Source organism: Panicum virgatum, chromosome 7K (genome assembly GCF_016808335.1).
Source record: "Panicum virgatum strain AP13 chromosome 7K, P.virgatum_v5, whole genome shotgun sequence".
Lineage (NCBI taxonomy): Eukaryota > Viridiplantae > Streptophyta > Magnoliopsida > Poales > Poaceae > Panicum > Panicum virgatum.
Genome location: NC_053142.1, coordinates 30,196,311 through 30,267,253, shown reverse-complemented (window position 1 = coordinate 30,267,253; position 70,943 = coordinate 30,196,311). Strand labels below are relative to the sequence as shown.

General features: G+C 47.2%; 4 protein-coding genes and 3 pseudogenes across 4 annotated transcripts; 1 reads left to right on the top strand and 6 right to left on the bottom strand.

The window, feature by feature from the left end:
* Positions 1–20,400: 20,400 nt before the first annotated feature.
* On the bottom strand, positions 20,401–21,978 carry LOC120640100 (annotated as a pseudogene).
* Positions 21,979–32,785: 10,807 nt separating this feature from the next.
* On the top strand, positions 32,786–34,704 carry LOC120640854 (putative disease resistance protein RGA4). Its single transcript, XM_039916772.1, has 2 exons — positions 32,786–33,265; positions 33,490–34,704. The coding sequence occupies exons 1-2, from the start codon at positions 32,903–32,905 to the stop codon at positions 34,423–34,425; spliced, it is 1,299 nt and encodes a 432-aa protein (XP_039772706.1). The 5' UTR covers positions 32,786–32,902; the 3' UTR covers positions 34,426–34,704.
* Positions 34,705–36,197: 1,493 nt separating this feature from the next.
* Positions 36,198–40,250, bottom strand: LOC120640853 (annotated as a pseudogene).
* A 744-nt stretch (positions 40,251–40,994) lies between these two features.
* Positions 40,995–50,409, bottom strand: LOC120640099 (annotated as a pseudogene).
* Positions 42,660–44,376, bottom strand: LOC120640852. Its single transcript, XM_039916771.1, has 3 exons — positions 43,613–44,376; positions 43,412–43,530; positions 42,660–43,325 (listed from the first exon to the last, which is right to left on the bottom strand). Exons 1-3 carry the CDS (start codon positions 44,175–44,177, stop codon positions 43,083–43,085), a joined length of 927 nt encoding a protein of 308 aa, XP_039772705.1. The 5' UTR covers positions 44,178–44,376; the 3' UTR covers positions 42,660–43,082.
* Positions 50,410–51,640: 1,231 nt separating the features above from the next.
* LOC120640850 (probable alpha-amylase 2) lies at positions 51,641–55,950 on the bottom strand. Its single transcript, XM_039916770.1, has 12 exons — positions 55,409–55,950; positions 55,254–55,293; positions 55,051–55,088; positions 54,513–54,639; positions 53,945–54,171; positions 53,692–53,837; positions 53,459–53,577; positions 53,015–53,103; positions 52,814–52,936; positions 52,680–52,715; positions 52,307–52,405; positions 51,641–52,155 (listed from the first exon to the last, which is right to left on the bottom strand). The coding sequence occupies exons 1-12, from the start codon at positions 55,418–55,420 to the stop codon at positions 51,964–51,966; spliced, it is 1,248 nt and encodes a 415-aa protein (XP_039772704.1). The 5' UTR covers positions 55,421–55,950; the 3' UTR covers positions 51,641–51,963.
* A 10,914-nt stretch (positions 55,951–66,864) lies between these two features.
* LOC120640849 (probable BOI-related E3 ubiquitin-protein ligase 2) lies at positions 66,865–68,446 on the bottom strand. The gene is made up of 2 exons (XM_039916769.1): positions 67,867–68,446; positions 66,865–67,751 (listed from the first exon to the last, which is right to left on the bottom strand). The coding sequence occupies exons 1-2, from the start codon at positions 68,332–68,334 to the stop codon at positions 67,221–67,223; spliced, it is 999 nt and encodes a 332-aa protein (XP_039772703.1). The 5' UTR covers positions 68,335–68,446; the 3' UTR covers positions 66,865–67,220.
* Positions 68,447–70,943: the final 2,497 nt, after the last annotated feature.

The window sequence follows — 70,943 nt, the reverse complement described above, 5'->3', positions numbered from 1 at the left end:
CCAAAATGTGTGTGGACTTAAAACAGAAATATTGGTGGAATGGGATGAAGGCAGATATTGCACGATTCATCGCCCATTGCGATACTTGCCAGAGAATCAAAGCTGAACACCAAAAACCGGCAGGATTGTTACAACCCCTACCCATTCCAGTTTGGAAATGGGATGAAGTAGGAATGGATTTTGTAGTGGGTTTGCCCAGAACTCAGAAAGGACATGACTCCATATGGGTAATAGTGGATCGCCTTACTAAATCAGCTCACTTCATACCCGTACGGACCAACTATGGCGGGGAGAAGTTAGCTAAACTCTATATAGAGAATATAGTGAAATTGCACGGTGTGCCCAGTTCACCTCAAGATTTTGGAAGAGTTTGCATAAAGCCATGGGCACCAAGCTGGACTTTAGCTCCGCTTATCACCCACAGACAGATGGCCAGACAGAAAGGGTAAATCAGATTATGGAAGATATGTTGAGAGCGTGTGTCCTCACTTATGGCAAGGATTGGGAACAGAGTTTACCCTACGCCGAGTTCTCATACAACAACGGGTATCAAGCAAGCTTGGGCATGTCGCCGTTCGAAGCTCTCTACGGAAGGAAATGCAGAACCCCTCTGATGTGGTCAGAAGTTGGAGAACGTGCCTTAGTCGGCCCCGCACTCATAAAGGAAGCAGAGGAAAGAGTCGCCGAGATTCGAGAAAAGCTAAAAGCAGCCCAGTCCCGACAGAAGAGCTATGCGGACAAGAAAAGACGGGAAATAAGTTTCAACCCAGGAGATTTCGCGTATCTCAAGGTATCACCCATTCGAGGAACCCGAAGATTTCAGGTACAAGGAAAATTGGCCCCTCGGTATATTGGACCATACCGAGTTCTGAAGAAAGTTGGAGCAGTAGCATACCGTCTAGAGCTACCTGAAGAATTGTCGGATATACACCCAGTATTCCACGTCTCGCAGTTGAGAAGGTGTTTGAGGATGCCCGAAGTGGAGCATGTGCCGGTTGAAACAATAGATTTGCAGCCAGACCTGCGATATCAGGAAATACCGGTCAAGATTCTTGAAAACGTCACTAGGAGGACCAGAAACTCTGAGGTACGAATTTGCAGAGTCCAGTGGAGCAGACACGGAGTAAAAGAAGCTACGTGGGAACGCGAAGATGCTCTGAAGAAGGAATTTCCCCACCTATTTAGGAACCAGTCGAATCTCGAGGACGAGATTCATTTTAAGTGGGGTAGGTTTGTAACATCCCGAAAATTTACTAAAATAAATCATGCGCTAAAAATTTTGTTTCGTCGTTGAGCTCAATCCCCTTCTTGAATCATCTCCCGCCTGATTTCCTGATACCCCCGAGGAATCGAGCCGACATCCAAATCTCTCGCTGTCCCATCCCTGTTTTTCCCCCCGACCCGCGCATTGCGCTCGCGCGCGCCCGGACGCCACGCGTGGCCGACCGCGGCCGCGATCGGCGCCGACGCGCCCGCCCCTCTCTCCCTCTTTCTCTCTTTATTTCTCTCCCCTCCTTTTTCCTTTTTCTTTTTCCCATTTTCTTTTTCTTTTTCTTTTTCTCTCCTTCCCTCTCTCTCTCTTCTCCTGCCCCGCGCGCTCGGCCCCCTCCCTCTGCTCTACCGCTCCCGAGCGCCGCCCGCTCGGCCCTCCCTTCCTCCCCACCGAGCACGCCCCCCCCGGTCTGCGCCACGGCCGCAACAGCTCGGCGCCACCCCTGCCGCACGCACCCACGCTGCAGGGCAGCCCCACGGCCGCGCGCGCCCCGGCCGTGCCTAGCCCGCGCCCGCCGCGACGCGCACAGCGCCGCCCGGACCCGCTCGCCTGCGCCCTGCTGCACCCGAGCCGCTCCCCGGCCGCGTGCCCGCGCCCCGGGCCGGACGTGTGCCCGCGCGCGCGTGCACGCTCTCGCCGAGTCGCGACGCATCGAGCCACGGCACCGGCCCGCCTGCCGCGCGCACACCGCCGCCATTGACGCTGCACAGCGGCGGCGACTCCGGCACAGCGCCGCCTGCAGCGCAGTGTCGCGTCACCTCGCCGTGCGCGCCCGCCCTCCCCCCGTTGACGGCCGCACAGTGCCAAGCCAGCCCCACCGCCTTTAACTCAGTCGCCGGTCTCCGCCGCATCCCGCCGAACCCCCAACCGCCTCCCGCGCTTATAAAGGGCCCCGGCGCCGCTCCTCCGCACCCCACACCCACCCCCGAGCTCCTCCGCAAGCTTCGCAACCCCGAGCCGCCTCTCCCCGAGCCCCTGACCTCGCCACCAGAGTAGCTTAGCGCCGCCGCCGCCTGGTCTTGACGACCCGCCGCCTCGCTCCATCTCGAGCCAAGAAAGGTGGGGGAATCGAACCGCCGTCTCACCCCTCTCCTTTCCCCTCTACCCCGGGCCGCCGTCGAGGCTCAGAGCCGCCGAATCGCCGGCGCCAAGCGCCGCCTCCACCCTCCCCTGTTCTGGACGCGAGAAGGGGGGAAGGAGAAGGGCGATTTCGCCCAGAACCCCCTCCCTTTCTCCTATTTCCTTAAGAACCCTTCCACCTCTTGTTATTTTTGCAATTAGAACCCCCTTTCTGTTATTTTCTCAAAACAAACCCTCACCATATAAACTTAGTTATAAATAAGCCCCTGACCCTTTTAGATTAACCCAAGAAATTTCTAAAATATAAACCAAGCCCCTGCCTACTTAAACTTAATTACAATTAGGTCCCTGGACCCCTGTTTAGGCCCTAAACACTCCTTTGACCTATCATTTTATGCGCCTAACGACCTCGGATCTACCCAAAATTTTACCACGCCCCTCTTTACTCAGTTTTGGCCATACCATTCAGAAACCATTCAAAAATAATACTCTATGCTCTATATTTCATGTGTTCCCGATTCGAGCTCAATGATAGGTTCTTATTTTCTGTGTATTGATTGTGTGCTTGCTTGTGTACGCTGTAGACCACGGAGTGTACGAAGGAGAGCCCGTTGACGAGCAGTGCTGTGAGCAGGTGAACGAGGACCCGTTCCGCGACCCCGAGCCCGAAGGACAGGACCTCCCCGAAGGCTACGAAGACGGCAAGTTCAATCCCATCCTTTGATGCATGTTTCTGTCCTAGTTTTTATAAACACAACCCAATGGCCTGTTTTAAAAAGTTGCATATGTTTTACTTGCATGAAAACACGGTTGGATAGCCACCCCTTGATTTGTGATGACCATTCCTTGACCACCTAGATTAATGTCTGATTTTGCTTGGACGTTAATCGATATTAGAACGCTTAGGACTTTACTCATAACATAATTTATTTGATAAAGAAAATGTGTGCGTGTGGGAAGGGATAAAACGTGGATTTTCGAAAGATGAGTATGGACGGGATGGACGGCATTTCTGTGTGAATTGCCGACTGGTGTGCCTATGCCTGTGTGGCAGGGCAAAGAAGGGAGATATCCATCTTGTCGTGTCTAAGGACCGAGTTGGTGTGTCATCTCACCTAACTCCACTATCGTGCAAACCACTCGACCGTTGAATGGGCAACGGCGTAGCATAAATCCCACTAGTTGGTGTGGTAGCCATCAGGAGAGCTGAGAGCAACGGGTAACTAAGGAAAAGGGATAAGCCCCGAGTGGCTTATGCCCGGTTATACCTAAGTGAATGGTCAATGACCCCTTGGTGCATCCCGTGATGGCTAGTCAGGCTTAGCTATGGTGGGTAATGGCTATGTTGGGATCTACACCGACACGACGGTGTTCGAGTTGTGGTATCCTACTTGTGGGTAAAGTTGCACACCTCTGCAGAGTTAAGAATCTATTCGAATAGTCCGTGCCCACGGTATTGGGCGAGTTATGGTGTGGTCACATAACTAGTGTTTCTTTGGGATGGGCTGGTGTGAGTTGTTTTGGAATTGGTTCCGGCAGTTGTGCCGTGTGCTACGACGGACGGGGAGTCCGGTAGCAGTTTTAAAACTTGAACTCTGTGTTACTGCAAAAACTGATTTCTAAAAGGTTTTTCGTAAAATAAACCCCTGCATAAAATGTCGTTTTTCTGCAAATTAAATCGTAACCTTATCCTTGATTTACCTATGCATATTATTCTGTTATAACCCCCTCCGTGGGTGTGGTTGGACTTGCTGAGTACGTTTGTACTCACCCCACTCTTACTTTTACAGAAGAAGACCCGGACTTCGTACCAGGCGACGCCGAGTAGGGTTATCGTTCTACACCCAACCTTGCCTGTGGAACCGGCCCTATTGAGATGCCTCCGCTGTCGCAGTACTCTGAGCCCGTAGTAGACCCTATGTGGTTCGCGGTCTGGTGTTATGTCGTAGCCTGGTTAATTATTATTATCATCTGTATCGAGTGTTCTCCAAGGTTTGTACGGTTTTGAACCATCTGATGTAATAAATGTGGCATCAGCCTCCTGAGACTGGTGTTTTGTATCACATTTAAGTCTTCTCTTATGAGGGGACGCTTCAGAGGCCGGGCTTATCACAACATCCGGATGCGACCCAGTAGTGCCCCTTTGGCTCAGAGTTAGCTGCACCGCCTCATTGACCCTGGCGTCCATCTGAGATTCCAAGGACGCAACCTTCTTGTTCATCTTTTCTTCTATGGCACGAAGTTTCTCTTCCTGTTCGGCTCTGCTTTTTCGATGAGTCTTGTAAGAGGGATCTCCGGCCCAAGCAACTTTCCATGGGACCACGCCGATGACGTGGGCTCGTCCAGGGTGTTCCGGATTCTTTAATGCCCTTGTCAGCTCATCATTCTCCCTTTGAGGATGGAATGTTCCTTGTTGAGTCTCATCTATTGCAGCGACTAGATCGCGGGACACTTCTTGCATATGCTCGGGCACGACCAAACTTCCATCCAACTGTTTAGTGTCACGCCATTAGCAAATAACCACCACTTGGATTTATCCGGCCAATCCCAAGTTGTCGGCCTGATGCCTCTATCCATAAGGTCCTGCTCCATCTTCTGCCATTTTTTAACTGACTTCTTGTACCCGGCAGCCCCAAGGTGGTGGCTGTACTTCTTATTTGCTGCATTCACCTTGGCTTGTTCAGATTTTTTTTGGGCTTCCTTTGATAGTTTGTATTGTTTGAACTCCTCCCAGTATGGTTTAACCTGAGGAAGATCGTCCCAGTTCGGCTCCTTATCCTTCTTGATGTAATTGGTGTACAACTTCTTCTTGAAAGTTGCAAAGGCAAGGGCCATCTTTCTCAAGGCACATTTCTTCACAAGTTCTTGGTCAACTCCTTCAGAAAGAGTGAACATATTCTTGAGTTATGCCCATAGCATTTCCTTCTGATGTGCAGGCACGGCGTGTTGCTGTTCTTCGGGTTTGGTCGTTTTCCATAGTCATGTGGTGATCGGAATTTTTGCCCGAACAATAACCCCACATTGGTTGACAAATTTTGTGCTAGCATCCTCTGGAGCACTTGGATAACCCTCTGCGTCCACTTCTGTGATGACCTGTCTTCCCTCCATTTTCTTGGTTGGCCGGCGTCTCCCTTTTGACTGGCTCAACGAAGTCGATGCGGAGGTCGACTAAATTACAGAAAAGATATGTTAATCGCAAAACTAATCTACCGAAGTCACCATGCATATAGTTTTAAGATTCGTACTGGAACATGCTGCTGTTGATTGGGCGGCAGCGCAAAGTCATCATCTTCTTCATCGGCATCTCCAGACATATTCAGGAACGAATCAGCTGTCCGAGCATCTTCTTCAGCGATTGGCTGGGTGGTGTTGGCCCTCGTATCTTCGTTTATTGCGTCCAACATGTATTGTCCGGCGGCCTGCTCATCACCGAAGGGGTCCATCCTTAACTGAAATCGTAAAAATGTGTTAGAGTATGTGTCCATCCTTAAATGAAGCAAGAGAATTCAATTCTTTGAACGAATATGCGTGTTTGAGAGAGAGAGTGTGTGTGTATGTTAGAGGGACAGAGAAAGAGAGAGAGAGAGTTAGTGAGTGTGTGTGTGTGTGTCTGTGTGTGTTAGTGTGAGTGTGTGTGTTAGAGTGTATTAGACTATGTGTGTGTGTGTGTGCGCGAGGACTCGGGTCGAGGAACGGGGTTGAGAGTTGAGGGTCGAGGAACCGAGTCGAGGAACGGGGTTGAGGGTCGAGGTCTAGAGTTGAGGGTCGAGGGATGGCGAATGCGTGAGTTAGAGAGCGAATACGAAATTACTCGTCGTCGTTACTCGTCGTCGTTACACGAGTTACATGATAAATACATGAGTTACAGAAATACATGAGTCAAACTGCTCCTGCTGCTGCTCAAACTGCTGTGAAGACGGTGGCTGCTCCGGGTACTCCTCTGGTAGCTCGAAGTCTACTCGCGATCGCAACGCCGAACAATCATCGAAAACATACACATATATGCAAACAAAAACAAACACTAAGAAACAGTACACCAATACATCAAAACAGTGTATAAAACAGAGCTAAAGCTATTCTACGCGTTACAACGATCGCGTGGACATAAAGAACACCTAAAACGGAGCTAGAATGCGAAAACTAGGCTTAAAACAAGATCTAGGGGCTAAACTGTTAGAAAAATAGAGTTTCCAGGGGTTTTCTACAAAAACCAGGGACCTATACATAATTAACGGGTAGATCCAGGGGCTAACGCGCAAAACTACGCTGGCCGGACTGCGGGTTCAAAACTGGGAAAGTTCATGGGTCTAAGTGAATAAAACAGGGCCGGGATGTAATTACCTTTACACTGGTTAGGACCGCGGGTTAAAAACCTAAAAGGACAGGGACTCTTTAGCAAGAATCCAGGCACTGACCGGTACGCTGTCCGTTTGACTCGGCTCGGGTTAATTGCGGCCGTAGGATCTCGATCGGGTGGGCCAGGGAAGGTTGGGCGGGGGAGCGACGGCAGAAGCGCTGGCGCGCGGCGGCACACGACAGCGGGGTCGCCGGAGTTTGCCAATCTGGCGTTCTAGGGCTTGGTTCAGGGTGCTGTTTGGCCGTGGGTGGAGTACGCGACGCGCGTAACCCAACTGGGCACTCATGGCGGTGGATTAGGGCCTGGTCGGAGCTCACCACGGCGAGGGGCAGCACTGGGTGGTGACGCTCGCCGGAGTGCGGCGTGCAAGCCGTTCTGTGGCTCGGGCGCGTGTGCAAAAGGGGTGTGGGGCTTGCACAAGACACGGGAAAGGCTGCGCAGGGGTCGTGCTGGGCAGCGCGGCGCTGTGGGGCATCCGCCATGGCGGGGCAGAGGCGTGCGCGGCGGCGAAAACGCCGACGTGCGATGCCCGGGTACCTAGTGTGCGTCAAGGGCCAATTTAACTAGCGCAAAAATGACGGGGAGGCCTGGGGGTGCTTACCGAGGCTCGGGTGAGAGCGGTGTAGTCATGCAGAGACGCCGGCGTTGATGGCGGCGGCGGGGCACGACGAAGCTCGGGGCGAAGTCGATGCTGCACTCCTCACGGCTTCTGGACTCCGCGGACCGGCTCAAGGAGGTCATGTGATGGTGCCACGGGGGTCAGAGAGGCTCAGAGATGGCCGACGGCGAGGGATTGCGGTAGCAGACCGATCTCACCTGAGATGAAGAGGCGGCGGCGTGACGATGTGCCGCGGGCGGACGACGTCGGACCGAGCGCAGAGACGAAGAGGCGGCGGCGTGACGATGTGGCAGCGGCGACACGACTATGCGACGGTGCGCGCGCGGAGATGGAGGGCGGCGGCGGTCGACCGGAGGAAGGTGATGAGCAGTAGAGATTTGGGAGGAAGAAGGCAACAGCTTTATACTCGAGGCCAAGGGTACCGGGTAAAAAATCCAACCGGTGCCTTAGGCAGGCCTTAGGTACCAGTTGCATCTACAACTAGTGCCTAAGACGAGGCCTTAGGTACCGAGTCTCCGCACAACCGGTGCCTAAGGGTCAACGGGCGGGAAATGAAAAGACCATATGGTACCGGATGGATATCCAAAACCTTTACCTTAGGCCATTTAAAGTTCACTTTTCACAAATCTTTGACTGGAATTCTTCAGTATCTCAATGGTAACGCTCGGTAATTTGGGCTCCGCGGCCACGGTTCGACTCCCGCGCGACGCCCCACTTTTTTTTTACCCAAATATGACCCTAAGATACCGGTTGGATTTCCCAACCGGTACCAAAGGTTCTCTTTTTTTTTCCTTTTCTTTTTCTCTTGTAAATCTATTAATTGCCTCGTAATTCATAATAAATCTGATATTTGCATAATAAATCTGATAATTGCCTAGAAAATTTGATAATTATCTAATAGTTAAAATAATTGTCTAATAAATTTGTTATTTGCTCAATAAATTTATAACTGCATAACTAATTATTTTAATTACATAATAAATGAAATAATTGCATAATAAATTATTTAAATGCAAAATAATTCTAAATACTACATGATAAATCATTTAGGTGCATAACTAATCATTTTAATTGCATAATAAATCAAATAATTGCATAATAAATCATTTAATTGTCCAATAAATCAATTCATTGCATAAGAAATCTAATAATGTTCACAGAAAATATTACAAGATATAATCATTCAACTAAGGGAATATTAACGATGGTTCGCTTTACAATCGTCCCTTCATTATGATCATGACGTGCGTACGGAGCCTCCTCTTCGGCTAAAAGAATACTTGTGTCAACCTCCACTGCGAACGGAGTCATATCTTCAACCTTATTGTATTCTTCTTCATCTGTGACATCGTCGACTCCCACAATTTTTCTTTTTCCTACCAGAACAATATGGCGCTTTGCCTCATCTCTGGCACCTACAAAACTCGATTTATTCCTGGACTTGTCCTTTCTCGTTTTGCTAGACATGTCCTGCACATAGAAAACTTGAGTGACATCTTTAGCTAGGACGAATGGTTCGTCTCGATATCCAAGCTCTTTGAGGTCTACCGTTGTCATTCCGTACTCGTTGATATCGACACATTTTCCTGTGAGTTTAACCCATTGACAACGAAATAGAGGTATCTTCAACGGCCCATAGTCGAGTTCCCAGATCTCTTCAATGTAACCAAAATATGAGTTCGTTTGGCCACTAGAGTCGGTGGCATCTATACGGACACCACTATTTGATTGGTGCTCTTGTTATCTTGGGCTCTTGTATAAACTGTGTAACCATTAATTTCATATCCTTGGTACATCAGGATTGAATTTGCCGGACCCCTGGCCAGCCAAGCTAGCTGCTCATGAATTTGATCGTTGGCCATGACTTCCTTCTGCAACCAGGTGGCGAATGTATCGTTATGATGTTTTGTAATCCATGTCTCAGACTTCAAAGGGTATATACTTCGCACAATTTGCATGTGCTCCTCCATGTATGGAGCCACCAAGGCTGATTGTTGCAGAACTGTGAGATGCGCTTTTCTCAACGTGGCATGATCTGGGGCATTTACTGATTTTCTTCCAAGTGTGCCCTTTCCAATCAGCCGCCCCTCATGACGTGATACTGGAATCCCAATTGGGCAGAGTTCTTCCACATAGTCAACACAAAATTCAATGACCTCCTCCGTGACGTAACCCTTCGCAATGCTTCCTTCTGGATGAGCCCGATTACGAACTTATTTCTTTAGTACTGCAAAGTATCATTCAAAAGGGAACATATTATGAAGGAAAACAGGACCGAGAATACCAATCTATTTTACCAGGTGAACTAGAAGATGCGTCATAATATTGAAGAATGATGGAGGAAATATCATTTCAAGACTGACTAAACTTTGGACAACATCCTCTTGTAGCCTGCTTAAACTCGATAGATCGATTGCCTTCTGAGAAATTGTGTTGAGAAATGCGCATAGCTTTATGATTGTTGCTCGAACATTAGCTGGTAGAATACCTCTAAGTGCAACTGGAATCAATTGCGTCATCAACACGTGACAGTCATGAGACTTTACGTGTGCGAATTTCTTCTCTTTCAAGTTCAGTTGCCTCTTTATATTCGAAGAGTAGCATGATGGGACCTTGATACTGTTCAAACAGTCGAACATACTTTGTTTCTCTTCCTTACTAAGAGTGTAGCACGCAGGACCTAGATAATGACGTCCTTTATCCCTTTTTTCTGGATGTAGGGCGGCCCGTTGTTTCATACGTTGAAGATCTTGCCGCGCTTCCAATGTATCCTTTGGCTTACCGTAGATACCAAGGAAGCCTAGAAGGTTCACACAAAGATTTTTTGTTAGGTGCATCACATGCGTGGCGGACGTCTAAGACTTCCCAATAAGGTAACTCCCAAAAAATACTCTTCTTCTTCCACATAGGTGCACGTCCGTCATCACTCTGCACTGATCTGCTGTTGGGTCCTTTTCCGAATACTACTTTTATATCTTTAACCATTTCAAACACCATTTTCCCACAACGGTGCCTAGGCTTGGTACGATGATCTGCCTTTCCATCGTAGTGAGCATGCCTCCTCCTTAATGGGTGCTTGATCGGAAGAAATCGACGATGACCCATATACATGATCTTCCTACAGTGCTTGAGGTACATGCTGTCGGTTTCTTCTAAACAATGGGTGCATGCCCTATAACCTTTATTGGATTGTCCGGAGAGGTTACTTAGTGCTGGCCAATCGTTGGTGGTTACAAAAAGCAATGCACGCAGGTTAAAATGATCCTCTGCGTGTGCATCCCACATACGAACATCCTCATCTTTCCACAACAATAGAAGATCATCAATCAGTGGTTTCAGATACACATCTATATCGTTACCGGGTTGCTTCGGGCCGGGGATAAGCACCGGCATCATAATGAATTTCCGCTTCATACACAACCAGTGAGGAAGGTTGTATATACAAAGTGTCACAGGCCAGGTACTATGGCCACTGCTCTGCTCACCGAAAGGATTCATGCCATCCGTACTTAAGCCGAACCTTATATTCCTCGCTTCATTTGCAAATGTTGGGAGTGTTCTGTCCACTTTTCTCCACTGCGACCCATCAGGGGGGTGTCTCAACATATTGTCTTGCTTACGTTCTTCTTTGTGCCATCGCATCAATTTAGCATTCGTTTTGTTCATGAACAAACGTTTTAGACGTGGAATTAGAGGAAAATACCACATCACCTTGGCAGGCACCCTCTTCTTGACACGCATCCCCTCAACGTCGCCTGGATCATCTCGAGGGATCTTATACCGGCCGGCATGCGTTGCATACAGGGCATGAATCCAAATTTTCATACTCACCTCGATATAGGATGCAGTCATTAGGACAAGTATGTATCTTCTGTGCCTCTAATCCTAAAGGACAAACAACTTTTTTTGCCTCGTATGTTGTCTCCGGCAAGGTGTTACCCTCAGGGAGTAAGTTTTTTATAAGTTTCAGCAACTCCTCGAATCCCTTGTCAGACAAACCATTTGATGCCTTCCATTGCAATAATTCCAATGTGGTACCCAACTTCATTTGGTCTTGTTTGCAATCAGGGTACAACAATGTTCTGTAGTCCTCCAACATACGTTTCAGATCTCTCGATTCCTTTTCTGTTTCACAATCTTCCTCAGCTTCGCACAGCATCTGACCAAGATCATCTTCTACAACGTATCCTTCAGTAACTTCTTCAGGCTCACCCATTGCAGTGTCGTTGAAAAAGGAATTATAATTGGCTGCAAAGTCAGGAATCCTGTCCTCTTCTTCTACATTATTATCCAGCACAATTCCTCTTTCGCCATGCTTGGTCCAAACATAGTAGTTCGGCATGAAATCACTATTGAACAAGTGACTATGGATGGTTCTTGATGATGAGTAATCCTTCTCATTCTTACAGAATTTGCATGGACAACGAACGAAACCGCCATACTTGTGTTTCTCGGCCGCTTCTATGAATTCATGCACGCCATCCATGAACTCCTTTGAACGCCGGTCGGCCATGTACATCCATTGCCGACTCATCTGGGTCCACAATACATTTATATACATCATTGTACTGTACAAATAGTTCATTCATTCTACCAATTTATAACAATATATTTATATAATTGATAATGCATATAACTATAATAAATAGATGCTATTCACTTATCAAATAAATTGAAAAAACATATAAATACAATAATTTGATAGTATTCAAATATCAAATAAATTGATAACGTATATAACTACAATAATATGCTACCAATAAAAATAATTATCACATATATAAACTAAATCAAGTAATAACTATTTCTAAAAATTAATTGCTAAGTTATAAAGAAAAATAACTAACCTTTTTTTTTAAAAAAAAAGTAAAAATTCGCCTCCCCTCACCCCACTCAGCTGTCATGAACAGTGAGTTCACAGCAGCTTGAGAGGGGGAGGAGCTGGGGTATTTATAGGTTCGGGCCAAAGGCACCGGTTGATTTCAATGACCCGGTGCTAAAATTAATTCAATAGAACCGGGTCAAGGCACCAACCGGTGCCTTAGGCCCGAGCTCCTGGCAGCTGTCACGTTTCATTTCCATAGGAACCGGTTATTCCTATAAACCGGTTCCTTTAGCGCCGCCATCATTTGGTACCGGGTGGTGGTTCAGACCGGTTCCGATGGTGAAGCATTGGAACCGGTTGGTACCACCACCCGGTGCCAATTTCCCTCCACTAGATCGTCGATGGCCAAAGGTACCAGCTGCTGTTGCAACCGGTACCGATGGGTACCATCGGTACCGGCTACAACAGCAGCTGGTACCTTTGGCCAGGACCGATGACCCGTTTTCTAGTAGTGTTCCAAGCTAAGCCAGCAAAGTGCTTTGAACCAAATTTCTCTTGAGAAAGGACAACCCAGCAACAAGTGATCTATAGTTTCTGACAACTGATTGCATAAGACACAAGTGTCATCATCTTGCAGGCCATGGCGCTTACGCCGATCCGTCGTCCAACATCGATCATGGAGTACCAACCAGACAAAGAACTTGCATTTCGCCGATGCCCGTGTTTTGTGGAGGATCTTAGCTCCTTTGATTGGATGCTGACCAATGAAGAAGGATCTATAGGCGGAAGAAGTGGAGAAAATTTTATCCGGGGTCCACATCCAGCAAATTCGGTCGTCATGACTGTCGTCAAGCTGAACCTCCCTTATAAGGTCCCAAACGTGCAAGTATTCTAGGAGAACTTGCACCATAAGCGCACCAGAAATGTCACGGATCCACTGATTGTCCTGCAAAGCTTCTGCGATCGTTCTCCACTTCTTTGCTCGAGGGCCAACAACATTTGAGAGGCATGGCGCGAGGTCAGAAATGGACCGACCCTGCAGCTAACGATCGATCCAGAAGAGCGCCTTACGGCCATCACCAAGCGCAACGTAAATTGAAGCCGCAAACATTGCCTCCACGACCTTATCTGTCTCATCCGGAAGCTCATGCCAAGGATGTGGATCCTCGGATCTTCTTTGCCATAGCCATCTCATACGCAAGGCATACCCAAATCGCTGCAAGTCAATGATTCCTGACCCTCCCAAATCGTGCGGGCGACATACTCTCGGCCAGGCCACAAGGCAATGTCCCCCCTTTGCTAAATTTGCTCCTCTCCAAAGGAAACCCCATCTAAAACTGTCAATGCAGCTGATCACCCATGGGGAAAGATTAAGCACGAAAGCCGTGTGGGTGGAGATTGCAGAGAGGGTACTCTTAATCAACACTATTCGGCCAGCCCTATTCATAAGTCCCGCCTTTCAAGTGGGCAAGCAGTTGGCGACTTTGTCCCCCAAAGGCTGGAGATCAGACTTGCTCAGCTTCCGTAGCCCAAGCGGGATGCCCAAATATTTGATGGGAAAGGGGTCAATCCTTCCAGGAAAATGCGCAAGCAATTGCACTGTGGCCTCCAGATCACACTGTATTGGAGATATAAGGCACTTGGCCGGATTTGTTCTAAGACCCGATGACCCCGCAAAGATCTCAAGTATGGCCCTAATTAACGCCAAGTCCTGCTGATCCGAAGAGGTAAAAATCACAACATCATCGGCATACAGGAAAGCCCTCTCTGTAATCCTCGAGTGCAATGCGCACAGCAGCCCCTGATCATCAGCCAGCCATAATAGGGCATTCAACACCTCCATTACAAGCACAAACAAAAGTGGCAAAAGTGGGTCGCCCTGCCGGAGTCCCCTCGCATGACAGATCCGTCTTCCCGGGGATCCATTCAAAATAACTTCTGTCCTTGCCGAAGAGAGTATAATGGAAATCCAATTTACCCATTGTCTAGAGAAGCCGAGGTGATGTAGTAATCCCAACAAGAAACGCCAGTTAACTGTGTCAAATGCCTTAGCACTGTCGATCTTTAGCAGTGAACATGACACTTTGCTTCGGTTCAGAAGCTTAGCTGTTAATTGAACTGTCTTGTAGTTTTCATGGATGAGACAAGCTCGTATGAAGGCACTCTGGTTAGGTTTGACAAGGCTGCCCATATGTGGAGCCAAGCGTCGGGCCAGCACCTTGGTGAAATGCTTAGCAAAGTTGTGAATCAAACTAATTGGTCTGTAGTCATTGATGGTTGTAGCTTCTTGTTTCTTGCGGAGCATTACCATGTAAGCCTGATTTACCAAGTAAAAACTCCGATCATCAAGCATGGAAAGCCCTTAAAATGTGAGCTTTCATAATAGGCCAAGCTGTCCTGTAAAAAAACCGTGAATCCATCAAGACCCGACGCCTTATCTGTGGGCATATCAAGAATCGCCTGCCAGATTTCTTCTTCCGTGAAGCACTGATCAAGAGGGACATCATTGAGAACCGGTAGGTGCAGTTTGTTCAATTGTAATTGGACTTGCTGGCATCCCTGTGTACCCATGATGGAGTCAAAGTGATCAAAAACCGCTTGAGCCATCTCCTCATCCTTGAACAAGACAGCATCACTAGATCGCAGCTTGGTGATAAAGTTTTTTTCGGTTTCAATGACAGGCCTGCAGGTGGAAGAATTTCGTGTTGGTGTCCCCTTCTGCAAGGTATGTGATACGGGATCCCTGGCGCACCAAAGTTCTTTGCAGCGAAGCAAGGCCCAAAGAACAAAGTTTTGCCTTTCTTCTAAGTGCCAGCTCATGTGGCGCAAGGGTTCTAAAGTCCTTAGCCAAATCCAACCTGAACACAATTTCTTTTGCGATCGCTAACTGCAGGTGCACGGACCCAACATGTTTAGCACTCCAGCTTTTGCCGTGTTCTGGAGCCTCCCTGTGCGACCAAGGTAGTGGGGCATTCCTAGCCTCCTCAATCACCTAGAGATAACCATCACATCTTGGCCAGAAATTTTCAAAGCAGAAGCGCTTGCAATAAAGAGATGTTCTCCTGCCTGACCAATTCACGCACCACATTGCGACGAGATTGAGAGTTCAGACCCCACACATTCCATACAAGACAGTTTTCGTTTAACATAGGCAGTAGTTTTGCGACCAAACCAACCAGGGACTCAAGACGCCATCACAGGTGCAACCACCTCCGCTATCACGGAGCCCATCCCCTTAGGTAGTAGAGCATCTAGGGCTTCACAGTGGGAGACGGTGAGGGTGGAGGAGAATGTATCTGTAAACTGCTGGTATGAAGTAGCATCCGGCGGCCGGGTGTCCGAAGTCACCCTGAGCTTCTTCATCATCACATTTTGCGCCTGTATCGCGGCTTCGTGGCACGGTGATGAGATTTCTTTGCAAGTCTCTCGCTGCGCCTAATAGAGAAGGCTTGCAGAGGCTGCTGGGAAAGTCGTTTTGGTGAAGTTTGTAAGACCGGTGCAGGGGCTTCCCTGCAAATAGCAATTGCGAAATTAACGACCGCCTCCATTGCTGGCGAACCTACGTCAGAGAACAAATGTAGAGGGAGGGTCTCCCTAATTCCCCTAGCGACCGTGATGTTGCGCAAAGAAGAGTCGCAACACACAGGCTCCGCAGCCGGATCATCAAAACATACCGTCTCCAAGGCAACCCTGTCCGGTGCGAAGCAACCATCTGGCGAAGAAGGTGCAGCATCAGGCTGCAAGTCTACCGGTGAGGACCAAAAATCCTCATCACACGTTGTTGGAGTTGTTGGGGCAGAATGCAAATCCAGTTCCATCAGCATGGGGTCCTCACGCAGTAGAATCCCTGCAAGGCACTGCAAGGAAACCAGCGTGGTTGCTGCGTCCAGATTACAGGCCCTCGTAAGCGACCCGTTTACCTCCGCTTCAAGCAGCATGGGATCAAAATCCCTGGCAGCCATAGTGACAGAACGACTATCGTCACCAAGGAAAGCTGTTTCATCTCGGGGCACACAAGAAGACGCCCTTCCGCGAGCCAGCTGCGGGGAAGGCACCGAGAAGGAACCAAAAGAATCGGGCACTGAAGCAGCCCGCCGAACATTGAATCCACCGGAGCATCCGCATTGCGACCCCCAGCCGTTCCAGAGGAACACCGTTCGCCGCGGCCACGGACCAGACCGGGATCACTGATGGAAACCCGGATAGTCATCTTCATCGTCTGAGTCGCTTAAGGTGCAGTCCAGCAGCGTGCCAGAATCATCCGACGAGCCGGAATCATTCCAATCATGAATCTCGAGAATTTCAATTTCCACCTTGTAGCGCAGCAGGGGCAAGTCGTGATGGATGACTTGCTCGGGTCTAAGGAAAATCACATTATTGCCCAGGTTTGGAACACGTTCAGGAATGCGTATAATTGCCTCATTAGGGATCCGATCAGGATCACAGCACCAAACGTACGGCTGTCTGAAAATGACATGAATCAGCATGCGCCACCGTAGTAGGAGTAAGTTCAGGTTCCGCACAAGCATCACCCAAAACGACCTGCGCAGTGGCCACCGACCACGCGTGCGCCGGGATGCCACGAATTTCAAGCAGCACCCGATATCTCATTGTCTCCCCCTCCGCCATGGATAGTCTGCTCCAACAACGAAAGTGCAGCACCATGTCAACGCAAGAGAGGGGAGGTGCATCCAGCACACGCTGTAGATTCGCCGAACATCGGAAAATGACCAAGAAATCTTCAGGCCAGTGTCGATGTAGAGTGAAATCTTTCGCAGTATGGCGTAGTTGTCTTGAATGAAGCACCAAACCTGGTACGGTGCGAAAGAGGGACGTGTACGCAGCACCAGAACCGTCAAGGCATTGGCGACCAATCTATCTTCCTCCAGCTGCAATTCCGCCAAGCGAGGGGTGGTGCAGACCGCGACTGGTGGGCGACGAGAGGGGTGCACCACGGAAATTTCGGGGCGAGCACCGACAAGCTTCCACGCCCCATCGGCGATGCATCACGACCCTCCGGCGAAGCCGCGCAGATAGAAGGTGGCCGGAATAGGCACGACCTGTGGATGCCGAATCTTCAGAAGCTGTTGACGCTGATGCAGCGGAGCGACCCAACCCTCGGGAGTTAGCTGCAGCCGTCGCGTCCGCGGCAGGGCCAGCACAGCGGACCGGACGGCCACGACCCCGCAAGGGGGGCCCCGAGAAGTGCGGGCGCTTGCAGTTCTTGGCAACATGACCCACCTCCTCACAGCGGAGACAGCGAGAAGGGCGAGTGCAGCAGGCGGCGACATGGTCATATGCTAGGCAGTTGAAGCATCTTCCTACTAGATCCGCAGGGACTGGCCGACAATTGCTGGGATGCCGGGGCAGGCATACAGCCCTCCTGGCGCGCTTCTTGTTGACGACGACGCAGAAGCCTTCTTCATCCACCATGGGGGAGGAGCGCGACCGGGTGATGGAACCACCCCCATGGAGTGACCGCCGCGCATCGGCCATGAAACCACCAGATCCGCGCACAGGAGAAGCGGATCTACGACGACCCTCGACCGCCAGGCCTTTCCCCTTGGGAGAGGAGCAGGGCAGGAGCCAATGGAGCTCCTCCTCGTCCTCATCCTCGAAATCGGAAGGGAGGCTAAAACAGATACCCTCTCGCGATCCGTCCTCCACGGGATGCGACGGACCCGCGCCAGGAGAAGGAGAGAAAGGGGCAGCCTCAGGATTGAGGCGCCGGCGGCGCAGATCCGGTGTGGATCCAGCGCCACAGGGAGGAGGCGGGGGCGGGGGTTGCGGGGGCGAGGGCAGAGCTGGCGGGTCGCTCATATCCAAGGAGAGTGGGGCAAGGTGAGATCTGGGGATGCCGGGGTCGGGGGGACTGCCAGCGAGAGGGGCTGGGGACCGCCGGGGCCGATGTGGCCACCGGCAGTAAAGGATGGTGGCCGCCAGGACCGGAGTGGTCACCGGCAGGGGAGCGCGCTCGCCTAGAGAGAGAAGCTAGAGAGAGAGTCAATCCACTTTTTTAACGAAAAGACTTTCTTCTTCACAATTTGGGCTAAAGAAAATTGCCGACTTATGTTTATTTACCAATTGTCTAGAGCCCCTGTTGTAATCATCAAGAATTCTAGCAACCCTGTCCGCACCTCTCCTCGACGCCTGTGTGAAAATGAGACAATCATCTGCAAACAAAAGGTGGGAAATCCAAGGAGCATTTCTGCTCTCACGAACTCCTCTTGAGACATAGAGAGGACCAATACCCTTCAACATGCATGACAGGCCCTCCGAGCAAAGCAGGAATAGGTAGGGCGATATGGGGTCGCCCTGTCTGATTGTGGGAATGGAATTGTGCTCTGTGGATAGCACGTACCGCCGACGTAGCTCCCAATGGCAATAAAATCAAAGGCGTGCCACTTTTGTCTACAACGTAACATGGACACAGATTTCAATCACAATCATAGGCTACCTTTGAAATTGCAGGCTTATATAGAGACTGTTTGGTCAGGAAAAGTCCTAGAGCTGAAAAAAGTCCATGGTCTTAAACTTTTAGCCCCACCCTATTTGGTTAAGGGACTTAGAGGGACTTTTTGTCATTAAATGAAGCTCTAAAAATGCCATAGTACCCCCTAACTGCCATGCAACCACTACCCTCCATGCCGGGCTGCATGCTGGCTGGCATGCATGCGCTGCGCGCTGGCTGCTCTGCATGCATGTCTTGCACATTTTATTGAAATCATGTCTTGCAGATTATTACAAATGATATTAGTACAAATTATTAATACAAATCATGTCTTGCACAAGATAAAAATACAATGGAAATTACATTTATTTCAAACTCCATAACCCATCGGCGACCCAATCCCGAAATTGATTCATCACGGTGCTATCTCTTTCATCTGTAGCGTTGGCATTAGAACTTTGTGCATGTAATGGAACATAATTTTCATCCCGGTCGCACAAGTCAAAATTTGTATCTGATATCTTGCTTTCTCTAATGAAATTATGCACTGCCATGCACGCCACAATAATCTTGCTTTGCTTGCGCTGCGGATAACTTGGTAGGTGCATCAAAATCCTCCACTTTTTTTCAAGACTCCAAATGACCTCTCTATTACATTTCTAAGTGAAGAATGACAGTAATTGAAGTGCTCTCTTTTTCCTCTAGGCATTGTGCCGTCACAGTATTCTTGGAAATGATATGTTATACCCTTGTATGGTGCAAGATAACCCAGTCTGTTTGGGTATCCCGAGTCCACAAGATAAAACTTTTCTGGTGGTGGATGTGGAAACTTGTGACCAAGTCTACTCTGAGCATCATTGAACACCCTCATATCATGAACCGATCCTGGCCAACCGGCAAGGACGAAAGTGAACCTCATATCAAAGTCACATATGCACATCACATTCTGACTCTTCTCCTTGTGTCTATTTCTATGTTGCACAGCAGTGGCATTTGGCACCACAACTTCAATATGTGTGCCATCTATTGCTCCTATGCAATTATCCATGAATGGCGTAAACTTGCTATTTTTCAATCTTGGGTGCACATTTGTGAACTGAGGATCTTTTGGCCTAATAATATCTTTTGCTAGATTGATTAAACATGCCAACACTTTCTCAAACTTTCTATTACATGTCACCAGAGATCTGACAAATCTATTTCTTTGCTGCCTAACTGATTGAGGGCACCAACTGTCCACAAAAATAGTGCCAGAGACTCTGTTGAAGACATTGTTCTAGTGGAATGCAAACCATAAGACTCAACTAGCACATTATGTAATTTCTCAAACATTGGCCTACTCATTCTAAACATATCATAGCAATCAGTTGGGTTCCCTAGTGTCCTCATAACCCACTCAATTCCAGTTTCTTTTGGCACCCTTCTAGGCCCTTTATTGGAGTAAGAGTCCAAGTAACACGTACCAATCATGCTGGCCAGCAAAACAGCTCTTCGCTTCTTCTGTTGTTGGAGCATCATCAGTGCAACAAGGTCATCATCATCACTGTCATCCTCAGAGCTGGTCTTATCACTATCATCCTACACCCAAAATAAATCATCAAATTTAGGTTCAACACATAATCATGCAAAGGTTCAGAACAAATTTGTAGCAGCACACAACTTTAGGTTCAACACATAATCATGCAAAGGTTCATTACATGACACACAAAACACCATAATCATGCAAAGGTTCATTACATGACACATCAAAGCAAGTCCAAATACATAAATAAGGCAAACATCATTGGGACCTAAGCTACATCAGGCCCTTTAGCTGGCACCAACTCTTCAACCACATAAGCCTGGCCTCATGACTCTGTTGTGTGCCTTAGCAAATAGTTGTGTTGCACAGAAGTACTGCACAGACTCTTCTGGGGCCCCACACTCTATTGCCAACTGTTGGCACTGAGTCAACTCCTCAACAAAGATGTTTTGACTCTTCTCTCTTGACTTCCCTCTCTTGTTTACTAATGCAGTCATGAGCTGGGAGGACTTTTCACTATCAATGGAGAAAGAAGTCAGCAGCCCCCTCATGAGCTTGACCACTGGGCTCTTGCTTTTCTTCCCAGGACTACTGGCAGTTGAATTGTCACAAGAACTACTCCCTCTCTTGCGGCTGCTGGTGCTCATGGGGCTGTTATCAAAACCATCATCACCAACTGCCTGCACAAAACCCTCAGGGGCTGCATCCTCATCACCAGCTGCCTGCTGAATACCCTCCTCTCCTTCATCATCAGGGAAGTATGCAGTGGATCCATCAATTGCCACACCTTGGTACATCTCTATAAGCAGATCTAAGTACTCAGGGTTGCCAAATTGAAATTTCTTGGCGTGCTTGTTATCCTGCATAGTAAATGGACAAGTGAACACAAGTACTCTCATAACACAATTGAAAATGCTCATTGACACATCATGGCTGCATACCTTGATTCTTTTGGCCCACCAACCAGCTGATGCAACAATTTCGTCGTTAGGTTCTCTACCATATCCAGTTTGAAAGCCAAGCCACACCCAAGCACAATACCACTTCTTCAATGTATCAAATCTGTTTTTAATTTGTTTGGTTGAATGTCTCTTGAATGCCCTCTCAAAGTATTTGTCCTTGATATTCTGGTACCCTCTAGTTGTCCAAACACCATTGGGACAATTTCCATCTCTCATTTCTTCAACAGCTATTTCACATAATGTTAAAGTATTTTCTTCTATCCAATTAGCCTTGTCAAAGGTTTTCTATTAAAGAAAATGTGAATTAATGTGTATCCTAATTAACATATCATCAACAAAACTTTAATGGAAGCATACTTGTATGAACTAGAAAAATGTTGCACACAAATCCAAGCATATACCAGTTTTGCACTTGTATCAAATAGAAAAAACACATACCTTTCCACCAGGCGCAATCTCTTCTTCATCTTCGTCGTCTTCATCCTCGATGTCCACTGCAGGGGCAGCAGAGGACGACGGCTAGCCGCGTCCAGCACCGAGGAAGTTTAGACCGCCGGGTGGCATGGAGAAGCCACGACCGCCACCGCCTGGGACATGAGCGCTGTAGCCCATGAACTCCCCACGGCCAGCTCCTCCGAAGCGCCCGCGGCCGCCACCACTGGAGACGTGACCAGCGTAGGCCATGGAAGGATCAAGGCCACCTCCTCCGAAGCGCCCACGGCCTGCCCCACCAAGAGTAGAGCCAGGGGGACAAAAGCCCGCATCGGCCGGTTGGATCCCGCGCCAGCGCTCAAACTTTTGCTGCGGCCCGGTCCTCAGCTTCTTCCTCGTGGAGGTCTACCGCGCAGACCAACGGAACTGCCTCCTGGGCAGATAGGTGGGAGCCCATGGCCGAATCCTTCTTCAGGTCGGAGTATCTGTTCGTACCTTTCGAGATCGGGGTAGCCCTGGGCTTGCTAGTTCAGATCGAAGCCACCGGGGAATCCTGACGAAGCTTGGGCGGGCGCGTGGTGGTCGTTGTGCGCCTGGGAGAAAAGATCCTTGTCGACGCCGGCCAGGGCGGACGCGCGGTGGTCGCTGGGCGCCTGGGAGAAAAGGTCTTCTTCGCCGGCCATGGTGGACAAACGGGTGGAGGCGCCGGGACGGAGTGCGGCGCCGGGACGACCGGGTGGCGGCGCCGGGACGGGAACGCTGGCATGGGAGCGGCGCTGGCACGGGACGCAGGCACGGGAGCGCGAGTGGCAGCAGCGGGTGGAGCAGATCGTGGCGCCGGCGGCGGGGCCTTGCGCGGCCGGGGGCGGCGGCAGCGGCGGCGATCTAGGTTTGGGTGGGGAGGGAGGACGAGTGGTTCATGAGAGGAGATAGGGGAGTGGGCGCAGGTCACGGGTGGGCGTGGGAGTGGGCGCGGGTCACGGGATAGGTGGGCCCACGCAGAGGGGTAGGCAGAAATCCAAACAAAAAGTCCCAAAAAGCTCCTCTTGAGAGTCTTTTTTATTTTAGACTCTAAGGGACTTTTAGTCCCTAAAAAGTCCCACGTGTTTGTTTTTTAAGTCCCATAAATTCCTAGGACTTTTGAATAAGTCTCTCTAAACAAATAGGGTCATAAACAAGCTTCCATATCTCTTTGCTCCCTCTAGGTCAAAAAAGAAGTCATTTGAGGGAGGAAAGAGAGATAAAAAAGAAGATGTTTCCTAGGAGTCATTTGAGGGAGGAAAGAGAGATAAAATAGGGTCATAAACAAGCTTCCATATCTCTTTGCTCCCTCTAGGTCATAAACAAGCTTCCATATCTCTTTGCTCCCATGCAATTACTGTATGCTTTGCTTCATTTCCTGTGATACCATGCATATTCCTAAGGCCACTCTGGATGGAGGTTTCATTCTCATTAATTAGTTGCGTGTCGTATCACCATTATTTTTTTATGATGTGACACCATATTAATGATAAAATAGGGCGAAATGGTTTCATCCTAGGAAACCAGGAGCACACCGTTTCCATGAATTGGAAACCGTGCGAAACTACCATTGGGGGCATGAAGTTTCATTTCATCCATTAATCAACCAATCATGAGCGTCGAGTATTAACTGTTATGATTAGCCGAAACAATAAGATGAAACAACACCATTGGGTGAGGGTTTCATTCATCATTTCAAAGCACTATAGATGACATGGCAGCCTAGATAACATCAAAATAAAACACCCCGTTGGAATTGGCCTAATGCAGCATGACACTCTACGAGGCAAAAAGAGGGGACATCAGGAATCGAACCAGCAACCCGCAGCATTAGGAATTGCCTTCCAAGTGCATTTAAATTCTCCTTGTTATGTGAGATGATGTTTTTTATATAGCGCCACAAGAAACCTTTCGACAACGTGCTCTATTCTCTCCGGTCTTCAAATAACTGACGTTTTGGACATTGACACGGTCTTCAAAATTCAACTTTCACTACTACTTTTTGCTATAAAATATTTATAATATACATTCAAAGTATACTTTTATAAAACTACAATCTAAGGGGAATCTATTGATACAATTTTTACATATCCAAACTCAACACATATATTTGTAGTCAAAGTTTAAAATAGTTGACTTAGGACAACCTCAAAACGTGGAGGGAGTATGTATATTAACGTGTGGGAGTTCCTTAGGGTCAAGGTGAGGCACTACATCAAAATAGAAGAAATAAGATGTTTTGATCCATGGACTAATTTTTAGTCAGGGTCACATCGGATGTTTAGATGCCAATTAGGGGAACTAAATATGGGCTAATTATAAAACTAATTGCATAAGTTGTGGCTAATTCGCGAGACGAATCTATTAAACCTAATTAATTCATCATTGACACATGTTACTGTAGCACCACATAGGTAAATCATAGACTAATTAGGGTTAATGGATTGGTCTCGCGAATTAGCCTCCATTCATGCAATTGGTTTTGTAATTGGCCTATATTTAATATTTCTAATCGGTGTCCAAGCATTCAATGTGACGGGACTAAAAATTAGTCCCTTTATCCAAACTAGGCAGGTTGGCGCGCTTTGCGCGCCTGTAGCAAAAGATTTGATGTAAAATAATAATAAAAATATATTATCGTATATTACAGTTAAAGTAATATCGTGCTGATATATTTTGGCAACGTGCTGATGTATTGAATGAAGTGTGATAGGTATAGTTGATAGATTGTCATATAATTATATTTTGCGAGTTTATGAAGTGGAATTAAAATCCAATAAGTAGTAGGGGCTAGCACGTGTAGACGTAGTGTATGAAATATGGTTATTGTTTTCATGTAAATAAATAATTAAATATATTTTGTGGGTGGATTTCAATTGAATATTATGTGGGTAACACCTAAATAACACACAGGGCCCATCCCTGTATAAATAGTACATAGAAGAATTTATTTTGTGTATGTTAGTAGATATAATTGATGGATTAGCTTACACTAATTATTAATTTTGGTAAAAAAAATGATAGGGTTAGAAATGAATGTATGATTCAATTATATTTTGCGAGTTCACAAAGTGAAAATAAAATCCAATATATAATAGAGGTAAATGTAGTATATAATTTTTTTCATAAAAAACTAAACATTTAAACACATGGGGCCACTTTTTAATTTTTTAATTTTTAATTTCGAATTATATTTTTTTATTATGAACAGTACCCGGTGGGGCCCACATGAATAGTACCTTTTTTACTATTTTTTATTATGAACAGTACCCCCGGCCCACATGAACAGTACATTTTATTATTTTTAAAATGATGAACGGTACCCCGGGCCCACGTGGGGCCGCGACGCATGAGCGCGCGCCAATTCCTGGCGCGTTAGTATAGTACTCAATAGGTACGAATGCGGAAAAAATGCTTATGTCATGTGCAATTCGAGACGGGCTGGAATAAAATGCGTGTACGATATATCTCCCTCACTTGGACGTATCTGTAAAAAAAGAGACATTCCAATCTCTTTGCGAGATGTAACTTTATTTTTCTAATGTTCTTTCACAATAAAATTATTTTTTTCATTTTTTATTGTATAACTAATTAATATTCTCAGCAGAACATTAAATAGTTGAGGTCCTTGATGATTATCTTCTGGCTGTGCATGTGAAGTGCAGTGCTTTCTATTAGGGTCTGATTGGTTGGCCCCATGCGGCCTGGCTAGGGATGTAAACGGATCGGATACGGACGGATATTATCGAAATTGTATCTGCTTTCACATTTTTTATCGGATTCGAATTCAAACACGGATAGTCTCGGATACAAATACGGATTCGGATTGCTTCGGTTATGAATACGAATAGATATGTATCGAATACGGAGTGAACCGGATGCGGATCATGTCGGGCATGGATGTTTATTCGGATAACGAGTAAAGGCAATATTTATTCAAAATAGAATGTCGAATTATTGCTAAAGTATGACTTTAGTTCTTAAACTACACTAATAATAAATAAGATTCAATTTCTATAGAGAGGTAATAGGTACATTATATTTTTAGTAAAATTTTAGTGCCAATTTTATATTTTTCTGATTTGAAATGAATTAGTTCTAATTTTTTTATAAACAAATTCATTTTTTATTAATGTATATATTTTGTATTGTAAAACTAAAATAGTGGCAGTAGGTAGATTATATTTTTATAAAAACTTTGGTACTAATTTTGTATTTTTCTGATTTCAAATGAATTAGTTATAATTTTTCAGACTTTAAATTAAATTTTTGTTAATATATATATCTATTATAAAACTATCCGAATTTAATATCTGAATCACCTATCCGGATTATCCGACAGGATATCCGATATCATACGGATATTATCCATATTGTATCCGTATCCGATATCCGAATAAATTATCCGAATTCATATCCGAATATTCGAAAAATGTCCAGATATCCGAAAAATAATATCCGAATCACTATCCGACCCCTCTCGATCGGTCGGGAAATTTCCGTACCATTTACACCCATGTCCGCTAGATGCAATCACAATTTGATTGGTTGCAGGGACGGCATGCAAAAGGAGGCCGCGAGCCTGGGTCCGGGAGACGCAAATGAAGGTCTCGGTTCGAAATTTTTTGAATTTTGATACTGTAGCACTTTTGTTGTTATTTAATAATTAATATCTAATTATAGACTAATTAAGTTTAAAAGATCCGTCTCGTCATTTACTGTTAAACTATGTAATAAGTTATTTTTTTAACTGCATTTAATGCTTCATGCATATGTCCGAATATTCGATGTGATGGGTACTGTAGAAAAATTTTTGGATACTAAACAGGGCTTAAGTTCGTTTCCCGCGAGCTTTGGCTCACTGTATGCGGCGGAGGACCAGTTAATGATGGTATTAAGTAGGTAATTAGCATATATTAAGTGATATTAGTTTTTTCTAAGGTGATTAAGGTTTCATAAGATAAACTAAGAACTATTAAATATATTCATATAAAATAAACATCATAACGATAGTTGTAGATAATATTTTATCTTATATGACACTTCCTCGTGCGGGCAACTAAACAACTTCTATCCATAGTCTGGCTAGAGGAATACAGACAACCAATCAATTAGAGGGGTATTGCATCCACTGAACCTTACGGAGCTAGGCTCACCGGGAAACAATCAGGCCCTTACTAACTCCCAATCTAACAAATCTACGCCTCCGTCTAAAAAAACAAGAGATTTTAAGATTCAAAATTTATCCTAGAAAACAAGTCACTTTATGCTATTTAGAAAATGAATGTGCATGTAAGAATAAACTATTATTAAATATAGATAATAAATATGAGCAAACATGATCATTTTACCTTCTTGTTAATATGTTCTGAAATCTCTGCAATGACTTTGGGACGGAGGGAGTAGCTAGCTGCCGTAGCTCTTTATAAAGAAAGATATTTGCTTCCTTCACTACCGGAAAACCGTAGTTTGCCGTGTGTCCGATAGTCCACCGTGTGCATTTTATTGGGCACACGGCAAAGGGGTGTTTTGCCTTGTGTCGCAAAGAAAGCACACAGTAAAAAAAGGACAAGACAAATTTATGCTTTGCCGTGTGTCTTTTTTTGGCACACGGCAAAGACATTCTTTGCCGTGTGCTTTCCTTTGGCACATGGCATGACTTTGCCGTGTGCTTTTTCTTGGCACACAGCAAAGTAACTTTTTCATGGAACCCTCCTACGTCCCAAATCCAGTTGCCCCAAACAAAAAATTTCTCTTCGCACTTTGAAATTTTTTTCTACTCCCTACATACAACATGTGGTACTTCATATTAAAATTTGGTACATTCTTGTATTTTTTTATATTTAACTAATTAATTATATTTCAAGTAATTTTTTGAATCAAGTCAAATTTGAACGGGAGGTAATTCAAATAATAGAACAAAATGAGTGAAAAATAATATTCATGTTATTTAGCCTAGTTTGAGACCTTACTCATGAAATGAAAAGAAATTTCCAACATCTTATTTAGGAAACATGATCACAAAAGTGTGTCCGGATGAATTTAAAATTCTAAAAAAATGAAGTCTGGAAATCATGATATTTCTCAATGTCTCATGATATCACACGTGGAAGCTGTAGTAAAAATTTGAGTAGCTTTCGCAATTTTTTTATGCACAATGCTTACAAATGAAGACATCTCCGAAGAAGTTTCATAGAGTTGAGAAATATGTGGTTAGGTTTGGAAGGGAAGTGACGTTCGAATTGGATTTCGGCTTCAAAAATTTTTCGATGGCCAATAGACAATATATATTGTTTCTTGTTAATTTTTGGTAATTTTTTGGATCAATTTGATAAATTTTATGCATTAAGTATAATTATAAATACATTTAGTTTGTTGTGTGTTAAGCTGGAACACATGACAAAAAAATACTTTGCCGTGTGTAATCCTGACTACACACGGCAAATTCACCACCAGGGGCCTACCTTGTGGCAGAACCGTCTAAATTATCCCGGCTCAAGTGCGCAGGCCATCACCATTAAAGGCAACACCAGCTCAAACGCACTTCAAACGGAACAATTCTTGGTATGTCGGGTAACGTCCCGATACAACCACCGGTTCTCGGATCGAACAAGCATACCCCGCACGAAGGCGAGTCCAGAGATATTACAACCCCAATTTTACAACATACGCATAGTAAAGATTACAAACCAGTTCAAATCATTCTTACAAACCAAAATTAAGTAAAACAGTTATACAAGCCATAAGTGTAAAGCTTCAGGGTTTAAACAGCGGAAGATAAAACACGACGGCTACAACACGTCGCAAAAAGGATACCAAGCTAGCCCAAGCATGGTATCACTCGTCATAGTCATTGCCGGTCGAAGACGTGTCCCACTCTACGGACCAGCCAGGAGGCAACGAGCAAGGATAGGTCAAGCTAGCGATCTGATCCTCAAAACTCATACCTGAAAAAGAGTTTCAACAGCAAGACTGAGTATTCTAATACTCAGCAAGACTTAACCGTCAACGGGTATAAGTAGCCCACTTTAGCTAGACTATGCAAGGTTTTGTGAGGCTCTGGTTTTCCTTTTGCTGAAAAGCAATAAAGAGTATGTCCTTACTTTCAAGTTTTAACTTTCAAGATTCTAGTTGATTAACCATTCTATGTAAGCAACTATTATTCAATCATGGTAGAACTTTAAGCAAACATCAAGATTGATCATAATATTGTTGCTCTTCTTACTCTGTGTGGCAAAGAGATCAAGCAGTCTCATTTCATCGTGAGAGGCGGACGATTCTGAATCGAAATTCAACCTTGCAAGGATAAACCTAGCACACACGTCTGGAACACCGTCGGGTCATTCCCAAACAACCGTTGACCTTTCTTTCCGGCTTGTGGATAGGGTCACTCTCCCCGACTACAGGGCTCCAAGGCCGAACCTTGTCCCTTGAAGTCGTAGTGTTGCGCAACATAAAAAAACCTATCCCTAAGAGAGAGAGTGAAAGGTATATCCACTCCCCGGTCCAATCGGCTACTAGGCTTGCCGCGTACCATATTTACGGCATGTGGCTAGTACTTTCAAAAACTTAACCAGCACTACCACACACCGCGATCTTAACAAGTTCATCAACACAGACGGGGTCTCACATAAAGTCATGATATCGATCACAACCCCGTCCGTCGTCCTTATATTGATAACATAAAGTAAACAAACAATTCCTATAAAGCTCGCGAGTGACAGGCAATCACTCGATTTTTACCGGTCCTATAAGCTTAGCAAGTAGTCGAACTCAAGTCTAGTATTCAGTACATAGGTTCCTAGGCTCATGCATCTAGGGTTTCAATTCAACTACTAAGAACTGTAAATGCATAAGCAAGTAACAACAGTAAATGATAATAATTTGAAATATAGGTTATGTCCGGGGCTTGCCTTCTCGGTAGTTGCTAACTATTTCAGCCCTAGGCTCTTTCGAACTTTGGTCCGGGGCTTCAGTTAGTTCAGCAGTGTTTACTTGAGCTTCGAGATCACCTCCGTCAGATTCCGGGATCAGCTCGTACGTCCCGTCCGACAAAGTAGTCGTATCTATATGTAATGCAAGAACAACATTATAAACACATATGAGCAATCGTTTATAGAGTAGTTAAATAACAAATCTATCTACACAAGGCATCATGATCAACAGCACAAATGAAGTCTACTAACTTCACAAACAAGTGGGCGTGATTTCCTATAACAAATAAATCAAGGGTTGCTAATAAATTAACAACTCAGAGTATAAACAGAAATAAATTTAGCAAAAATTACCCTAAACAGAAAATGAACAGATTAAGCTACCCTGTAAAAATCATCCCAAGAAATGTAGCCATTTAATCACAACAATTCATTCATTCAGACAACACCTAGAGCAAGCTTGAATTATACAGGTCAAAATATAGCAAAGCAGAATCTCAAAATTTAACAGGAGATCTACACAGAAATGAACTAGCAACTGTGAATTTTTCATGATTTTATGTACACCGAATTAATTCTGAGAAAATAAACAAAACAGAAATAAGATTAGCAAGATTCATTTTTAGCTCATGTTCTATCCATGAACTGAGGCTCAAACTTTCTGTACAAGCTAAACTACTCCAGAAGAACATGTAGAAATATTATCATGATTTATTATGAAAATAAACTATTTACCATAATTAAAGTCTACTAAACAAACATTAAATCAAATAAAAAGCTACACAAGAGAACTGATCATGAAATTTTTATAGCAAAACTAGTGTTACAAGAACAAACAACCATAAAAGTTTCACTGCAATACATGGCTTCAAACAGTAGATAAGAAAAAGATAAAATCAATCAATATTTATGCACTAGTAACACAAATCAAATTCTACAGCAAAAACTTTCAACTAAAGCCTAACATATTATGGTTCTACTGCATAGAGCTCTTCAAGAGGATTCCAAAACATCTAGATTTGCTATTTTCCAAATTTTCCACGAATTGATATTGAATTTCAAAAATCACTGAAAAACATCACAAGGAAGTCCCTAGAGCACTATTCATATGTGTCTTGAGCTATTCAAATAACCCCCTGGGCTTTCTCGAATTCAAACCCGAGGGTCCTTGGCTGGGTCAGAGAGGGGAGGCGGGGTTTGACCGGCCATTTCCCGGCGACGGGCTCACCGGCGGCGAGGTATGGGTTGGGGGAAAAGGAGTAGAGGTCGATGCGGTTCTCTGGAGGCTCTTGAGGCGCGAAATGAGGGAGGGAGGGGTCGGTCCACGGCGAGCGGCGGCTTGCGGGGCTCGGAGCACGGCGGCGGGGTAGCTCCGGTGGGTTTTGGGCGACGAGAAGCGGCTAGGAAGCTGCGCTAGGACGAGGCGCGGCTAATGGTGGGGGCTATTGGGGTGGAGCGGGTCTGTGGTGGCGGCTCCGCGGCGGGGTGAGCTCGCCGGTGTTCAAGCGGGGCGGCGGCGGCGTTCTGTGGCGTGGGGGCGAGGAGAGAGCAAAAGGGCGATAGGAATCGGTTTCTGGGGTATTTGTAGGGCTCAGGCGCGCGCTAGAAGAGGGCGGCGGCTTCTGCAGCGGGCGCTCCACCGTGACGGCGAGGTGGCGGCGGCGCGGACGCTTCTGGGCTCGGCGGCGCGCGTGGCACGGCCGGGGGGCTCCAGCGCGAGGCAACAGGAGGGGGAGGAGGAGCAGAGCGACGCGTGGGCGCCAGCGCGACGGAAAAGGTGGCCGGGAAGGCTCTCCACGGCGCCGGCGGGCGGCGCTGTCGGTGGGCGACAGCGAGAAACAGAGCAGGGAGGTGGGGGAAGGGGATAAGGGTCATTTTGCAATTTCAGAAAATTCCAGGGACCACTCTGTAAACAAGCAATAACTTTTGAACTAAAGCTCAAATGGAAAAGTGCCCAACATGAAAGTTGTTCAACTTTTCAAAATCTACAACTTTGATGTTGTGCAAAAATTTATTTGACCAAAGATTCAAGAGCTAAATTTAAAAACATTGAAGGGATTTTGAATTCCAAGGAATTTTGTCTTTTTCAATACAAAAACACTTTAAACTTACACTTAAAAGCAAATTTTGCCGCCATGCATTAAATGCACTGAATTTTGCAAAAAAACCCTCCGCCAAAGCTATAATTACACAACCTAATCAACATAACTACAGAAAGGACCTTGCATAAAATTATAATTACACATATAACCTTTATATTTACTAAAAGATCCTTTTCAAGCAATTCACACACATGATGCATATAAAATATACCCAATTACTGTGCAGACACCTTTTTAATTACTGTGCAGACACCAAGAGTGTTACATACTCCACCCGTGGCCACCCAATCTCTTATCCCCAACCCCCCCTCTCTTTCTCACTCAATCTCTTCCTCTCCTCCGGCCCCTCTCTCTCTCAATCGACTCCCACCGCCGCCCCCTCCCTCTCATGCCGCTGCCGCCCCTGCCCCTGCCCCCTCCCTCCTCTGACTCCACGGCGGGACGACTCCCGGCCTCCCTCCGCCGGATCCGCGCGCGACCTCGTCTTCCTCGGCGGCGGCGAGGGCTCCTCCGTCGGATCCACGCCCCCTCCCTCCTCTGGCTCGGGACGACTCCCGGCACGCCGGATCTCGCTGGCCTCGAGCTCGGGGGAGGAGTAGGGGAGGGGGCCGCGCACGGCCTCGTCTTCCTATCGGCGGCGGTGGCGGCCCGAGCTCCCAACGGCGGCGGTGGAGGCGCCAGATCCGGATCCGGCGGTGTGCCTCCTCTCCTTCCCCCTCACCTCCGACCTATGTTCTCTCTCTGGCATCTCCTTTTTTTTTCCACGGGTGGGGTGGCGACGTGGTGGTGGCGGCGGCCAAAGGTGCGGCGGTGGCGGGGGTGCGGCCGGTGGTGCGGCGGCGTGGGGAAGGCGGCCGAGGCCCGGCGGGGTGCTGGTGGTGACGTGCCAGCGGCCGCCAGGGCAGCAGCGGCAGCATGGGCGGCGGGCTGGAGGCGGGGGCCATGGCGGCCGCCGGTGGGGGTAGCTGTGGCTGACGGATTTTTTGTTTTTTTTTAATTTTTCATAAAATTTTTGCCGAGTGTCAAAAATACACACGGCACATGTCTTTGCCGTGCGCGCGACAAAAGACACTAGTTGCCGTGCTACGTTTGCCGTATGTTACACACGGCAAACTTCTTGCCGTGTGTATTTGGGGCTTTGCCGTGTGTTCCTGGCACACGGCAAACCCGTGGATTCTGGTGGTGTATATAATTGCTTGGGCCTACCATGTGATGAATCTGTCCCGTTGATCACTGCCCTTGTCGGGAAGGCTCCTACTCTTTCCCTACATCCCCGTGTTCATCCTGGTCAACCAGCCCAGCCAAAGCCCAAAGGTGGATCAGGATGTCCGGAGTAGCGGTGCTGGCATCAGCTCTCTCCGCCGGGACGGCATGGGAGAAGCTCTTCTCCTTCCTACGGGCATTCACCTTGGTACCCTCATCGTCGTCATGGGTGGCCATGGATCTGGAGGACCTAAGGAAGCTGGAGAGAACCACACGACGGATCCTGGCAACCCTGCACGACGCTGAGGAGCACTGGAACATCCGGGAGGAATCCACCAGTTTGCGGCTCAGGGAGCTCAAGGAGCTGGCGGAAGACATCGAGGGCGTTGTTAAGGAGTATGAGTATCAAGCCGGCCGCTGTAAGATGGAGGCCCTCAAACAATCAACCAGATATCACTTCACCGGCAAGCGCAAGCGCCACGAGGTTACTTTATATACCACCTCACAGAAATTTATTTATTGGAAGTTTTGTTCATTCTTGTGTCTTTGAACTCATTCTAATCTAGTTAATTTGCACAAAAGGTTTCTGTTCTGCTTGATTTTTTCATCACAAAATCATATTTGGCTTCTTATTGTTGCATTAATAACTATAAAATGGAAGAGTACATTAATGCTGGTTAAGCTTTTCTTCTTTCTTGATCAAAACAGGAAAATGAGACAGACTCCGGCGACACTGGTGTCGTACAGGTTCCATATGAGTTCCTTTCTCGAGTAACCAAAATAACAGAGAGATTTGACGAAATCAAGCATTTCTCAACCCATTTCAGTTTATCAGAGGATGATGGAGAGAGACTGCTCACTCCTGATGTCAGTAGTCTGAGGCATACCACCTCTTGTGTACTTGAGAAGGGGATTCTGGGGCGAAACAAAGATATAGATATAATTGTGGAGAAAATACTGTCTGGGGAAGGGGAAAATAATGGAGGAAGGCATGTATCCGTCATGGCAATTGTTGGTACCGGAGGATTAGGCAAGACAACGCTAGCACAACTTGTGTACAACGACCCGAGAGTGCGCCAGTCATTTGACAACCATGCTTGGGTTTATGTGTCTGAGAATTTCGATGTCAGTACAATAACAAGGGACATCATCAATTCATTAACGCAAGGGGCATGCGATTTTACAGAACTTTCTGACCTCCAGGAGAAACTGGCCGATGAGATGAAGGATAAGAGAATTCTACTTGTGTTGGATGATGTACAGAATGAGCGGGGAGACTGCTGGGAATCATTGTGTCTGCCTATGTGTTTTGCAAGGATTTGTAAAATCATATTAACCTCTCGGAGCGAGGAAGTTGCCAGACTAGTGCAGACAATGCCTTCCCATCGCCCAAGCTGCTTAAGTATTGATGAGAGCTGGTCCTTGTTCAACCAAGTAGTATTTCCTGATCAAGCGTTTGACGCTCCAGCAAATCTGATTGAGATTGGGAAGAACATTGTTAAAAGATGTCAGGGATTGCCGTTAGTAATTAAGACACTAGGAAGCATGTTACGCCATGAAACAGATGAAGATAAATGGGTAGATGTCTTGGAAAATGAGCTGTCGCACTTGGAAAAATCACATTACGAAGTTTACCATCATTAGAGTTGACTTACAAGCACAAGACCATATTACATATACTAAGGTGCTGCATCATTTTCTTTTCTAACTACTGTTTCCAAAATGTAGGTTCACTTCCTAAGTTGATGGTGTTATCAAAAGGATTTCGCTTTGTGCAATGTGATAGAGAATAAAATTGGACATGTGTATATCAATGATTTAGTTCAGTCATCCATCTTGTTCCATGCCTACAGTGAATACTACTAGCTGACATGATCTTAGATGATTTGAAAGAAGTGCATCAACTGATGGAATTCTGCAAAATGTCCGGTATATATCCATACCTTATAGTTCACATCCGTTGAGATTCTAGTTACACCACATCCTTTTCAGGTCACCACTGTGATAGCGGAATATAATGCGTATTTAAATTCCAGAAGCATAATTCTGGAACTGTAAGAAGTTGCAGGCCCCTTTGCTTCCTGTCATGTCGAGGCATTTCATACTTCGTTTACCACTTAATATTTGGGGTGGTACAATAATGTCATTTATAATCTTCAAACACTAGATTAAATTTTTTATGTACAATTTCAAATAGGCATTTGATTGGTATTGGACACCTAGCCACCCAATTAACCTTGATAGTTTGCCTCAAAGTGCATATCAGTAGATGTGGTTGCACGGTTGAAATGAGATCTTCGGAATATTAAAAAAATTAGAGGTTTTTATGGTTCACCTAGGGGAAATAATGGTTTTCTATCTAATCTAACAGATCAATTCTTGCATAAAACATAATTGCATAAACCACGTAGGGGAAATTATTTATTGCAAATTCATCTTCTGTGGAGATGCTTAACTGAGTACAGAGTGTCATGTTTCTGAATCCCCACTTATAGACTCTCTTTAGAAAAATGTTGGCGTAATAAGAAATGTCAGATTTATTAGTTACCACAACCTTCACTAGTAAAAATGTGCCCATCCACGACATTTTCCTTGTGATGTTCTAAATTTCATCATTGAATAATGAAATTTTATGGTTCGTCGTTAATTATTGGTGACGAAGCACTTGCACTTCAAATTTACGACAAACATAAAAAAATCACAGAAAAACAAATATTTTTGTCACGGGTCATTTGCGTCATCCATATTACCCACTTGTGACGTTCCAATATTGAATTGTGACAAGGCTGGATCATCATATAACCATTCAGCATCAATGACGAAATAAAATTGGTCATAAGTTTGACTATTGTAACACCATTTCTGACACTAAAACAGCGTGAGGCCGTTCTGGTCTGTTCCAGGGTCTGGGTCTGGCGATGCTTGAATTCAGTGACTGAGCTGAGCAATCTCTGTTGTTCACGTTCACTTGGCCCATGTTGCGTGATAAGATGTCTAATGTGTTCCAAGTTATGCATAGCGTTTAGTCCATGAAAACTGTAAGGAAACAAACAGTGCCTATGTCCAAATTCCTGCCTGCACCAGGCTTTTCGGGCACAGATTGAAAGGTTGTACTATATAGCATTATAACTAGATAGTTGCTCCTTACCCTCGATCTCCTAGGGCTTTTTGTTTTGAAGAAGAAGCTCAACCTTCTCACATCGTCACTCCCCTGACCCCTCCCTCCTCTGTCCGTCGCCTCACACAGTTCGTCTCCTATTCGTCGCTGCGGTGGTACTCGCTCGTGGCCGGGTTTACATCTAGACGACGCCATGCGTGTGTTGCGCGCCGTCGAGGCCGCCAACGGCAGGCGCCTCCTGGGCGGCATCACCGTCAAATTCAACCTCGTCGATGAGAACAGTGAACGCAAGAACCCATCATAATAAACCCTATTCAACCGACATGACAAATTCTGCGACCCACGGTACAATTCATTCAGTTGGCTCCTGAGGGGTGCAAAATTACAGCATAAACAAAAGAACTAAGTTGCACTAATTTCTGAACTATCGACTATGGTCAAAGATTCAGTGGGTAAAGATCCACAGGGATCATTCGAGTTACTGCTGAATTTAGAAACTTTCCATCTATGACACCTTCAGAGACAGCGAAACAAGGCTCCAGGTTCACAATCTTACTTTGGCAGCGGCTTCCTTGATTTGCTCGATCGTGAACACCCCGAAGAAGCTGTCATCTACGACTGCATTTATTGCAGCGTATGCGACATCATCCACGCTCACAGGGGGTGCAAGGACTAGGTCAGAAGCAGGCAGTGAACTCAACGGTTTGGTGAAGTTTTCAACCGAGGAAAGCAGCTTCTCTAATGGTTCTCCGACAGTGTCGAGCGGTATCTCAAAGCCATTTACTTTCCTTTTACCGTAAATGAAGCCTGGCCTCAACACAACACCTGTAGAAGATAAAGAAAAGTAGGTTCAAAAGATGACAAGATGTATAAATTTAGAGAGAAAATCTGAGGATAATGTTGTGAAGTGTTTCTAACCTGAGCCTGGGTATTTTGCGAGGACTTCAGACTCAGCCTTTCTCTTACCCGTGAAGTATCCCGAGGTAAGAAGAAAGGATGGAAGATTGTAGTCATGAACAGAGATTAAATTGAACTTTGGGACTCCTGTGGAATAACACATGAATATGCTTAATTGCTTATTATATGCTCTTTTATTTATAAACAACCCCAAAGGAAAGGATAAGGTAACACAATAATCCACCTCATGTCATTCCTTGAGAAGATTAAACTAAGAAAGCAAGCTCTAACCAAATACAGTAACTTAAACTTTGATAATTAAAAGTTGTAGATAACCAGATCCCCGTAGCTCAAATTCTGATGAAACTAAAGGTCAATATGTTGGTCGCACTAAGTAGACATGACTTTAGAAAAAAAAGCAACTAGGTTTCTTACCATCTTTCTTTAGGTTCATATAATTGTTTTATGACATTCAGGTTCCAACATTTCAGTGCCAACATATAGTAATTTACATTACCACCAAACTATTACAAATAGTTGTCAAAGCAGGATTTTTATAGCCCTACCTGGGGGGGGGGGCGTTGGCCGGTGACATGAGCCAAATCACATTGGTGCCAAATGCATAGCCCCATAAAAGAAAAATAAAGTGTCTTTCTATGTAGCTGTTTGAACAATCTTAGTCAACTCACATCAATCTCCTAAATTGCCAATATAGAACGTAGGTGCATACAAATTGGCATATCATTGTCATAGGGCATTACATAATACTTACTGTTATGGGCAGAAAGTACTGTTCACGTCGTGAACAGTAATGAATCTAGGATATTATGAAAGATTAGATTAGTTTGTTATTTCCTTAAATTTAGAGATTGATTTCTTAAGGGTTAAGTTAGGGTTTCTTAAGAGTCAAGTCAGCCCATCTATATAAGGATGGGATTGTATCTCTTTTAATTAAGCAATGAAACAATGAACAAGAATCAATTCCCAAGTCCCCCAAAAGTCTAGTCTCCCCCCCAAGCCGACTCCACCCGGCTATCTTCCCGGTGGTGTTTATCTTAAGCCGTGAGAGAAGTAGGGCTAGACCCAGCCCTCCTACGAGTCTCCAAGCCGCAAGAACAGTAGGGTTCAATCCTTCCTTCTCGCGTGTCCTATCTGTACCATCACATCTGGTATCAGCATCCAGGCGTTCCTCCAAAACCCCACCGCTCCATCGCCGTCGCCCGCCGCCGCCACTTTGTCGCCATCATCGTTGCCATCTGGTTCTGCCATGGGGTTATGAAGGGCTGGAGCCATGGCCTCCACCAGACCACCACAGCTCGAGGCCGAGCTGTCTTCGAAGGAGGGAGGAGATGTTATGGGTAGAAAGTACTGTTCACGCTGTGAACAGTAATGAATCTAGGGTATTAGGAAAGATTAGATTAGTTTGTTATTTCCTTAAATTTAGAGATTGGTTTCTTAAGGGTTAAGTTAGGGTTTCTTAAGAGTCAAGTCAGCCCATCTATATAAGGATGGGATTGTATCTCTTTTAATTAAGCAATGAAACAATGAACAAGAATCAATTCCCAAGTCCCCCAAAAGTCTAGTCTCCCCCCAAGCCGACTCCACCCGGCTAGCTTCCCGGTGGTGTTTATCTTAAGCCGTGAGAGCAGTAGGGCTAGACCCTGCCCTCCTACGAGTCTCCAAGCCGCAAGAACAGTAGGGTTCAATCCTTCCTTCTCGCGTGTCCTATCTGTACCATCACATCCATCACACTTACCATATTCTTTTGCAGCATTTACTGCTATGATATTTGCCTCACCATTTATCCTTTTCATTTGTTCTTCATTGCCAAATCCTCCAAGGGTGGACACAACAGCAGTAGCTCCAACCAATACTTCATCCCATCTTGCGTAGAAAACATCTCCTACATCACATTAAGATGCTTAAACTAAATACTAGAGTGCCACACAACATTTAAATCACAATCTCTTGAAAATCGATTATCAGACCATGTGGGTCTGCCACATATTTGAAGGACAAGTTTGTAACAGGAAATTCAGTCTCAGTTGCACTTTGTTAAACCATTTTTTTCACAAATAAAGAGAATTGTAATAAGCCAGTGAGCAAGGCCAAAATAAAGACACAATATATTTATGTTTACATTATTTTGCAATAGCCAATATATGTAAAAAACAAGCATGACAGTGACATCAATACATATTGTATTTCTTACAGAACAGCTATTGCTCTAGATGAGGAATTTTATTATTTAATTATTTCCATTCTCCATTCAATTGTATGCCCAATCACTTGATAAAGATATAATTTGGGAGACCTAACAAGTAAGGGAATTAAGTTAACTAACCTGAGGGAGCTAAAGCTAATCACCAAACTTGCCACAACATATAATATCATAAGCGTACCTGCTTGCCAATTTACTTGATCAACCCAGGAATCAGAGTAAGATGGTCTTCCTGACCTGCCCATCAACACAAAATGAAGCAGAATGTGTAAATGTCACCACAATGCAGGTTTGGTACCCAGAAACACTACAAGGGTAACCTTTCATGTTTCATTGGCATACAGATTAATGACCATGAACTCGGGTCGTTAAATTTGGTAAAATAAAGGGGCCACTGAAGAAATCAATAGATGGGAGTCAAAACTTAAAATTATTGAATATATTCTGGAATGTGGAAACTGCAACTGCTTCATAGTGAATTGATTTCCATATCAGTTTAATCGCTTCTCATACAAGAGGAAAAGAGGTACCTGCTCAAGCTCACAATCTCAATGCCTTCAGAAACAGCAGCTTTGCAAATCGCAGAGCCAACGAATCCACTTCCGCCCAACACCACAATCTGCAACCATAGAGAAACACTTCAGAACGGTGAGGAAAAACCGGCTTAACCTGACAAATGCTGAAATGGTAGAGACTTCAGCTGCTCAAATACGTAGTACATGCCTTCTCGGTCTTCACATCAGCGACAATATCGATCGGGGTGGAGGAGTAGTCCTCCCTGACATCCGACGCGGCGAACCTGCACTTGGTACGGAGCCTGCGCGACCAAGAGAAACCATGTCCCCACGAAAACTTTGAGGGGGAGAGGAGGGGGAGGGGAGGGAGGAAAAGATAACCTAGAGTATGGGAACGCGGCGGTGGGGGCGGGAGCCGCGCGGACCGACGCCGCCGCGGCTACCGCGGGCGGGCACCGGCGAGGGGAAAGGGGCGAGCTGGCCGGCGCCGGCGCCCGGCGGCCGGACGAGCAGCGGCGAGGGGGCCATGGGCTCCGCCGCTCGATGGGCCTGGGGCTGAGCTTGCGGAGGTGTGAGAAGGCGAGTGCGCGACGTCGGGAGCGGCCGGAAGGTGGTGGTGGCGCAGGGCACGCCCGCGTGGGGGGCGGTGGGGCTGCCTCGTCGTCCCCGGTGGCTGTGGGGCTGCTGCCTGCTGGAGCTGGAGTGAGGCGTCACGCTGCCACGTCGCCCGCTTGTTTTTCCTGTGGATCTTTTTGTGCTCAGCAAACGGCGAAACGAAACGGGAAAAGCGTGACGTACTGTCCAGATCCCGATTGGACGGCTCGGATGTTGCGATGCTGTTTACGTATTTGCAACGAACTCGGCGTCCGGGCATGCCGACAGGAGATTGCCAGGCCGGGAAATGGAGACCACTCATGTCTGAAGCGTGAATCTTCGGTATATTATTGTAAAGTTATTCTAGAATTCAAATTTTGTTTTAAATAACAAGTCATCTTACACTATTTCAAAAGGCAAACATGGTCATTGTTGTCTTGTTATTTTGTTTTAAAAATTTTAAGATGACTTGTTTTTTTAGAACGGAGAGAGTATTCAACAAACTATGTACAGCGCTGCACAATCGTCTAATGAATAATGATGATTGTGCATAAACAACCAAAATTTTTCAATACACGAAAGAATGACTTACATGATATCTGCACAACATAAATCTAATCAGACAAATCAATAAAAAATGGAATCAGCATTATCTGCTTCAGTAATAAGGTAGAATCCTAGCTCGGGCAGCCTTTTTAGTCCTCAGATTGTGCTTGCCTGCCCTTGAAATCAGACTTTAAATCTTCAGGAGTCCTCGGCTGCTCAATTGCTGGCTGCGCTGCAGCAGCCGAAAGCAGCTAGCCGCAACCAGCAGGCAGCTAGCTGCAGCCGGAAGCAGCCTGCTGCTTCAGCCGAACGGAGTGAATACAACAACTTGTTCTCCTTCAGGAAGTTCCAAGAACAGCTTTTTAAACAGTCTGTCATATCAACATTCTGTACTGTACTCTATTTATGACACATCTCCATTGAACTTAGTTCAACGAACTGAATCTGTAAGACTGCACAAAGAACCGAACTCCAACTTCACTAATCCTTTTCCTGGATCTGAGAAGAATCGACCTGCCCCCATAGGGTCTCTGCATAAATCTTCTCATCTTCCTTCTCTTGTTGAGAACAATCAGATAGCTCAGCTTCCTGCTCATCATCTTCATCTGGCACACCTTCATCAGTGTCGTCTGACAAGTCTACAACATCGTTACTCTGCAGAACACAAGCTTCAGCCGCAGCCTCTCGCATGGCCAACCGAGTCGCTGGCCTATCGCTCCCCTCGTATCGCGGTGGAGGCACGCAAATGGTAGGTCAATGGCCTCCATACTGTGCCTACTTTCACTTCCATGCTTTGACTTGCCTGGTGATGGAGAAATGAGTATGATGCCGAGCTCATAGTTGCAAATGTACAGCCTTGGGCCAGAAGGTGCTGATCTGGCTTCGGTAGGATTTGCTTTGGAGGGAGGAGAAAGGAGTTGTCCCCATGCTGCCGGACTGAAATTGTGAGATCCACAGTAAGTCCAGCCGAACAAGTGTCCACCAAATTGCGACTTAAAGCGTCTTTGAGCAACCTGTCATAGAGAATAGTGTCACAATCATAGCTGGAGTTTATGTAAGAAATTGAACTTTTCACTTTTTCAGGCAGCATCATTATTATGCAACAATAACTCAAGGTAAACAGCAGAAAGGAAGTTACATAGGATGCTTCTATCCAAAGGGGACTTTAGCCCGGTTGGTAGGACATCCAGTTGCGAACCTCCAGGTCGGGAGTTAGCTAGACTCCTGTGATTTGCACAAAAAAATCCCCTCGCCTGTTCCTATATCCAAAGCATAGTCTGGGGTCCGGCCGAACTCACAAGACGACAGGCCGCTATGTATGAGTGGAGCCAGAGGTTCGGAGGTTTCTTGAACTGTGTGAGAATGTCTTTTTAATATAATGCTGTGGGGGGCGGTCTTCCCCCCGCAGGTCAAGTTTTTTTTTCTATCCAAGATGATGGTAGACAGCTTATCCAGAAAGGATGAAATCAAGAGCATTAGCCATTGGTTGAACCGTTGAAGCCATAACTGGACCATTTCTCTAACAGACTGTCAATGCCTTCAACCATATAATAGTCTGAAAGAACTGTTGTTGGGTGTCATTTCTTTGCCATTATTTACCTTGGACTATTTTCCAATAATTTCCCAATAACTAAAGAAAGGCCAAGAATATTTAATTCTATGTCATTCCCAAGGTTCAAAAAATCGCTACGCGCTGTGCGCGCGCTCGAGCACAGTAAAAGAGTAATCGTGAATAATCGTGATTAAACGTGATTAATCATTTGTACTAATATTGCCAAAAAAATAAAAAAGGAGGTTTTCAAGAGGTCTTACACCAGTAATTTCTTTCCTCTGGCCATCTTCTTTGCTGGACAGCAACTGTACCTACACAAATGACAACAACCTAATTAGTTTAACTGTTTAAGTTCATGAAAAAAACAAAAAGATGACAGATGGACATTAACAATAGAATATGACCAAGAAAAGAAAGAAAGAATGACAATGAACATGAAATTAACAGCTGCAGCCTGCAGCACACCAGTCCACATGAAGTAGCAGATAGCCACATGATGACATAGCATAGTTCATAGTTCAAATTTCTAACACGAAGAAAATAAGAACTTAAAAGTCATAGCAGCAGCTAGCAGCTAGCAGCTAATAGTACATAGCACAAATGCACCATCAAGCAAAATATGATAGGCAAACACAACATGCAGCAGCCCACAGTCCAGGCAGCTTCAATCCTCAAAGGAATTTGCTCCTAGTATTTCATCTTCATCATCCTCAAAAGGAATTTGCTCTTCCTCATAGTCACTGTCGGCTTCAGATTCGAACTCTTCTTCTTCATGTAAATCTCTAGGCTGATTCCTTCCACTCCTACGAGGTTGAAGCTGCTCATCTGCTCCCACTGCATCTCCAAGGATACGCCATGTCATCCCAATTCCAGGAACTTCAGCCTCAGCCTCATCCGGGTCCCTAAACACCACCAAAACTTGTTCATCCCCTCCCTCATAAAAAAACCTTGTGCTTCAGCAGCATCATTGCTTAGGAGGACTTCATAAGATTTCTTGTTGCTGATTTTCTCCTTCTTGGACAGCAGCCTTGTATTAAATTGCACGTAGACTAACATGTTGAGGCGCTCTATTTTTAGTCTATTTCTTCTCTTGGTATGTATCTACAGAATACAAATGGAAGAAATAAACATTAGTAAATGAGACAAGTCATGGCAATATTTTTATAGGCAGAGTTTTAGTAACTAACAAACTCAAAAGTGCTCCAATTCCTTTCACATCCGGAGGAGCTTGCTGTCAATGAGAGGATTCGAGAAGCCATGCGTTGCAAATTTGGTGCTCCACCTCCATAGATCCTCCACCAAGATGCTAACAGTCAAAATGAAGCGAATAAGATTAGTTAAGGTGGAGTGAAGAAGCAAAATGGCTACTGAAATGAAGAGAATAATACCAGGGTTGAACTCAAATCGTTCACAACTTCTTGCCATCTTCTTTCCAAAGGAACCTTGCTTCGTCCGAAACTTGTCAAAATCTTCATTAACAGCCAAGTACTCTTTTTCTTCATCACCTTCGAAAAATGTCTCACAACAAAGCATGAACTTTTCCACAGCACTTGAATCATCAAAGATGGCAGCATCTCTATAGGAGTAGTATGGATTCAGCAAGTATGCAGCAACATGCAAGCTGGAATCAAATCTGTCCTTCATCTTCTTGTCAACAATAGCCATGACATCTTTGTAGTTATTCTCCACATTGCCAAAGGCTTCCTTGATCTCCTTCTTTGCCTTAATTAGCTCACCATAAAGAAAAGCCATGGCTAGCCTCACATCCCCATCAACCAAACGAAGTAGCCTCACCAAAGGTTCAAAAACCTTCTGGAAAAGTGCTACACTTTTCCAGAAGGGAACACTCAGCATAGTGGCTGTTGCATCTTTTCCCTTTCTTGTCTTCACATCTGGTATTTCATCCCATTTTGGATCAACCACCATCTTCCTTAGTGCATCTCTTTTTTCCATCAAACTTTGCAAATGCGGCGCAGGGAGGCACGGCGGACGTCCGGATGAGCAGGGAGGCGCGGTGGACGAGCAAATGCGGCGGCTATGGATTGGGAAGGGCGCGACAGAGAGGTAACCCGACGGACCCGCGCCAATCTTTCCCGCCGCGCGTGATTCTTTCCCGCCCGCTTTCGCGCCGCGCCGCGCGCCAATCTTGCGCCCGCTTCCCGCTTTCGCGCCCGTGGGAACTGCGCCAACGATTTTCGACAGGTTACGCGCGCGTTTCTAGCGATTACACGAGGCCGCGCGATTACACACTCGATTAAACACGTCCAGCGATTAAATGCTCGATTAAGTTGTAATCGATGCGTTTACCCGGTGCACAACGCATAATCGCGATTAATCTTGCGATTAATGCGATTTCTTGAACCTTGGTCATTCCCCAAACAAAACATACCTTAACATGCATAGGATGCCCTATCCTGGCATACTATTGAGGGATTGCATCATGGAATAAGCCGGTTGATCTCAATCTTTGCCATGTTTTCTGCAAAAAGGAATCATGTGAGATTGGTATGAGAAATAAAGTCATATGCCATAGAGCTCCTACGCAGGGGGCAATCTCAAATTTTAAAGTATTTTAGCACTTGCTTCTCTAACTAGAAATATATGACTTCCATTTCAATGTGCAGACTTTCCAGATTGAATGTAGTGAACATATGTCATGAGTTCTTATAGATGAATATTTCAATGTCAAAAGAGAATCCACCTCAGGTAGAGAAAGCAAACTCTGGCACAATTGAATTCCACAAGCCCCTTTTTTCACCCTGTCAATTGTTGGAAACAACAGACTGATTGATGGCTTCTTCAGCTCATGCTTTGCTGTCCAGCAATCCCACTAGATAAATTAAGGAACCCTTAAGTGATCATGTCCATCAAGATAAAATATCGCAGTATACAGTAAGCTTCAGGAAACAGTTAAGAATTACCTCTGGATCAGACTCTTGAGAGTCAAAATCCTGATGGAGTCGTTTACTAGTGGCAGAAGCAAAGCTTGCAATGAACTGTGGATTAATTGAAGTCCCAATGGATGAAGCACCTATTATATAATTTATTTGAGTAAGAAACCTTAATACGATAACAAATTACAGTAATAGAACATCGATTGTTTTCTCACTGTAGATAAAATCAGTCTCGAGTGTTTCAGGCCACTTGATGTTTGACAATACCTGCTTGAAATCAGTGTAAGTAGAATTAGAAAACGTTGGTTAATATCAGTAAACAGGACAGGTAGTATGAACAAGTAACACAAGCATCTAAAGGGTCATGAAGTGTAAACCAAGAAACCAAACTGATCAAACGAGAGGAAATAAGCGTAAAGCCGATCTGATTCCTATAATTTACATTTATTTTTCTGTTTTAGGCTCTCATTGAAGGCACCTTTGGAAATTGAAGTGTTTCCTGTGAAATTCTTTCACTCCATACTACTGGCACCAAATTGCATCAAGCAGTGACAGTGAGAAAAAAAAACTGAAATGTAATATTGGTTGCTTGACTCCGTGCAGAAAAGTTAAACGCTTAGTGCAAAGGCCTTCGAAATCGAGAATTGGAAAACTTGCTCACAGATGGTGACCAAAAAAAGGTTTTGAGTTATCAATCAGCTTCATACCACTATTAGTCATTTAGTCTTTCAGTAAGTATACCCACTGATTTCAACAAAAATATTAAATCAGCTTAACAAACCTTAGTTCAGTTTATAAATTATATGCTTTCGTCAACATAATTTAATCATATAAAATTGCAAACCTCTTCTAGCCGCCAAAGTCCAAGGCACCGCTTCACGGATGCTATAAGTGAGCACAGTGGTGGGATAAGCTCGCCGCACATTAGCCCTGAAATTCGAGAAAACTCTGGACCCTGGATTTCATTGAAAGCGTTTAGGATACACATGGAGAAGTTTCACAATAGTACCGCAAACTTAAGAAAAAAGGTCTCTTAGAAACTTTCTGATGTATCTTCGATACAGACAGAAGCAAGTGCACTTTTGTATTAGTTACTCCGAATGCAGCCTCCAAGGCTTCTCTAGGGTAGATAAATCCAGAGAAATTGAATAATCCTGAGTCACTGAGGGGAGCTACCCACTTAGCAACCTCTCTAGGCAAGAAACCAAGTTGGACAGAACCTGCTTGAGGACATTGGTCATTGTTAATTACAAGATATAAAGGTAGCAATTTGTTATTTTGCACTGACCCAAAACCAATTTGGGTTCATGCCTGGAAGGTCAACCATGGAGGCGATTTTCTTAATACGACAATTGATGGAGAGATATAGGGAGCAGAAGAAGGACTTGCACATGGTCTTCATTGACCTTGAGAAGGCATATGACAAAGTACCGAGAAATATCATGTGGTGGGCCTTGAAGAAGCACAAAGTCCCAACTAAATACATTACCCTCATTAAGAATATGTACAAGGATGCGACGACGTTTGTCCGGACATGTGATGGCAACACCACTGACTTTTCTATTAACATAGGCCTACACCAGGGGTCAGCATTGAGCCCTTAATTATTTGCTTTAGTGATGGATGAGGTCACAAGGGATATACAAGGTGAGATCCCTTGATGTATGCTCTTTGCTGATGATGTGGTGCCAGTTGACGAGAGTAGGGCAGGGGTTAATAGGAAGTTAGAGCTGTGGATACGCACGTTAGAGTCGAAAGGGTTCAAACTTAGTAGGACCAAGACCGAGTACATGATGTGCGATTTCAGCGCGACTAGACATGAGGGGGGAGACGTTAGTATAGATGGGCAAGTGGTGGTCCAGAAGGATATTTTTCGGTATTTAGGATCGGTGCTACAAAAGGATGGCGACATTGATGAAGATGTTAGGCATAGAATTTCAGCTGGCTGGTTGAAATGGCGGCAAGCTTCTGGCATCCTTTGTGACAAGAGGGTGCCACAAAAGCTAAAAAGCAAATTCTATAGGACAGCAATTTGTCCGGCGATGTTATACGGTGCTGAATGTTGGCCTACAAAAAGGCGACATGTCCAGCAACTGAGTGTAGCAGAGATGCGGATGTTGCGGTGGTTTTGCGGGCACACAAGGAGGGATAGAGTCCGGAATGAAGTTATTCGGGATAGGGTCGGGGTGGCACCAATTTTGGAGAAACTTACCCAGCATCGGCTGAGATGGTTTGGACATGTCCAACGAAGGCCTCATGAGGCGCCGGTGCGTAATGGGGTTCTTGAGCGGGTCGATAATGTAAAGAGGGGTAGAGGTAGACCTAAACTGACGTGGGATGAGTCAGTTAAGAGAGATCTTAAGGATTGGAATATTTCTAAAGAGATAGCTTTGGATAGGAGCGCTTGGAGACTAGCTATCAATGTGCCTGAACCTTGAACTTATTTCTTTCGGGTTTCATCTCTAGCCTACCCCAACTTGCTTGGGAAAAAAGGCTTGTTGTTGTTGTTGTTGTTGTTGCACTGAGAAATGAAACATAACAAGCTTTTGGAAGTGGATCCACATTCAGCAAAATACATATTTTGAGCTATACATACCTTCCTCAGAAAATTTATCCAGATCACCAACAAGGACACTTACAGCATTTGCATCTGCAGGTATATTTGTGTTCCTCAAGATCACTTCAGTAGTTCCATGCATATTCTCTCAGTTGAGACCCAGCATCTGATGGCATGTGAAACCGATGGGATAGGCCAACTACAGATGTTTGAACACAACCAACAAACGCTCTATGTGCAGCAGTGTTTTAAAGGTGTCGCCTAGGCGACGCCTAGGCGTCCAGGCGCACCCAGCTCGCCTTGGGTTACAGTGGCGCCTTGTCGCCTAGGCGTCCAGGCGTACCCAGCTCGCCTCGCCTCGCCTCGCCTTACCGCCTTTAAAACACTGATGTGCAGGTTTTCTGTGTAAAATATGTTTCTCCTGCAACAAAAAACAATGGATAGTGGTTAGTTACAAAATAGGACATCACAGATAGGATAATTCTATTCTAACTGAAGCAGTGGCTAGTTTTGAGTTTAGGTTAAGTTCACTTAGGCCAAAGTGTATCTTCCTTAGGAAGTACAGAACTTGTAAACAGTATATTGTTTAGTACAAAGCATTCACATGTTTAATATTCTTGCTGAAAGGGCTAAACTACAAAAAAAAATGTTGTAGTATATTAGTAAGATTAAACTTACTGAAAGGAAATAATTAGACTCCAAATAAGGAGGACTTCGTGTGTGTATGCCTGGTACTGAAGCGATGAGGTAGCCACCAGCTCCCTCAAAATCGTACTTAGCAATCTCATTTATCCAATATGCCTGACTAGGGACTTCATTGACCATGGACGCTATGAATGACACTAATTGAGCAGCAAAATCAGAATTTTGGTCCTCAGCTGTACCAAAAAGTGCAGCATAGTCCAGGGATGTCCCACGAGGAAAGTCTTGCCACCACACTGTATTTGTAATGAGATGCCACTGCATAAATTAACCTTTAGCAAATACCGTGGGTTCATGGCAACACAAACTAACAAGAGAAAACATGTTTTTGGGCAAGGATGCATAGAGGCCAAGCTAAGCATTTGAAAGAAGCAAAAAACTGACCTGCTTTGGAACTAAGTTAGCTGAAGTAACAACAACACGCATATTGTCTTCCCTTTGTAACACTATGAGCTTTGGATGGTGGCATGCAACACCTTGCTTCTTTCTATCCTTTCCAAATGCTATCTCTTCAGGGAACCGGGGGTAACTTGAAAAAAAAAATAATGACAACATTACTATTCACTGTTCCTCCTCAAGAAAATTAAAACACCCATTTGGGCCTACCATAGAGCTCAGCAAATGCAAAACTATGAGACTAGCTGAATGGCCTGCGCCTAAGTGACTTACATAGGTTCGCAAATTGGAAGCACAAGTCATCTGCTAAAACAGTAACTAAACAGTACCCAAGATCGCTACTTACACTAGTAGCAGGTTAGGGTGGCTTTCAAAAGGGGCTGCCATTCTATTTTCACTGCTTGCACTCCAGCATCGTTCCTTGTTGTGGCATGCTATTGTCACAGGCAGATGCTGGGGAATCTTGCAATAGTCAAGAAATCTGGGAACCATACGAACATTAGCATTCCAATGAAGAATTCGATCACATGTCCAAATGCTAGAAGTAAAGGGTAAACGGACAGCAGAGGGAAGGCACACCAGGAAATATCTGAGGTGAATGTTGCAATAAATACTCGCACCAAACTCTCCACGGGATGAAGAAGTTGCGGCAGTGTAACTCCACTGTGTGGTTCAGCTCGCCTGTCAGACAGAGATCCAATACGCGCAAGGCGATTCAAGAAGAATGTGCTCCCATCTGAATAGCAGCCCTCACTATGATGCTGCTCTTCATTGCCATTGCTGCATCCTGTTCGCTCTTCATTGTCATCATCGCATCGCATCCCTTATTCCCTTGACACAACTTAGCATCAGTATCACCGCCTTTTGCAACAGCAGGGTGGTATTCCCACTTCTCCTGGTCAAGATTGCAATCATCTTGCGGCAAATTCTCCTCAGAAACGGGATTGGTTGGGTTCTCCAGGCACAATTCACCAGCGCCATCCTGCCTCCATTCTTCCACTCCAGCATCTGCGCTGACATTTCCTGGACAACTCGAATCCCTCAAGAAAGAAAGGGGATCTTCGCTCTCGGAGATCGCCCTGAACCGCTTCCGCAGCGACTCGGCACTAAACACAGGCCCCTCCTGGCAAGACCCTGGCGCCTCAGCCGCACCACCCTCACCCCCTCCGCATGAAACGAACCTCTCCACAACGAGCCCGTATCTGGCGCCGCGCCATAGCACCGAGACCTCGTCGCCGACGGCCAGCTCGGCGGGGGTCCTCGCGCGGATGGGCCGGCCGTTGACGCTCGGAGCTCCGGCGCCAGAGAAGCGGTGCGTGAGGCGAAGGGTGCAGCCGGATGTGCTGAGCAGGAGGTCGCGGGCGCGCGGACGACGGGGGCGGGCGAGGAGGAGGCGAAGGCGGTGGCCCCGGCGGCGGGAGGGGGAGAGGGAGCAGAGGCGGTCAGAGCGCAGGAGGAGCAGGGCGGAGGCGGGCCCCACGAGGCGGATGTGGAAGTAGCTCAGGCTGCCGGAGGTGTAGGGGTGGTCGTGCTGCGGCGGTGGCGCCGCCGCTATCGGGGGTGAGGCGTCAGGGGGCGGGAAGGAGGGGCCCGCCAGACCGGGACTGCCGGAGTGGATTGTATCCGATCCCGCCATTTATTTTGAAGGAATGGGTGATATTTACTTTCTCCCCCAGAAAGAATAACGAATTCTGGAGCAAGGCGAGCTTGAGAAGCGGAGGGGATTTGATCGTAAAGAAAAATAGAATGGAGAGGAATAACTGATAAGGGAGAGTACTGGATTGCAATAATATCCTCCTCCTTGCGAGGGAAGGAGGCGCCGACTTGCACTGTGTTCGGCTGGCAGAATAACGAATTCTGGAGCAAGGCGAGCTTGAGAAGCGGAGGGGATTTGATCGTAAAGAAAAATAGAATGGAGAGGAATAACTAATAAGGGAGAGTACTGGATTGCAATAATATCCTCCTCCTTGCGAGGGAAGGAGGCGCCGACTTGCACTGTGTTCGGCTGGCTGCTGTTGCTGGCTGGTGCTGATTTTTTGTGAGAGAAAAGTACTGCTGACTGACTAAAGATGGTAACGGGCCGGGTTCGGATCGGGTGGAGTCTCCGTGCACCCAAAACCGAAACCCGAAATCAAAACCCGAACCCGAACCCGAAACCGATTCGGGTGGAAATCCATCACCAAAACCAAACCCGTGGATACCCGAAACCCGAATGGATACCCGAAACCCGCGGACAAATATACACATATTCACATGTATGAACAAGAGGCAACAAATAATAAATATTTTCGTGAGTCAACTTTCAATAAATTTAATAGTCTAAGTAAACAAGTTATCATTAATATATTATAAACATGAGTTTTAATTCCAAATGATTTATTTCGGATATCCATTGGATATCCACGGGTGGAAACCAAAACCCGAAACCGAACCCGAAACCAAACCCAAACCCGAACCTGAAAACCGTGGGCGAAAAACCAACACCAAACCCGAAACCCGCGGATACCCGCACCGAACCCGATCCGCTGCCATCTCTATGGCTGACTGGTGCTGGTTTTGTGTGAGAGAGAAATACTGTTGACTGGATACAGTGAAGATGAAGCGAACAGAGTGTTGATATGTTCTTCCTTCCCTTGCAAGATTTGTCAGGCTCTGTGAAGTGGGAACATTTCTTCAAGTTGCACAAGAAGATTACAGAGATGAACCCTAAAAAAATATTACAGAGATGAACCCTAAAAAAAGACTACAGAGATGATGTTTGACTACTGTAAAAGCTCGTCAGAATTAAGCACTCTGTGTAAACAAATTTAAATCTCAAGGCCTCTATTCTATAATAACAATTCAAATAAATCTCAAGACATCGATTCTCTGATAATAATTCAATTAAATCTCAAGGCCTTTATTCTCTGATTATAATTCAAATTTCTAGGTCCAGAATCAAATAATCCACAGACAATATGCACCCTACATATATATTCTTATTATACAGGTAATCCCACTAGCAGCAATTCACTTATGATAGCCCCATCATCTCAATTATTTCTAATTTACATTACACGTTTGCCCTCTACCGTACACATGAGCCACTGTATTTCTAAGCAGGTTAATCTACAAGCCTTCATTTAAGACATGTTTCCCGTGGTGTTCTTCAGTTAACAGGGTGATTACTCCTGTTTAGGAGAGGAATGCTTTACTTGTGCCACACAGCATATCTGTCTCCAGAGGCCGCCAGCCTCCACTCCGGCTCGCTTGGGCACCATGACCCATCTCCGATCTTCATGCACAACTTCTCATCAATGATTGCAGAGTACAGGTCTGACTTCGCCTCCAATATTTTGACTGACGAACGGCTATGTATGTCTTGGCATTTTCTGATTTGCATCTGGATAAAAAGCATTTCAAACTGAGTACATGCACCATATTTGGGATTCGTCATTTGTTGTGTGGTGACCCTTCTCCTACATGCTGGTTTTCTTTAATGAAAAGGCATCTAGGGAATGGAAGGGTCTGATACAAAGGTACAAGCAGCATACCAGTTTGGCAATTTCATCATGAAGTGATGATCCCTGGTCATAGAAGTGATCATAGAACACCGCAGGGATGCCAGGGTGGGTGAGTATATATGCATATCCCTAAAAGACCATCAGATTATACATGTGTCAATCAGACAGTGGAGTACTAAAAAAATAACAGAAAGCTGATATAAAACAAATGACTCGGTGAGTGACTATGTTGATGAAAAAAAATCAAATTTTAGAAGTGTCATTCATAATCTGTTAAAGTTGTTACATATGAAATTAAACTTTATGAGATTATAATAGTCAGGGGCGGAGCCAGAAACTCTCTTTTTTCTTTGTTAGGGGCCCAGTAGTCAAAACGAAGAATTAAAAGAGTCACTCACTATACCTCCATAATATGATCAGATGGAAAAGGCCAATGACCCTGAAATAGTGAGCATTTCTATTAGCACATGAATACTTGGCACATGTTAACACAGCTAAGCTGGTGCAGACCAAAGAAGGATGACAGGACTATTATACCTGAGTTGACCCCGTGTCGTGATTTTCAATAAATGTAACTGATCTTGAAGGCCACCATCCCATCACACCAGGTGGCTTTCCCCCTGGATCTCGCAACCGCCACAACTCTCCTTTGACAGCTTCCTGATAGAAACAGCATTAATACTCAGATGAATCGCTAAAGACAAATGTTTGCTCCTGCAGGGGAATTTCATTCCTGACCTGAAGAATACCCTTTGTTGTGAAATCAAATGCAGCACAAAGTCCTCCAGTGCTATCTATCCAATTAATGATCCTCTGCCTGTGGTTATCTGCCAGGCAAAAGAAACTTGAGTATACTATACTAAACAAGCAAGCATTCACTATCAAAACAGTGCTAGGAAACAAGCTTCAAATTTGAGGAAGCAGTTTTGACACTTCGTTTGGTTCATATTCAGAAACACGATCATATTACTTCCCTGAATTTGCAATTGTAAATTAGCCACAACATGTCAGGCATAGCTTCTAGAGTCGGCGACCAGGAGTAAAGGGGAAATCTTTTGAAGAAAATGTTTTAGATTGCAGCAATAGTCATAATTCAATGCAGTCACTACTCACGCCTGCATGCTTAGGCCAGAGCATCACTAACTAAAGTAATCAGTAAGAATGTTATTATAAATCTATTACCCTGATTGTAGTTCAATCGGTAATCAGGGGGGCTATATTCACAGCTATCCCAGTATTCTCCAACTGCAAAAAGAGGTTTTGATTCCTCAATGTATTCTTTCACAAACTTTGCTGCATAACTGCACTAAGCAAAAGAGGTTGACGAATCAGCATGTTAGCAATGCCAAGTATTAGGTTGGCAGATAGTTTATTTCTTTCACAGTGGATACTACTCTAGCCAGTAGACTATTTACCCTTTCGTGAAATCAAAGCGGAAATCTTGAAAACCAACAGATCTCCTGAGCCAGATCAGCCATTCAATAATATCTTTCCGTACAAATGTCTGTGTATGATCTATGTTGGGAACCCCATCAAAGTTATCCCCAGTGCTCTTGTTCCCCTGATAGCGAAGATGCATCAGAGTTATGTACAGCTTAAGAGTAGAAAATATGCATCAAGATACTGGCTAAGTAAAAGGTCAAAACAAGAACAACTCAATTAAATTACCTTCCCACCAGAACAAGATGTAACAGCATGTTCATCCCATGATATTGGGATGCCATCATATCGATTATACATGCCATTGGATCCTTGAGTAGTCCCAATTCGGTGGTTGATAACAACATCAGCCATAGCCCTTAGATTATGCTCATTCATTTTATGAAGCAATGATTTCAGCTCTGACAGGGAACCATAACAAGAGTCAAGGCAGTACAGGTTCTGTGGTAGATAGCCTGCGAAAGAACATGTCAGGCCTCATATCTCTGAACTATGCTTCATGTAAGAGAAGATGTTGACTAGGGCAGTGTTTAGTTCCTCCAAAGTTTCCAAACTTTCCGTCACATCGAAATCACATCGAAACATTAAATATAGCAAATGACGCATGCATGGAACACTAAATGTGGGTAAACAAAACAACTTATTGCACAGTTTGGATGTACGTTGCGAGATGAATCTTTTGAGCCTAGTTAGCCCATGGTAGGACAATATTTACCACATACAAACGAAAAGTGCTACAGTGCTTTTCAGCTTCACTTTTCGCAAACTTTTCGCATCTAAACACAGCCTAGCTTACCTTCTCGAGATAATGACTGAGTTGGTGGAGGAAGCCATGCTGACGTAAACCCAGATTCTGCCAGATCAGCTACTTTTTCCTCTAACTTATTCCACCAGTTATGTTTATTGGATTCCCAGTTAAAAGCCTAAAACATAGCCGAAGGGAATTATGTAAGAAAACATAGTTTGTTTGTTCAATTTGCATTTTAGCTGTTACAAAGGGCATAGTCATGTTGCTTGCTGGAGTCATGCAGGAAATGCTGACATTCAACCACAATCGATGATTGAGGAAAAAAAAACATTCAACTATTATCCCAGTAGGTGACCAAAGATAGAAATTCCTTATGACAAAGTATAACTGAGAAGTAACAAATAGTAGAATCATCCTTCATTCCATGGCCAATTAGTATCTAACTGTATTGGAGTGGCTTCTTTATGTGCTTGCGCAACTGAATACATAATTACTTCACATGAAGAGCGATCCAGTAGCATTTCTAGGCATGGAACTTTTGATCCTTAGCATGGTAGCAAGAGACATGCTTGAGACATATTCTCACCTGGAACAAGATTTCCCTTCCATTCTTGATGATCCCACCTGCCAACAGAATCCACAAGACAGCAACGAAATTTTGTGAAAAAAAGCTCGATCAAACTGCCGAGAAACCAAACAGAATGTAGGAAGCAAATACGCTGAACACCGCAAACTTAACCACGTGGACATGAACACAGATAAGGAAAGGTGCAAGGTTCGGGAATGTACCATCGCGAGCTGCCTGTTCTTCGAATTTATCATCCGAAACCTGCACAGCTCCACCATTTCAGCACATCGTCAGAACCAGCACACCGATCGGTGCATCGAGCCGTCAAGAACAGCATTACAGTACGGGACGGGACGGCAGGTGGCCGTGGACTCACCATTTGGCCCATCCAAACTCAGACTGAACTCCAGCAGCCGGCGCACTCAGCGAGAGACTCCCAACGCGCACCGCAACCGACGACGGACCCCCTTCACCAAGCCGCTAGATATGTAGCCGCGCGGGTGGGCACGCGCGACGAGGCGCCGCGCTGCCACTTGCCCGAGGCGGTGCCCCCCGGAATCCGCCGCACCCAAACCCGGCGGCGGCCGCGCCCGCCCAAGTGGTGGCGGGGGACCGCCCGCGCCGATCGGATAGGCTCGGCGGCGGGCGGCGGGCGGCGGGCGGCGAGCGGCTGGCTGGGTCCGGAGGCCGGCGAGAATCCGAGAACTACTGACGATTCGCGGGCTGCGAGCTCCAAATTTGTTCGCGCCGTTGCTGATCTGGTGGGGAAAGAATCAGTCAGCTTTGCTTGCCCCACTCGGCTTCAATCTGGTTCTGCACTCCTGATTGACGAACGAGTGTGGCAGAATCTGCGATTGCGGGTGCGGATGGCCGGCGGATGGGAATTTGGGGACGAACGATTAGTCAAAAAGGGCAAAGGAAAAGGTCAAAAGGATTGGGGAAGATGGGTTGGAAGATGGTGCCCATCATCTGGCCCATAGTTTAGATTCGTGGATGGGCCAAACCAAGCGCGTCTCGTCAAAGTTCAAACCCGGCTGCACGTGCAAGGCCCCCAATGTAAAATGTAAAGCGCCGGTCGGGCCTAATTTAGCCCATACTGCACGTGACGGATCGGTCAGCGAAGAAAGCGTGTGGAGTCAGTGAACGGGCACGCCAGTTGTGTGTCGCAATCTGAAAACACTCCTCTCTTCCACTAGCAGAGGGAACAACCGAGTAGCTATGGTTTCAGCGAAGAAGAAATTGGAGTACATTTTATTGCAAAACTTTTTCCGACAGGGTCATTTCGGTTTGTTTAATGCAAATCAGGTATAAGACGCCCAGTGGAGTCTTTTTGTCAGAAACAAAAGAAATAAAAAATACTCCTAGGAAAAGTGACACGCCACTGATTTTGCATTTCCAGAAGAAAGTTTGGTGCTTTTTCTGAAAAAAAAAACAAATGCATGCACTGGATTGCATGGATCGGATGGGCACAGCTTCGTAACTTTATGATCGTGCAACTAGGAACAAAACAGATAAATGATAGCAGTGGGGGCAATCCAGCAAGTCAGCGACAGTGCGTCAGGCAGAAGGGTGATGGCGATCCAGACCAACCATGGCGGCACGCGTGCACGCACACTTCACTCCCCTTCGCATCTGTCCCCGCCCGGGAGCTGGCTCGATCACGCTGTCATGATGGATGGATGGATCATCACCAGCACTTACCCACCCACACCGATCGATGGATGGCGCCTTGTCATGGGCCGCTCGAGTGGTCTCCAGACTCCAGCAGCAACGCCATCCATCCACGGGCCCGGCCGGGTGATGAGGTGCACGCACCTGCAGCAAACGCTTTTGGAATTTGGGACCCTGCATGCTGCTGCGCCACTTGTGGGCAGCACTCAGCAGTCAGCAGAGCCTAGCTTCACCAGCACGCGGCCAGGCTCCACGCGAGACTCCATCACGCACAGCAAAGAGATAAAAGGAGCAAAAGGAATCGAGTCCCTTCCCTGTGCTGCGATCGATCTCCAAACAAAGAAAGGGGCCGGGCTGGGCATCCACGCATGTCGCATGAGCTCCAGCACCACCAATGTCGTTGTGGCAAAAGCCGGCCAACCCAAGGGCGACCCGACCAGTCGGTCCGCCAGACATCATTGGCTATCTTTACCTCGCTCTAGCACCGGCCCCGTATCTAGATTGAGACAGTACAGCAGCAGATTGGATAAAAAGATTCCGAGAAATGTAACCACCGCCACCGGTATCGATCGATCTGAAGCGATCGAGCGAGAGATAGATCATGGATGAGCAGAGAGGGGAGGTGTGCGTTGGGTGGGTGCGGTGGTGACTGGTCACGCACGATCGTCGATCGAGCGATGGGTGCGTCTCTCGATCGATCATCATCTTTCGCCGGCCAGGCCAGCATCAAGCAGTACGTGTGCTAGCTAAGCTAGGGGCCGGAGCCACGCATGCTGTACACATGGCTTCTTTTTTTTTAAAAAAAAAGGATGCTATAGACACACAGTGCATGCCATCCTTTCTAGCATTGAGTGTGGGTCATGCTCGCACAAGCTCAGAAAAAAAGAAGCGATGCAACTATGTAAGTGGGTCTCACACTCTCACTCCATCATCGATCGCCACAACGTCTCTCTCACACAACACACACACACACCCCTTACATATTCACATGGCACTTTTAGCAGCAGCTTTTGGCCCGAACAAGATTTGTTTGTTCGTTCCAGTGAGAGCTCGGAGAGCATGTGGTGCTCCACCTCCACCAGCTGGTGTATGAGTGAGTGCTTGCTCTTTTTCCACTTTGGCTAGCAGCCCGTGTTCTCTTCGGTCATCGCCCGCCTCCTAGACCTAAATAACGATCACATCACCGGTTGGAGACGCCCTAGCTAGCTTTATTATCTGCCCCCCTCCTTAGCTTTATTTATCTTTTCCGAGAGATGGATGGATGGATCGATCGATCGATGGATCTGGTGGAATAACAGGCCACCTATCTACGCGCGCGGGCACATAATCAGGGCCTCCACTATCGCCGGGCCGCCCCGGCCGGGCTGCAGCTAGCTGCCGCTAGGCTGATTCGATCGTGCTCGATCGCCACCACTAGTGTCGTCACTCGTCAGGTTTGGACCAGGGGCATCATATCACCATGCATGCATGCATATCCATCCGTCGATCCTAGCGGACGATATATAAGATAATGCTTCATGAGTTCTTCCACGGACGATATATAAGATAATGCTAGCTAGGCAGCTAGCTAGCTAGCTAGCTACCGGTCTAAAGTGGGCGCTTAGGACGGATGATAGATGGCGACGGCGGCGTCGTTGCTTTTCGTTCGTACGCGACGCGTGTCAAGCGCCCGATCATAAAAAATTTTAGACCAAATTTACTGTAGCAATTTTCAACTAAACATTAGAAGGACTAAACATAATCTAATTATAAAACTAATTATATGGATGGACATAAAATCACGAGACGAATCTATTAAACCTAATTAATCCGTCATTAGATGTTATTTTCTGTAGCACAACATTGTCTAATTATAGTCTAATTAAGTTTAAAAGATTGGTCTCTCAATTTTATCCGGAGATTGTGGAATGGATTTTGTCAGTTATCCACATTTAATATTTCTAATTAGTGGTCAAACGTTCGAATTTACTGGAAATATCTTGGGAACTAAACAAGGCCAGGCTAGCTGAGGCATGCGGTAACTGGGCTCATCACATGAAATTAAGTTGCTTGGAAATTTCCATGGGAATCCAAGACGATGCACACAGACGATTCCGACTGATTGTACGCGTACAACTAACTTCCAAGTTTGGCAAGTTATGCGAACATGTCGAAACGCGGCAAGCAGAATGCCGCCGGCTGGCCGGCCGGCCGTCGCCGTCATCCCGGCCGCGCGCGACGACAAGGTTATTCCGTCCGGATAACTATTCGGTCCCATCCAGTCCCGTCGACAGATCGAATTCGGCCATGGATTATTCTTGTTATGGCACCGAACCTGGACTTCTCTCGCGCGCGTTTCCATCTTTTCATTCTGGCCTCTCGAGTCCTCATCACCACAACACACGCGATCCGTTTCCCGACAGCATCTACACATCCAAATCCAAGCAATAATTAATTGAAGAGACTAGACGAATAATCGTGCACGGTCAGATAGTGTAATAGATCAGCCCACAGGCCATATTGGGTTGGGCCGGACGGAATTCGCGGTACTGCAGCAGTGTGCTACTGTAACACCGCGGGAGTACTGTAGCTCGGCACAATATTTCTAGTTTAGTCCCATACTGGTATCCGATGGAGAGATAGACCAGCTTAAATAGCCGGTCCCGGGAAGCGTATTAATTCTAGATCAATCTTTTTGCGCGAAGTAAAGACGAAAGCGCAAGAGAATTAATTAGTAGGTGTGTTCTACTCAACGTGTAGAGTAGATCTTAGCTGTTATCCCGAGCCGGGTCATTACAGCGGCCGGTGCTAGAGGAACCAGTCCAAATTGATCCCATTTAATTAAGTTGTTGTCTATTGATCAACTAGATTAAAAAGGGCCAACCCCAATAGTCCTTAGAATGTATCATGAGCACCGCCCAGGATTTAAACACACTTCATTCGCACAACATGTGATCATCACGCAAATACAACCGTACATAGAGTTTAGATTACATAAAAGAGGTTTAAATACAAGGACATCAAGTTTCAGAGTTTTCCAGCGGAAAGTTCTCCGTCGCATCACTTCATACATAGTATAAAATAAGAAAGTTAACACTATATGCCGATAGTGCCCTTTCAATAGCCACCGGCTATCTACTCCTCACCCGCACCTCCGTCCGCGGGGTAGAAGTATCCAAAAACGACCTCCGACTGTACCTCACCTACAACAACTTTAACGATAACACCATGAGTACAAAGGGTACTCACAGAGCTTATTCAATATGCGTATATACTAGCCCGACCTCAAAGAAAATGCATTTGATTAGTAGCAAGGATAGGTCATGGTAATTAATTTTGCATAAAAGCATCTATTTTGATCAAGTTATAATAAGCAAAAGACATAGCATCTATGATCTCTACAACATACATCAATACAATTGCATAAGTAAAGTGATCATGAATCATAATCTCAATCTTCCATGAACTTTCTCGGTAACACTATGTTAAAGTCCAAGTACAAGAACGTGCTCAATGACCGAGAGCGCGGCTATTGCAATAGATTAAATACCCTGCAGGAGTGTACAACTTTTTCCACACGAGAACAAGACCAACGACGACCATACCCACGGCGAAGAATAAGTGTTGATTCAAGCCTCAACCTTTCACACAAACACAACCGGCTATGAGCGAACGGTCAGGAAGGACAAATGCACAAGAACCGCTGGTCACACTCTATCACGACTCGCACCGAATCCGATCAAGGCAAGGTGTGACTCATGCTAGTTGGTTTACCGTCACATTATAAAGTATGTGGTTTGTACGGAAAAGTGCTCAAGTATCACGGCGATAACGACCGGTTCTTAATCAACTCAAACAACTCTAACCATGTGAGCTCCATCCCAACATGGCCCTACCATACTTGCCCAAGTCCGAATCATCTTTCATGTTTGCTCAACTTTTATCCATTCTTGTCTAATCATGTAAAATTAATCAAACATCCTATAGCTCGTGAGTGGTGGTACTCTTGCCACCTCTCGTCTTCTATCGAAGCTAAGCATAGCTAAACATGTAATTCGTGACACCTAACAAGCATACTCATCTATAAGGTAATGTCCTAAGTAAGGTTGGTAATGCATCAATTATGTTCTAATTCAAACAAGAATACATATAGTGGGTAAAAGATGCATAGGTGCCTGCCTTGAGTCTCAACAGGAGTGTCATCTCCAACGATCTCCGGCTCACCCTCCACTTGCTCCGGTGTCACTGTCTCTACACGAGTGCAATGATGGTTGATAAATAAACATGCCATGAATAATGGTTATGATATGCAAATGATATGAGGAGGTATGATCTAACATTGCAAAACTATGGTAAAAGAGGCTAGACATGTAGTACATATGTGGATTAATCATAGCTAAGTGTAAGGGTAAAGAACAACTAAATGTGGACCGTCCATCTTGGAAGAAGCGGACTGTCCGGCTCTAAACGACGGACCATTTGGTGGACCGTCCGCCAACCAACCGCAGACCATTTTTGGGCCAAAAATATGGTTTTCTGTGTGTTTCTGAGTAGTGCTGAAAAATGACCAGCATACCGTCCGCCCCAAGGGGGGAGACCGTCCGCCTCACAAAATTTTGGAAGGCCAAAAAGTGTCCAGAGACACTATGGGTCGGGTCGGGTGACTAGCGGACTGTCCGCCCATGATGGGGAGACCGTCCGCACCCCGGCCGAGGCTCACCGGCGAGTTCGCCACCGGCGATTCCGGCCACGGTTTGGGATGTGGTTTGTTTCTAAAAGTTCCTAGGAGTGTAGGAAGTCTATTTTGGTAGGTAAAACACACATGCATTAAGGTCTCAAAGCTCTAGATCAACAATGGTGAAAGTGCTCTAGAAAGGCTTCATGGCTTTCAAACCTAGGGCAACGAGGATAGATCGGGGAGGGGATGAGCTTACCGGCGATGAGTGGAACACCGGTAAGGACTTCAAGATGGGGTAGAGAGCTTGATGAAGCTCGAGCTCGTCCTCCTTGCTTGAAGCTTGAGGAAGAGAAAGGAGATGGAGGGAGAAGCTTGGAGAAGCTCCTAGCTCCAAGGAAGAAAAGAAGTAGAGGTGGTGAAGCTCGTCGGCGTCGATCTCTGGCGTCCTCCGGCGATGCTCTGGCGAGGTGAGGGCTTCAATGGTGGAGGAGAGGATGGTGGAGCTCCTCCATGGCTTTGGTAGAGAGAGAGTGGAGTTTGAGTGATTGAGGAGGGAGGGAGGGAGAGAGAGTGATAGAGAGCAGGAGGGTGCTCTGGTGGAAGAGATGCTCGGGCTGACGCGTGGGGCCGCGAGGGGGTACGTGGCGCTATGTTTCTGCGCGTTGGACACGCATGGAGGTGCACTGGCGGACCGTCTGCGGGTGGGGCGCGGACTGTCCAAGGTGTTAACGTGGCAAGGCTTGACTTGGTCGTCGTTGACTAGAGTGGGCTGTGTTGTTGAACTAAGAACGGTCCGCCCTATTGGGAGAGACCGTCTACCCTTATAAATTTTAAAGAGCTTAGCCCCAAAGTTTTATCACTCCTAAGTACAATCTAATCATGGTTAATGTTTGAAGATGCTTATGATGACATGTTTAATCTTTAATTAGTTTAGGGACGTTACACTACCCTTAGATCGTACTAGAATAATAATCATCTCGCTCGATCATGTTTTATATACTAACTATATGCCTAAACAGGAGGTAAAGCACAACGCAAAGTGATGCTCGGTGGCTACGGCCGATTCCGTTCGCCGAGGATCGGATCAGATCGGATCGCTGCCGGGCATCCCAATGCAAGGTTCATCCATATCGATGTAACTTGTAACGCATGGCGCCCCAAGCCAAGCATCCAGTTTGCAAGGAAGCAGCAGCATATCGTGGAAAAAGGGGCAGGCCGAGATATATACATCATCTATATACATCATCTCGACAAAAAAATTTCGCATCGAGCTTGCATAGGAACGAGCACGCATCGGTCGACACACCGAGAGCTGACCCTCTTTTGTGGAAAGATCGATACGTGCAGGTGCAGTGCAGGATCGGAAGGAACATAGCATAGCTTTGCTTCTGGCCTGCGCGAAAAAGGTCGCGAGACAATGACCATGGAGCAACGGCCTTTGTCATGGGAGCGAGAGAGGGACCAGAGAGGCAGGAGAGCCGCGAAAGCAAAGCACCAGAGCGGCGAAAGCAAAGCACCAGAGCGAGCAGCTAGCCACGGATTCTTATTCCTTTTTTCTTCTCTTCTTTCTTTCTCTCTCTTTTTCAGCGAGAAGAACTGAGGAAGAGGAGCAGTCACGGATATGCCTGCGCACCGACCGTTGACGAGTGTGGACGCTGATTCGGACCGCGCTCCTCTCTCTGTCTTTACGTGGGGGGCCCACGACGCCACCCAGTACTAGTACTCATCAACGGCCCATTTAAGAATCCAGTCCCGGCGTGAGGCCCACGCTCGGGGCACTCGAATACTAGTCGGCCTTTTTCTCCTTTGCCCAGGCGCTGCACACTGCATTGCGGGGATCCGGTCCGGGCCAGATAGAGATAGCAGGTGCTGGCCACTAGCCCGGCGATGGCGCGTTGCCGCCGGTGGCTGCTGTGCTGGGGGGGCACCACACCACCTAGGCCAAATGCCAAAACGATAAAAGCGTAGTCCACCACGTATAATTGCGCAACACGCACATCCATTCTTCAACACTCCATCGGCGGCCATCTCTCTAGGTTCTCAAACCCTAACAAAAGCCTCTGTGATCTTGTTCTTAACTTCCCAGCTGCGGCCCTTTAAAGCACGCTTCGGATTCCTTTATCTACTCCTGATAGTATCCCTTTCTCAATTCTGAATTGTTTCTCCTTGCTAGCCAAGTGCTAGTACCACCCATCTTTTGTCAAATCAACATAGTATTTGATTGCATTATTCTACGAAGATTGTTCATGTTTTCAAAAGACCGCTGGCCACTAGCTAGCGGCGTTGCCATCGGCGAGGGGGGACCAGGGAAGCCAAATGTGAAAGCAAAAGGTGGCGTATAATTGCGCAACATCCACGGCCGTTCCTAACACTACGCTACTCCATTCATTTTTTAGGTCCTCGGACCCTAATCTAAGCCTCCGATCTAAGAAAGCACCAGCAGCCCCTGATCTTTATTCTAAACTTACCTAGTTGGTTCTGCTAGTATGCTTTTATTTAGTCTCGGTGTACAACAATGTCCGACTTCCAGAGAGCAACCCTTTAGAGTCCACTAGATAATTTTCATTACCCCTAAAATATAGTAGTATCAAGTTTCCATTTCACTCTTAAGTAGTTTCTCCTTCCTGTGAAGTACTAACACTAGTACACACTTTCTTTTGTCAAATCAACATTATTTTATTTGTCGAAGAAAAAAATCAACATTATTTTACTTGCAGTTTTTCTACATAAAAGATTGTTAACCTCAGCAGGTCGGCAGGCAGTACAGTATCCTGTATCACGTTGCAAGGCTGGTTGCCTCTGAGCAAATCTGCTGCAGATTTGCTCCGATCCTGCACAAAACAAAGCTCCGCTAGCGGAATCTCATCTCGAGATAGACGGGAGGAATCGACGGTCACGTGCCATTCCCGTGCAGCCAAGAAAAGTGGCCGTATAGAAAGCGGCGAAAGCGCGCATATACAAAACTACTCGACATGTCTTTAAAAAAAAAATCGACCGTACGAAGTGTTGTTGGCTCACACTCGCAGGGCAAAGTACCGATGCTAATGCACGAACGTAGAGATCCCATTAGCCTGACGCTTTTGGCACGAAGAAGAAGATTAATGGGACCACTAATTGAGTAGAGTATACTCCATTAGTAGTCTATCTTATCGAATCCTCCGGGTAAAGCTGAGCCGAGGCCAAAAGGCGCTCCGAAAGCACGGCTGCACGGAGAGGACAGGCGACAGTAACGTACACGCGCACTGCGTAAAAGTACTCGGGCGGCAGTGCAGTGGCGCCATCAGCAGAAGCGTACAAAAGCAACGCCGCTGCGCTGCCGCGAGATCTCATCTCATCCGTGTTTGGATGACATGGTGAATTTTTTTTCACAAAATAACGAATGCAATGCATGTATGGAGTACTAAATAAAATTTATTTGCGAAACGTTTTCAAGTTTCAATATAATTGTCTACAGTAATGCTACAGTAACAGAGCCTAATTATCCATCAGCTGTACAGTTAGAGGTCTTATTAGGTACAGTACTGCTACCGTGCCATAGTTGTGGAGTTAGTTTCGTAATTAGACTATAATATTTTTAATTAGTGGTCAAAACATCGAAAAGTTTTATAAATTTTTTTCAGCAGCCATCCAAACACGGTGGCCGTCGCCGTGCACGAGGAATGACGTGTGGATGGATAGAGAGGGAAAAAAAGGGAGGAAAAGGTCTCCGGCGACGGCGAGAACCGAGGTGTCGTCGTCCAGAGGCAGGTAGCACAGGAGCTAGCACTAGCACACCCGTAGACGCAAGGGAAGGAAAGGCGCGCTAGGCCTGCTGGGTTGGCAGGCGGACCGGTCCGCCCGTCGTGCCGCCCGTCGTGTCGTGCGCCCGCTGCCTTGGACATGTCACGCTCCACGAGGCGCGTCGAGACGGGGGAAGAGCCGGCGAGGGACGCAGGCGGGAAAGAAGCAAGCAAAGGGCAAAGGCAGAGCGAGCCCGGTGGCCGAAGGAGAGTCCCGGGGGATGGAGATCCGCGTCCTCGAGGTGCTCGGCTCGCTTTGCCCTTTTCAGGCTTTCCCTTTGCCCTCAATTTCCACCGCTTTTTATCTGTAATTGTACGCCTAGTGCCCCGCCTCCTGTCAGCGGCCAGTGGAGCGTGAGTCTCCTCCGAAAAGACCAATGCTGCCAGGACAAAAAAGAAAAAAGGCGCGAGGCCGAGTCGTCATCGACTGACCAAAGGCGGGAGGTAATCGCTGCGTAAAAGTACACGAAACAAGACCGTGTTTTGGTTAGGAGTGAAAAAGTTTTGATGAAAATTTTTCGCTCATTTGACTATTAATTAGAGGTATTAAATGAAGTCTAATTACAAAACAATTTCCACAAGTATGGTACTGTAGCATGCGTTGTAGCTGATAAGGCATTTGACCGCATGATTAGAGGATGATTAGGTGTGGTCACTATAGCATCACTGTAACTAATCATAGTAGAACTTACTCCCTAGATTCGTCTAAGTTACACCTATCTATGAAAAAATTTCGGAAATAAACGAAGTACTCCATGCATGCATTTGGCTTTTTATGAATTTTTTTTCACCTTATAAACCAAACCAAGTCCGGTTCTGCTTCTGCCTGCCTGCCTGCCACCGCACGTTATCCCACGGTGGGATAGCGTGCGGCACCTCGCTGCACCTGCCAGTTGCGCACGCAGCACGCACGAAAGGAATCGCCACTGGCCGGCCCGCGCGACGGTGCGTGCCACTGCCAGCGCCGCCTGGCATGAGGAGACGCGTGCATTCGCCATCTCCTCATAGCTAGCTTCCTCCCATCTCTCTCCGCCATCCTTGGCCCTTGGCAGTTGGCCTCCGCCGTGCGCTTGTTCCTTCCCCATAGCTAGCTTCCTCCCATCTCCTCTCTCCGCATCGGGTTCCCGCGACGTAAACGGAGGAGGGGGTTCGACTTTGACCGGACGTGCGCTCACGTGATCGCGGGCCTCTACTTTTCCAGCCTGCCGCGGGCTACTGTTTCCGGGTGGCATATACTTGACGCCGCAACCAATGGACTTGTAATAGAGGATTTCACTGCGGCGGCGCGGTGAAAACCGACGGCCCCATTTATGGCGCGGTGCCTGGTGAGCGGCGGCGCAACGTGTGGGAAGGGCAAGGGGGGAGCTGATGGCGTTGCCGTGACGCACCGGGCGTGTCAAAATTTGTACGGACAGCGATCTGTCCGGCACCGTACCCGCACGCCATTTATGCGGTGTGGGCGACACAGGTGGCCCGAGGGCCGCACCGAGGTGCCGGCCCACGCGGGGCGTGAGTACGGCCGATGCCATGCGCCCACGCCCACGCCCGCGCGGCGCGGCGCGACTCGTCAAGATCGCCGCTCGGCAGATCACGCCGCCGCGGCCGCGGGCTGCCTGGCTCTACCCCCACCACACCACACTCCCGTTTTCCACCCACCAGACACCAGTAGATGTAGAATCTTTTTTTGTTTACAAAGAAAGTTAAGGGTCATTTGGGCCACAGTGGTAAAGGAACTTGGCGTCGCAGTATATTCTCCGAAAGGCATTAAACCAGATCAGGCATGCACAGAAGGGAGAATACTGTCAATGTCTAGCGAAACTTTGGTCTATTTCCTCATTAACACAACCCAATCCTACCTAAAAAAGAAGGAACGCGAGAGGCCATATCAACAGTAAACAAAAGTTAGCAGACACAAGGTCAGAACAGCCTAATCTGCAGCTCGGAGCATTTCCACATGACGCATCCTCCAACAAAAGCTTCCCGCATCCAAGGGTCCCGCGACTCGCGTGCCGGGAAGTGCTGGCGACACCGTGGCTCGTTACGGCGCCGCGCGGGAACGTGGAAGCCGGCGGGGGGCCTCCTCAGGAGAGCAAGACGTGGAGGGAGGCGTTCTTGGTGGCGGCGCAGACGGGGCACGCCTCGGCGGCGGGCTCGCACGCGCGGCAGAGGCAAAGGTGCCGGCACGGGAGCAGCAGCACGCACGCGTCGCCGCCGCCGCAGGACCTGCAGGGCGGCGCTGGGCCCCGGGACGCCGTGCCGTCGGCGGGCAGGGAGGTCTCGAAGCAGCAGGACTGCGCGTCCTCCGCGTCGCCGTCGGCGGCGCCGGATCCGGCGAGGGCGGCTGCGCAGGCGGGCGGCTGGAGGAGCTGGTCCAGCGTGGCGCGGAGCCCCGCGGCGACGGCCTCGTGGCTCCGGGCGACGCCCAGCCACGCCTGGCCCTCGGCGGCTAGCTGCCGCACCCGCTCCTCCAGCTCCGCGTTGCGGCAGCGGGCGCGGTCCAGCTCGGCCTCCGCCGCGCGGAGGCGCCCCGCCGCGGCGCGCCCAACGGCGGCGACCACCGCGCGCGCGTGCCGGCGCCGCTTCTCCTGGAGCCCCACCCGCATCCTCTCAGTCTGCAGCGCAAACCACGGGAGCGACAGTCAGACGCCATATCCACTACGAAGGTCGACTCCGGAATCCGGATCGATCGCGTGGAGGGGATGGGACGATCAGGAACGGGGTTCGTACCTCGAGTCTCACGAGCGTGTCGATCTCCACGCCCTGGTGGTAGAGATGCGAGAGGACGCCATTGGACGCCGCCGCCCTCCCGCTGGTGGACGCCGCGCCGCACCCGACGGCCCGGGCCCGCACGTCGCCAGCGAACGCCTGGACATGCGGCGGCGGCGGCGGCGCGAGGGGCAGCACCAGACCGCCCTGCTGGCCGCCGCACTCCACGAGCCCCGCCGCCACGCGCGCCCGCTTCCTCGGGAGGAGGAGCCCGGCGTCGTGCTCGCCGCCGCCGTTGCAGGTGAGCTCGCTGCGGGCCGCACCGCCGAACACGGCGTCGCCGGCGGGCCCCGGCGCCGCAGCTGCCGGAGCGCAGCCGGCGATGCCGAGCTCGTCCAGGAACACGCCGCCGGCGCCGTCGAGCGCCCGGAAGGCGTGGCCGAAGGCGTCGTGGGAGAGGAGGAGGTGCTGCTGCGCCTGGACGGCCATCGCCGCCGCCCTCTCGGTGGCGAGCCGAGGCCGGGAAGAGAGAGATGCAGGGTCACCCACAGGAGGGAGACTGGCGTGGGGAGGGAGGGGAGTGGGAAGTGGAAAGGGAACGGGCGGGGAGGGAGGCGTTATATATACGGCGTCGGCGAGGTCTGTGGGGGGGGGGGGGGGGGGGGGGCGGTGCGGGTTCGCCTGCCTGCAAGGGGCCAAAAGCTGCCGGTTTTTTGTTATCTGGACGAGGAGGAGGGGGGCAGCGCCGAGCCAGGCGGGCACAGGCGAGCGGGCAGGGCAGGAGAACGGATTGGATGCCGCTGCGACCTCTCTTTTTCCCCGCCTTTAATAATGACGATCGCTTACGCTGGAACCGATACTTTCATTTATCCCCGCGGTCGCTACGCATCCTTTTCTTCAGCCCCGGGTGTTTTTTTTTTTCCCTCGCTCTCGCGCTCTCTCTTTGATATCGAGCGTGGATTCGCTGGGGGTGGCGTGACGGTGATGGGAGGCGTGGAGTAGAGTGCGGGGCCTGGTGGTGGTGGGTGGTTTTGCCTCGCGTGGGCCAGCATGCAAAGGGTGCCCTACCTGCCTCTGACAACTGTCCCAACACACACCACCGCCCTATTTGGTTTGTTTTTTAATATGAATAGGAATATTTTTATCGCTAAATACGGTCTCAAATAAAATCAATTTACAAAACTAATTTTAGAATATCTGTGCCGCCAAAAACCCGAAAAATTTAATGAGACCTTTGACCGTATGATTAAAATCACTATAGCCAATTATTAATTAATTATCGTTATTAGATTCATCGCGAAAAATTATATCCATCCTTAAAAAAATTTCGCTAATAGATTTTATTTAGTACTCTATGCATGAGATTCTATTCTCGAAAAATATGCGTGCTAGGTTTGCAGTAAGAACCAAACGAGGCCTGTATCTGCTTGTCCTCGACTACGGTTCTGTCATTTCCGTGCAGTAACTATACGGCGCAAATCGCCCAGAGGATTTGGTATAGAGCAGGATATCTAAATGAAAGGGTCGTATAGAAATACATTACCTGATTTTGATTTGTTTTTTCCGTTAAAGTTCTGTCGGATTTTTTTTAACAAGCGAGCCCGGCAACGTTCCAGTACTCTATTTTCTGCTCTCAATTTTTGCTCCTCACATTCATCTTCTTTGTTGTCCACCTAATAAATTATTGGATAGCCTCTTTTAATAGGGTACCGGATCCACGGTCCACGCCAACATGGGCATTGGCAGCATGCGAGCGTTTTTCTTGGCGCCGTGCCTGTTCAACGCCAGAATGCACGGACGAGGGGAGGGGAGGTGTGCAAATTAAGGGTGCCTGGATAGCCGGCGCAGGCGCCCCTGCACCCCTCGCAACCACCCGCGGTGCTCGGCTGGCGGGGGCGGGTCGGTTTTGAATACGCCTCCCGAAACGCCAAGTGCGTGACCACGATGCCCTGCAGACCCGGCCGGATCTGCTTTGCTTTCCCTGCCCTCGGCATGCTGCTGGTACCGCACCACCTGGGCACGCCTAGTCGGAAAGAGTAGTAATTAACCTAAAGCTCGTGGTGGTACGGAGACAGACCCCAGTTGGATGCGTGGATCGGGTAGCCACCTCCTTTTTACGGCCACTGTCCCTCCATTTACTACTCCTCCCACCAGGCTATCAAGGCGGCGACCACCACGGTTTATTTATTTTTTTCTTTAACCCCCAAGACCACGAGCGGCGTGGCCGTACCCCGTCGGCGTCCCCCGCCGCGCGCGCGTGCGGACGCCGCCGCGCTTGTCCTCGCGCCCTTGAAGGCGCGTACCGTCCGGTCCGTCCGCCTTGGCACGGCACGGGTGGATCGAGGGCTCCTAGGTCCGTCTGGACCACCCGCCGCGGCGCGACACGCACGGGTCGGAGGCAGCCGCACCACCACGGGCCACGCAGGTAATGCCGCTGCTCCTGCGCGCTCGGCAACCGCGCGCGCGGGCCTGCGTACGTACGCGTCCGTATACCGTCCCCGCGGACCCGCCCACCTGCCACGATCGGGGGAGGGGTGGCGGTGGAGCCGTGCACCCGGGAGCGTCGTCACGCGCGCATTAACACCTCGCAAATGGGAAGCGCGTGACAACCCTGACTAACCGGCAGTAATGGCCGGCCTACTGCGCTCGCGCGGCGCCACCGCCACCGCCGGGCGGCCGTGCCCCGCCACGCGCGCTCGGCGCGCTCCCGGCCCATCAGGGGGGTCAGGACCACGGTCCACGGACAAACATGGGAAGTAAAACTGCTCCCAACCAACAGGCACCCCATCGCGTCGCCTAAAAGGCGCGTACGCGCATATACGGCCAACCCCTCCCTGGCTCCCTGCCCCGCGTCGGCCCCTGTCCGGCTCGGCATCTCCATTACCGCCGCGCACGACGGCCGCCACGGCCATGTGCTCGTACACTGTCAAGGGGGGGGGGTCCCCGGCCGGGCCGGTCGCGATCCCGCTCATAACGCGGAGCGCGATCGCGACCCTAATAAGGGCGCGGCGCCGGTGGGACGCCGGGTCCAGCAGCTACAGTGCCGCCGTCGTCGTCACCCGCCGGCCACAGCGTGCCCCGCCGATCGGGACAGTAGC

Bases quoted from the DNA above. Each gene is read 5' to 3' on its own strand.
- LOC120640852 (XM_039916771.1), bottom strand. From the start codon at position 44,177: ATGGAAAAAAGAGATGCACTAAGGAAGATGGTGGTTGATCCAAAATGG. The intron at 43,531-43,612 runs GTATTATTCTCT...TTTGACTGTTAG, and splicing joins ACGATTTGAGTTCAACCCTG to CATCTTGGTGGAGGATCTAT. The intron at 43,326-43,411 runs GTTAGTTACTAA...TGTATTCTGTAG, and splicing joins ATTGGAGCACTTTTGAGTTT to ATACATACCAAGAGAAGAAA.
- LOC120640849 (XM_039916769.1), bottom strand. From the start codon at position 68,334: ATGGCCGTCCAGGCGCAGCAGCACCTCCTCCTCTCCCACGACGCCTTC. The intron at 67,752-67,866 runs GTACGAACCCCG...TTTGCGCTGCAG, and splicing joins ACACGCTCGTGAGACTCGAG to ACTGAGAGGATGCGGGTGGG.
- LOC120640850 (XM_039916770.1), bottom strand. The intron at 54,172-54,512 runs GTAAGCTAGGCT...GTTCTTTCGCAG, and splicing joins TCAGTCATTATCTCGAGAAG to GCTATCTACCACAGAACCTG. The intron at 53,104-53,458 runs GTAATAGATTTA...TTTGCCTGGCAG, and splicing joins CCGATTGAACTACAATCAGG to ATAACCACAGGCAGAGGATC.
- LOC120640854 (XM_039916772.1), top strand. From the start codon at position 32,903: ATGTCCGGAGTAGCGGTGCTGGCATCAGCTCTCTCCGCCGGGACGGCA. The intron at 33,266-33,489 runs GTTACTTTATAT...TGATCAAAACAG, and splicing joins GCAAGCGCAAGCGCCACGAG to GAAAATGAGACAGACTCCGG.